At 51.6% G+C, this 70,810-nt stretch overlaps 2 protein-coding genes across 3 annotated transcripts; one reads left to right on the top strand and one right to left on the bottom strand.

Moving 5' to 3' along the window:
• Window positions 1-778: 778 nt before the first annotated feature.
• ELF4 (E74 like ETS transcription factor 4) lies at window positions 779-11,136 on the top strand (the record flags this gene model as incomplete). The annotated part of the gene is made up of 8 exons (XM_079727920.1): window positions 779-850; window positions 4,969-5,140; window positions 5,555-5,647; window positions 7,021-7,212; window positions 8,055-8,138; window positions 8,215-8,407; window positions 9,091-9,468; window positions 10,332-11,136. The coding sequence occupies 8 exons, from the start codon at window positions 779-781 to the stop codon at window positions 11,134-11,136; spliced, it is 1,989 nt and encodes a 662-aa protein (XP_079584046.1).
• Window positions 11,137-20,956: 9,820 nt separating this feature from the next.
• On the bottom strand, window positions 20,957-61,605 carry BCORL1 (BCL6 corepressor like 1; the record flags this gene model as incomplete). Of its 2 annotated transcripts, XM_079727612.1 has the most annotated exons (13): window positions 20,957-21,239; window positions 24,565-24,718; window positions 25,792-25,869; window positions 32,635-32,780; window positions 33,817-33,983; window positions 36,098-36,319; window positions 40,668-40,891; window positions 44,261-44,650; window positions 46,759-46,839; window positions 48,105-48,270; window positions 53,225-56,497; window positions 56,776-56,863; window positions 61,520-61,605. In XM_079727612.1, the coding sequence occupies 13 exons, from the start codon at window positions 61,603-61,605 to the stop codon at window positions 20,957-20,959; spliced, it is 5,358 nt and encodes a 1,785-aa protein (XP_079583738.1). The 2 variants fall into 2 exon arrangements, with proteins under 2 accessions (XP_079583738.1, XP_079583739.1); XM_079727613.1 differs by lacking the exon at window positions 36,098-36,319.
• Between the last annotated feature and the right edge of the window lie 9,205 nt (window positions 61,606-70,810).

The following is a 70,810-nucleotide window of genomic DNA, read 5'->3' as shown; positions in this document are numbered from 1 at the left end:
GCCCTGACAACACAACCCCTACAGTGAGACATTACTTCCACTGTGGACTCTGCCCTTCAGAACTAAGTGGCCCCTACTCCCAAGGCAAACTGAGCCAGGCAGAGCCTAGAAGACCATCCTGTGCACCCAAATGTCCCCACCCCAAGTCTCGCACACAGATTCTTTGCCCAGCCAAGGGTACTGTAGGGATTCTACATGCTCCATCCATGAGGCCAGATGGGCTGCCCCTGGCTTCCCCTGTGGCCGCACCCTGGGGATTAATCTTCAGAGTGGAGACAGCCGAAATTCCCGCTATGTCTCACCTTCTCCAGAGGGCGTGGGAAAGGAGGGAGGCCAGCTCAGGTGCAGATGCTGGTGACCCACACTGGCATCGAGGCTCAGCCTCTTCCCTCTCAAGGAGACTCAATTAACTTTCTCTTCTTCCTTCTTTCCTTACCTGCCTCCTTTTCTTTTCCCTCCCCCTTCTGCTCCCGCCGTCCTCCACTTTTGGCTATCCCTCTTCTGGCAGTCTGTCCTAGGAACAGAGCTCAAGGAAGGTGACTTACTCACTGCCCCCATCTCTCCCTTCTCTGTAGGTCGCTCCTGCACTTGGCCCAGCCCAGCATGCAGCCTTGAACCTGGCTTAGGCCACCACCTACTCCAGCTCTCTACAACCCCTATTTTACCGTGGCTCGTGGTGTAGGCTCTAGGCTCCAAGGTACAGCATCTCTTCATTTAGGAAACCCCACGCCTCCAGAGGGCCCTGCGGATCCCGCAGTCGGCTCTCTGAGAAGACAGCATGGCTATTACTCTGCAGCCCAGTGACCTGATCTTTGAGTTTGCAAGCAACGGAATGGATGACATCCACCAGGTATGGCCCCAGAGAACAGAGCCTGGTCAGCCAGTGCAGACGATCAGATAGACACAGAGAGGCAGGCAGGCAGCCAGTGAGCCGGCCGACCAGCCAGCTAGCCAGAAAGCAAATATCGTTGTTGTTGTTGTTTTAATGTATATTTTATTTATTCATTTATGTATGTTTATTTTTGGCTGCGTCGGGTCTTAGTTGTGGCGCACGGGATATTCTTTTGTTGTGGTGCGCGGGTTCTTCGTTGCAGCGCTTGGACTTCTCTCTAGTTGTGGCATGTGTGTTTTCTCTCTCTAGATGAGGCATGCGGGCTCAGTAGTTGTGGCACGTGGTCTTAGTTGCCCCGCAGCATGTGGGATCTTAGTTCCCTGACCAGGGATCGAACCCGCATCCCCTGCACTGGAAGGCAGATTCTTTACAACTGGACCACCAGGGAAGTCCCAGTCAGCAAATATTGATCAAGCACCTACTAGGTTCAGGACATAGGGGCTGCTTGCCAGCCAGACTGTGCACCAACGAGTCCCATGCGGCCAGGCAGTAGTCATCAGGTGGTCATTTAGTGAGCTGGTTTTGCCCACGTGCAATTACAGGGCACGTCTGCTTCCCAAGCCAGCCAAGCAGCTGCTAAGTACACTAGCTGAGCTGTCAGTCAGCAACAGGGGCTGAATGCACAAGTGTACACTGACCTCCGTGTGCGTTTTTGGCCACTTTGCTTCACCTCCAGTGTCACAGTGAGAAAGGTGCTGGGACAACCACATAGCGGGACTGAGAACTGCCCGCTGGCACCGCAGGGTACAGTCCAACCCCCAGCACCTTCAGACTCATGTCTCTAGCCCGGTGGATGAGCCCTTCCATAACCGTCTTTTCAGCCTCGATCTAAGGATTCAGGATAAACTGGAGATAGGTTCCTCTAGTGGGAGGAAATTGGAAAATAGGACAGAATTCTGGCACTCAGGCCCCCACTGCTCCATACCTTGCCTGGCACTAGGGTACTTATATGTACCCGTTGGATGGTGTCCTGGCACACTCATCCCTACCCTCCAGTACCCTCCTTCCACACACTGGAGAAGAAGAGGCAGCCAGGTCCGGTAGAAGGAATGGGAGATTAGAAGTCCAAAGCCCTGGGTTCTGATCCCAGTGTGGCCACAGTGTCACCTGGGCAAGTCCTGTCCCCGACCCTATCTGGCTGCCATCTCCCCATCTTCACCAAGAGGAGGTCCAGCTGGATTATCTCCAAGGGCACCCCAGCCTAATTCTGATGCTGTCTATCCCAGATCCGTGTGAGGATGGGAAACTTTGTCCAATCTCTAGTGACCTACCAAAGGCTGCCCCCTAGTGGGCTTGGAGTACATGGTACTTTCTGTCCAGCTAGGTCTTAACCTAAAGTTGCTCAGTTTTATCCAGCATCTCTGGCGCGCCTAGCCTCCTGGACGAAGGGGAGAAAAATCTAACTTTACCTGGGTTCTCAACTCCGCTAGTCACTTTGTAACTTGTTTCCAGTCCACTCAGCAATTATTTCTGTTCTTCATAAAGGCTGCTCTTCACCGAAGCTGTTCTTCCCTCCCGACCCCACGCCTGCCCCTCCACCCTCAGCAGACAGCCTCTCCTCCAATTCACAGAGAAGCTCAAACCCGAGGACGCCCTCACTTTCCCTCCCTTCCCCCTCTTAGCAATAACATCACCTGTTCCTATTTCCTTTCCGCCGGCCTGGGTAACACCTACCCCAGTGCTTAATCTCTTCTCTCCTGCCGCCTTCAAGACCTCACACCACCCATCACCTCCTCTCTCCCTTGTACCTTTCAGACCTCCCACACCTTTCTCCTCAGCCTAGAACATTTTCATGTCTCCCCGACTCTAAAAGAAACCCTTTCCTCCCTTCTGCCCGCCTCCTCCAACATACCACCTTCTTAGCTCTGTTCTTCTCCCCAGTGTAGCCTCCACCCTCTGGGTTTACTTTTTCACCTCCCTTCTCTCACTCTTTTTAGGAAACAATTTTTGTTGCAAAATATACTGTGAATACCAAAGAGGTAACGTATAATGGAAAAGAATCTGAAAAAGAACATATATATGTGTGTGTGTATGTGTGTGTGTGTGTATGTATAACTGCATCACTTTGCTGTACACTTGAAACTAACACAGCACTGTAAATTAACTATACTTCAATTTAAAAAATGAATACAAAAGAGTGCATAAATTATATATATATATATATATATATATATTTAAAGAATAACTATAAAGTGAACACGCATTAACTCACCACCCAGGTTAAGAAATAAAACGTTACTAGTCTCCTAGAAGCCCCTGATGCCTAAAGCACCTAATGAGAACCTACTCTATGCCAGATCCTGTTCTAAGTGCTTTATCTACATTGATCTGTGTAAAAAACCCTATGGGGTCAATAATATGATCGCCCCAGTTTCATAAAGGAGGAAACCGATGCACAGAAAGGTTAGGTAACTTGCCCAAGATCACACTGCTCGTAAATAGCAGAGTTTGGTTTCAAACCCAGGTAGTCTGGCTCTAGATCAGCACAGTCCAATAGAATTTTCTGAGATGCTAGAAATGCTCTAGATTTGCGCTGTCCAATGTGGGGCCATGTGGCTATGGAGCACTTGAACTATAGCTGGTGCAACTGAAGAACTGAAATTTTAATCTTGAAAAAATTTACACAGTCACCGGTGGCTAGTGGCTATCGTACTGGACGGGTACTCTAGACTCTGTGGCCTTAATCACTATGCCCACCTGCCTACCTCCCTCTGTCCGTCGTCTCTGAGATCTGTTGTAATGTGTTTTGGGACCCCAGCACTCCCCTGAAACTGCTCTAGCCAGGTAACTGCCCAGCGGCCAAACCCAAAGCCAGTTTCATCGATTTTATTCTTCTGGATCCTTCAGGAACATTAGGCAGAACTGAGCATTCTCATTCTTTTTTTTTCATGAAGAAAGAATTAACAGACTCATGAAAGAAAAATTGGAAAATACAGACAAGTAGAAAAGAAAAGAAATCACCCAAAATCCCACAACCAAAATATAATTATTATGAACATCCTGGTATATTTCCTTCTATTCATCATTTTTAAAAAACAGTTGTGATCGCACTCATTTTTAAAATTTAGCTTTGTTTGATTTTAGAACCACTGTGTCCTCTGGGGGTCAAATTCTCATCCCAATAATTTTATCCAGTCCCAGGGATGAGCTCTTGGATACGTATTTTTGACTCCCTGAGGTATCTCCATTTTAAGTATCTCAGTGGTACCTCCAACTCACCATATTCAGACACTTTCTCCCTTATCTTTCTCCAAAACCCTGCTCCTCGTCCTTCTGGGTTCCCCCTTAACAAGAACAGTATCCCCATGCACCCACTGAATCAAGCTGGAAGTCAGAACCCTCTCCCCCATCCAGGCAGGGACGAGGCCCTTACCTTCCTACCTCTATAATGCCTCTGTTCTTCTGTCTCCATTCCTACTCTCATCACCACGGACTGAGCCCTAAGATGTTCACAGTCTGAGCCCCTAACCCTGGTACCCAACCCTGAGCGTAGGCTGAGTCCCTCGCCCTTGCCGTTGACGAATCCTTTCCCACTGGCTTCAGAATGAGCCTTATCCTTTTCATAGACTGAGCACTAACCCTGTTCACCGATGAACCCATAACTACGACCAGTTAGAACTGTCTGCCCTTGGTTGAGTGCAGCTGGTACAGAGCTAACCCATCTCTATTCATTAAGAGCCCACTCATGGGCTTCCCTGGTGGCGCAGTGGTTGAGAGTCCGCCTGCCGATGCAGGGGACGTGGGTCCGTGCCCCGGTCCGGGAAGATCCCACATGCCGCGGAGCGGCTGGGCCCGTGAGCCATGGCCGCCGAGCCTGCGCGTCCGGAGCCTGTGCTCCGCAACGGGAGAGGCCACAACAGTGAGAGGCCCGCGTACCGCAAAAAAAAAAAAAAAAAAAAAGAACCCACTCAGAGCATCACCTAGTGAGGTTGGACCCAGAGCAATGTCATGCCCTACAAAGGACAGCCCCTGAGGGATCCAAGAATTAGGAATTGCAAGAAAGGTCAGATTGTGGTACGGAGGGCTTCCTGGAAGAGGCGGGTGAGCCCTGAACCAGATCCCTCTCTTTTCCGTAGCTGGAAGACCCCTCAGTGTTCCCAGCTGTGATCGTGGAGCAGGTCCCCTACCCCGAATTACTGCATCTGTACTCAGGCCTGGAGCTGGACGACGTTCACAATGGCATCATAACAGACGGGACCTTGTGCATGACTCAGGATCAGATCCTGGAGGGTAGTTTTTTGCTGGCAGGTCTGTTTCCTTCCTGGGCAGAGAAGGTGTGGAGGAGAAAGGGGTTCTGTCTTCAGGGAACAGTAGTCCACAATGGCTTCTAGTGACCCCACACAGCCAAGGTCAAGGCCCCCAACAGTTGGAAATTAGATGGGGTGAGTCGGATAAGCAGGAGGTAGTACCACTTCAGAGAGAAGGAAACCACCTAAATGGATTCATGATCTCCTGAGATGGAGCGGGGCAGTGAGGGGAGACCAGCTGGGCTGGGTGTAGAGAAAGGTGGAGAATCAGGGTGGGAGGCGTGCTGGTCCCCTCCCGGCTGCCCCTGGGCTCCTTAGCTCCATTCTCTGAGCTGGCCCTGGTTGTAGCTGCATCCACTGCCCTATGCCCTGAGGGAACTTTTCTTCTCCCCCACATCATGGAACCCGGCACCAGATGACAATGAAGCAACCTCGCAAACCATGTCAACCACTGAAGTCTTGCTCAACGTCGAGTCTCCCAATGACATCCTGGATGAGAAGCAGATCTGTAAGTTTGAACCCTGGCGCCTTAAGTTGAAGCAACACAAAATTCCATTGAAAAATATCACATCCATGTATTAGATTCTCAGGGACATGTGTGCGCACCCACACCCACCCATATACACGTGCACGTGCTCTTTGGTTCTGACTGGAATGGGAAGGGCAGGACGGCACTGGAGACAAGCAAAGATGGCCAGGGTGACTGTTTGGGGTTTTTTTTTTTTTTTTTTCTAGTTTTTCAATTATGGTAAAATACACATAACATAAAATGGACCACCTGAACCATTTTTCAGTGTGCAGGTCCGTGGCATTAAGTACATTCGTTCTGTTGTGCAGCCACCACCGTCCTCTCCAGACCTCTTGCCATCTTGTAAAACTGAAAGTCTGTCCCCATGAAACACTAACTCCCCATTTCCCCTTCCCCTCAGCCCCTGGCCACCACCATTCTACTTTCTGTGTCAATGAATTCGACTCCTCTAGGGACCTCAGATAAGTAGAAGCTTACAGTACTTGTTTTGGAGGGACTGGCTTATTTCACTTACGTAACGTCCTCAAGGTCCGTCCATGTATAGCATGTGTCAGCATTTCCTTCCTTTTTAAGGCTGAATGCTATTGGCCAGGGTAACTTCAGGCCCCTCTGCTGTCTTGCTGAGCTCCCAGGAAGACTGTGCAGGGTGTGGCCTCCTCATCCCTTCACTGTTCTGGGAGGTTGGCCCCTACCTCCTCCGATGGCCCCCGAGGCAGGCTTCTCCCTCAGCAACCCCCACGCATTTGCATTTGCGGTGACTCCACAGGATTCCTGGCCCCAACTGCCCCTTCTCAAGGAGGTGCTGGGATACAGTGGGGGAAAGAAAGCCCTGAAGCTGCAAATTCTGAATCCTAGCATTCCTAATCCCGACTCTGTCACTAATATTCATTCAGGATTCAGCAAATATTTTCTGAGTGCCTGCATGTACCAGGCATGTGTGACCAGCTTGCCGTGTGACCTTGGGCACATGCTCTGCCATCTCTGGGTCTCAGTTTCCTCACCAGAAAAGCAGAGGAATTGGGCTAAATGATGTCTAAGGCCCCTTCCGGTTGTGAAATGAGTAGATGACCAAATCAAGGTGGCCCTTTTCCTTGGGTGTCACCTGGAACTTCCCCACCACCAGCAGTGGGCTATAAACGTGGCCGCCGTGATTGGGGCCAGCTCGTGCCCACAGCTCTGCAGATGTTTCCTCTCCTAGTGTTGTGAGACACGGGAGGCGTTTTCAGGTGTATCCTGTGTCTGGGGCCATGGGGAATGGCGCCTCGCCCCGCCCCGCCAGGAGCCCACTGTTCTCTTGAGCACTGGGAGACCATGCCCTGGGCCCCACCCACCTCAGGCCTTTCTTCTTGCAGTCAGCACCTCCGAAATGCTTCCAGACCCGGACCCTGCTCCAGCCGTCACTCTGCCCAGCTACCTGTTTCCTGTCTCTGAGCCCGACGCCCTGAACAGGGCTGGTGACCCTGGTGGCCAGGAGGAGCGCTGTCTGGAGGAGAAGGTCCCCAGAGAGGAAAGTGCCAAGAAGACTGGAAAATCGAAGAAGAGACGTAAGAGAGAGAAGGCGGCGGGGAGAGGGAGAGTGTTCCTTCATGGGGGTGGGCAGTAGGAGGGGCTCAGGGAGACCATAAGTAGGGGTGAGTGTCGGGGTGAGGCTCACAGACACATTAAGACAGCAGCTCTCCGGTGTGGCGGGATGGACAGAAAGTCCTCCCTTCTGGAAAGACGGGCCTCATCAGGTAGCCTGCCCAAAGCCTGACATTTCCCAGGCCACCCCCATCTGCCCGGCAGATATGTAAACTCTTAAAAACCCAATGATCCCCATGGGTTGAATCCTGTACTGAGTGTTCAGACACCAGGCTTGGCCCCCTGGCCAGTCCCTGGCCCTCCGGGGGCCTCTGCCTCAACCCGTGCTCTTATCTTCCCTCTCGGAGCTTACGGAGCCGAGACCGTGTATGGGAGAGGACTTTGGGCTTTCCCAAGCCCCAGTGTTACTGATTTACTCAGGCGATGCCTGGTCGATACTGCCGTGTCCGTGCGGCAACCAAACCCTGGTGCCACACTTATCCGCACCACAGTCACGCCTTTAGGCTGCCTTTTTGTTTCAAAAATTAGGCGAGGCAGACTCTGATCTTCCAAAGGTGGCTCATCGGTAAGCACTCCGCCGCCCCACACAGGAGCAGTGTACTGCTCTACCTTTGGGGCCTGAAAATGAGGGCTGGCCATTGGGCAGGCGCGGGCACCTGAAGTCTGTGCCTGCGGAGAGTGACCCCGGGCCTCCCGACCTGCCTCTTCCTTGTCTGCCTCATCACCCTAACTTGGTGAGCGCTTGGGCCCTCCCTCTCGGGAGCTGCCCGTCAGCGCTCACCCTGCTCCCACCATCCCCCCACAGTCCGGAAGACCAAGGGCAACCGCAGTACCTCACCCGTCACTGACCCCAGCATCCCTATTCGGAAGAAATCCAAGGATGGCAAAGGTACGGTGGGGAGGCAGGTGAGGCGGGTAGGGAGCCGGGGGGCCTGGGCGCGCCCTCACCGCCTGCCACTCTGCAGGCAGCACCATCTACCTGTGGGAGTTCCTCCTCGCACTTCTGCAAGACCGGAACACCTGCCCCAAGTACATCAAGTGGACCCAGCGAGAGAAAGGCATCTTCAAGCTGGTAGATTCCAAAGCGGTGTCCAAGCTGTGGGGGAAGCAGAAGAACAAGCCTGACATGAACTATGAGACGATGGGACGGGCACTAAGGTAGGAGCCCCTGCCTTGAGGAGTCACCAAGCTCTTCCTTCTGTCCAAGGAGTCCCGTCGCTAAGGGGCCTCCAATTTTCCCTGAAAAGACTGGGCTCTGGGTGATGCGTAAGTGCCTCGCTCCTGTGGCCTGGGTCACCGGGACGCTCTTCCGAGGAGGGAATTCCTGTGACTCTCCCGTTTGCTTGCCCCCCAGCCCATTTCCCAGGTCCCGCCTGGGAGGGACAGTCCCCTTCCTCTTGCATTTCTGTCCTAGCCTTTTTTCTTTGTAGAGTAGAAAGAGAACTTTAGGGCCCCCCATCCCCAAGAAGGGCTTCCTTCATATTCTGCGAGCTAGGGGCCCAGGAAGATGGGCCTGACTTACCCACGGTCGGTCTCTCAGGTTGGGGGACTGCTGAACCCCCATCGTCCACCCCTCCCATCCTTCACTCACCCCCGTCCTCTGCTCCAAAGCAGGATGGGGGTCAGCATTTGAAAACCCTTCTTGTGGACCCTTTGAGTCATCAGGGGGGAGATATCAGAAATTTCATAAAAGCCTGCCAAGTCCGAGAGTTGGTCCTACCCCTTCCCTTGCCCCTGGGCTCCCGTCTGGCTCCCCGACCAGCCTCCACCTCGTGCGCGCCCTGCCCGGGAGGGTGGTGTGTCCCTGGCTCACCCCCCACCTTCTGCCCCGTGTCCCACAGATATTACTACCAAAGAGGCATCCTTGCCAAAGTGGAAGGGCAGAGGCTGGTGTACCAGTTTAAGGAGATGCCCAAGGACCTGGTGGTGATTGAAGACGAGGATGAGACAGGTGAAGCCCCAGCCACATCCCCTCAGGCCTCCACTCCCTCCACCTCGTCCAGCGGCACCACCCGGCGAGCCAGCTCCAGGGTATCATCCAGAGCTGCCCCGCATGGCAAGGGCGCCACTTCCTGGGAAAAGCCAAAGGTTCAGCACGTTGGTCTACAGCCATCTGCGAGTCTGGAATCGGGACTGTCTCTAGATGAGGAGATCCCCACTACCTCCACGGTGCTTGTCTCTCCACCAGAGAGCCAGGCCAAACGCACCAAAGCTGTGAGGTAAGTGCACCCAGGTCGTTCCAAGTCTTCCCATAGTACCTCGTGATGGGGAGCGTTTTCAGCTTCTTGCAAAGCTCCGCTCTCTCTCGGGTCTCCTGGGACCCTCGTGGCATCCCTGGGAAGCCAGTAGGACACTTGTTGGTTAAAAGAGGAAAAGAGGCAAAGAGGCTTGCCTGAGGTCACACGCCAATGTAACGGCCAAGCCAGCTGTTGACCTGGGGTGCTTCTCTTGCCAGCTGGGGCTGTTTCTGTTACCCCAGAGTGCTCCCAAGCAGCCACCAGGAGCCTCCACTCCTGGGCCCATCCCCCCAAGCCTCCTCCACTCCAGAAAAGAGGCAGCGGAGAATGTTACCTCCTGCCTTCCTCAGGCCCTCCAAGCCCACCAGGAAAGCTCTTGCTACTTCTTGTCCACACTAAGGTGCCTCCAATTCTCCGTGAAAACTTTGGGCTTTGTCTGGCTTATATGTATATACCTGTCACTACGCTGGTGTGGGCCACAGGGATGCTCTTCTGAAGAGGGACGGCAGTAGAGTGGAGTGGTGACAAACACGAGCTCTGGAGTCAGAAAGCCTCGATGTGTCCCTGTTACTAGCTGTGTGGTCTAGGGCAAGTTACATAACCTCTCTGTTCCTGTTTCCTCACACAGTCAAATCAGATTGTTAATCTTATTCAACTCATGGGCTGATCGGAAGATTGAGTGAAATCCTGCATGCCAGCCAGTTAGGATGATCCCTGACCTTTACTAAGTGCTCAACAAACGGTAGCCAAAGTGACGACAAAGAAAACGCCTTCAGCTCCGTTCCTCCTGTGCCCTCCTTCTGAGCCTCCTACCTGAACCAGACCTGTTTTCTATTTCTCCTCAGTACTTCTTCAGTGCCCAGCAACATCCACCTAGGAGTGGCCCCTGTCGGGTCAGGCTCGGCCTTGACCCTGCAGACCATCCCGCTGACCACAGTGCTGACCAATGGGCCTCCTGCCAGTACTACTGCTTCAACCCAGCTCGTTCTCCAGAGTGTTCCGCCTGCTTCGACCTTCAAGGACACCTTCACCTTGCAGGCCTCCTTCCCCCTGAACACCAGTTTCCAAGAGAACCAGGTGGCAGCACCAGGGGCTCCGCTGATTCTCAGTAGCCTCCCCCAGATTCTGGCTGGGGGCAACTGTCCGACCAATCCAGCACCACCCTCGGTCACAGGGGCTGGCCCAGCAGGGCCCAGCTCTCAGCCCCCCGGGACTGTGATTGCGGCCTTCATCAGGACTTCCGGTGCCACAGCAGCCCCTGGGGTCAAGGAGGGGCCGCTGAGGCCCTCCTCCTATGTACAGGGCATGATGACCGGGGCCCCCATGGAGGGGCTGCTGGTTCCTGAAGAGACCCTGAGGGAGCTCCTGAGGGATCAGGCTCACCTTCAGCCACTTCCAACCCAGGTAGTTTCAAGGGGTTCCCACAATCCGAGCCTTCTGGGAAACCAGACTTTCTCTCCTCCCAGCCGCCCCACTGTTGGGCTGACCCCGGTGGCTGAACTTGAGCTCTCCTCGGGCTCAGGGTCCCTGTTTACGGCTGAGCCTAGTGTGACCACCTCTGGGAGCCTGCTGACCAGATCCCCGACACCAGCCCCCTTCTCCCCATTCAACCCCACTTCCCTCATTAAGATGGAGCCCCATGACATATAAACGGAGGGCTTGGGGGGAAGTGTGGCCCACCAGGCAAAGTTGAGAAGCATTTGTATACGGACTTCCTCTAAGAGAGACTGACTGAAGTAGCACACCTGCCCTTATATTTCAGCGGGGTGTCAGTACACCACACCCCCGTGCCCCACCCCTGCCTGGCGTCACCATGGCCAAGACGGGCCCAGTCGGAGCATCCCTGGTGTCAGACCACAGCTTTCAAGAGCACTAGGGGATATGTTCTTGTCGGGGCTATAGGCTGACTTGGTGACGGAGGGCAGACCTCCTGAGACGTTGGTAGCCAGGGCTGGAGTAGGGGCTTCGTGAGAAGAGTCTTTTTGCCTGACTGTATTTCACCATCTTCTTCCCCTCCACAGAGTATTTACTACCCCGTATGTGAATATCCCTGTATGTATCTGTGTGTACTCGTGGGTCTGTATCTCCATTTCTTTGGTGAGGACGGGGGTGTAGCTGTGAGGTCTTCAAGGGTGTGTGTCTCTCTGTGGGTCAGCCACAGAGACGGGGAATTTTCTGTTTTAAGGGAAAGCCTTCTCCGGTTCCCTTTGTACAAACCAAGATTCGGCTGTTCTGAGCCTATGGGGTACAGGTTGGAGCCCCCAAATCCGAGAGATGTCACAGAGCTGGAGCAGGTCCAGGGGAGGAGACCTTCGATGGGCATGTATGGTGGGGAAGACGCTTTCTTCCTGGGCTCAGCCTCTTTGCCCACCAGTCATTAGCCAGCAGGCCGGAAACATCAGCTCCCCAGAGTGCGTCGCTGAAGCGCCCCTCCAGGGGCAGACCCAGCCACAACGGCCCCGGGTGGGGACGGGGGCTAAATTAGCTGGATATTTGTGCCAAGGGCTCGGGCTGTGATACCAGCCTTCACGGGCGCCCTGCCCTGCACCCCGAATCCCGGCTTCCCTCTTGATTAATTTTGCCCCCGCCGCTTCCCTGCTGGCAGGCGGGGCCGGGGACAGTCGGATGATCCAGTAGCGATGTGCTTTGGGCCCGCCTCCGTCCCCGCTCGTGCCTACTTGCTGCTCAGCCTACTTTCTACTCCCCTCACAGGTCGGTCCACCCAGCCACTCCCGCGACGGCTGCAGCAGACCACCTCCAGTGGGCCGCGGCCCCTGATCTCCAGCTTTCTCACCTCACCCTGATTCCTCCTCCACGAAGACGGGAGCCAGCAGCTGTGAGCTCCCTGTTCCTCCTGTCTCTCCACGTGCCTTCCTTCCATCTTTCCTCTTTCTGAGAGGGGGTCAGCCAATTTTCTCTTGAAGTCAACCCCTCGGCCTTGGGGCCTCCATCCCGTCCCCTCTCTCTTCTGTGAATTTGCTTTTCTCTCTCCGCCAAGTTTCAGAGCCAGGCTAAGAGCTCTAATATGTCAGCCTTGGAAACAGTGATATTATCTGGTGAATTTGGTTAATGTGAATCAGTGCCTCAGGACCTTTGCCATGTCCCTGGCACAAAACCAGCCACGTGACCTAACTACCTCCCCTGGTTGCCCTTCTCTCTCCTTCTGGTCACTGCCAAGCCCATTATCGTCCCCTTGTTCTCCCTCTTCTCCCCCCAGGAGGGAAGCATATATGGTTGTGCAGGTGTATTTCTCACATGTCTCCAGCGCTTGGCGTTAACGTGACTTTTTCTAATAAAATCAGTTTATTGTGACCATTTCCTGGTGGTGGAAAGTAAAGCATCTTGAAAAGGGTCACCTTTAAAAGTAGTTTTGGCACAAAGGTGCCACATGGGTTAAGAGTGGCCCTGCCCCCTCACCCCAACCCCGTAGAACTCATCATACGAAGGTCTTCTTCACAGTTCTTGGCCCCTGTGAGCCCTCACGGCACATGACACTACTTCCCATCCCCTTCGGCACTAGCTGGGCTCATCCGAGTCCTCCGTCACCCTCTCTCTCTCTGCCCGTGCTGGCTCCACATGTACCACTTTACATGTGGGTGCCCCCAAGGGCCTCATCCATCCTCCTGGCTCCAGGAGGGCTCTTTGGGTTGGGTCTGAAATCTAGAGCTCCAGCCCTCACTCTTCTCCTCAGCTTGTGGCTCACATTTCTAGCGGTCTGCTGGATAGTTCTACCTGGATGCCTGTCAGTCCCTCAGAGAGTGCCCCTCTATCAAAAATGGATTTTCGGGGCTTCCCTGGTGGCGCAGTGGTTGAGAGTCCGCCTGCCGATGCAGGGGACACGGGTTCGTGCCCCGGTCCGGGAAGATCCCACGTGCCGCGGAGCGGCTGGGCCCGTGAGCCGTGGCCGCTGAGCCTGCGCGTCCGGAGCCTGTGCTCCGCAACGGGAGAGGCCACGACAGTGAGAGGCCCGCGTACCGCCAAAAAAAGAAAAAAAAAAAAGGAGTTTTGAAAGTCCTCCACACACACAAAACCTTTCGAAACAAAAAGGCCGTCATGACTTGCCTGTTTCTGTTAATGGTGCCACCATTTTCCTGACCTTCTAAGCTTGACATTTCAGAGCCAGCTGATGGCTGCGTTCACTTGACCCTGTCCCCTCCCCATTTCCTGAACTCCAGCGCAGTTCACCATTGTCTCTCAAATCTGGCCATTCTTCCACATTCCCAGCCTAGCTCAAACTCACTCAGAGCTTAACCCCCTCCCCAGACATATTGGCAGCCCCCCAGGGTGATCCGACTCAGCCCCTCCAATCTGCCAAGGCACCACCTCTGTTCTTCCTCTGCCAGGATGCCTCCTGGTCGGGGTGACACTCAAAGTACTTAACCTCCAATCTGTTCTGGGCAGCTGGGCATTAACCCTTCATTTTCTGAATCGTGAGGCAGTCCAGGGGTCCTGGAGGAGGCGTGGGGGAGCACTTGAGGGCTCAGGTCAGCCGTTCCAGAAGTATTTTGCGCTTAGCATCAGCTCTTTCTTCAGACAGGTTCCCAAGTCTTTGACCTTCTGGCAAGGCCCTTCACCATCAGGGCCTGACTTCCCCAGTCGGCTCAACATTGCTTCCCTGACCTGTGTGCTGCTCCAGTCAAAGGGGTGGATTGGCTGGCCTTTGAACGTGCCTCTGTTGGAGTTTCCCAGCTCTGTGCTTTTGCTTTACTTGCTTCTGCTCAACCGGAATGGTCTTCCCACCCCGCTGGTACCAATTAAGTTGTATCCATCCTTCAAGTCTTGGTTCAGGGAAGCTGCCTCCCCAGACCAGCCTATCCTTAGTGAGTTCATTTAAACTTGTTGCACTTGCCACTCTTTTGGCAACTGACTGTGAGCAGCCTGTGACATCTCCCCTATAATAATCACAAACTGTTACTTACATCTTCAATGACCTGAACCTATTTAGTCTCCCCAGTTAGTGTGTTACCTTCTGAGGGGCAGGGGCTGTATCACCCAAAGAGCAGGGCACACTACGAAGCAACTAGTGAGCATCAGCAGACGGTTACTGATTGAGCTGGTGAGAGATGGGGGACCAAAGTTTGAGGTAGGTGACCTCCGACCTCCCCTCTGCACAGGCACTCACCCCAGGTGCTCCACTGCCCAGGGCCTGCCCTCCCTGGCTCAGTGCCCTCATGGTACCCCCACCCCACCCCCCAGCCTTAGGATCCAAGAATTGTTACTACTTTGAACATCCCCTGCCCCTAAAGAAACTTCCCTGTCCAGTTTCTTTCCTACTCGAAGTGTTAAATTAGCTAATCTGATAAACTAACCTGTGCTGATATAGTTATGGGAGAGGGCTAGAGGAGAGCCTCAGGAGACAGGTTCATTTCAACCAGGGTCACGTGGCAACATCCCTGCCTTTGCAATGGTTTGAGTCAAGAGACTTGCTCCTCACCCCCAGCAGCTGATGCATTACTCCCTCCTCTGAGCTCCCACAGCACTTTGTATATACCTCTTATTGTAGCACTTAGCACATGGTAGCTCCTTAGCTATGTGTTTATGTATGTTTCCCCTCCGATAGACTGTGAGCTCCTCAAGGACAGGGACTGTGTGTTAGTCACTGATGTATCCCCAGCGCCTAGCACAGTGCCTGGCACACAGTAGGTGCTCAATAAATGTTTATTGAAAGAATGAATAAGTCCTGTTTCTAACCATGGGGATTTCAGCCCTATACTAAGGCAGGCAAGAGGGGCGAGAAAAGGACAACCCATACTTGGGGGCTACCACAGCTTTTTTCCCCTCATATAGCACCGCAGGCAGCTGCCTCCCTTGCCCACGTCTGCGGCCACCCCAGGACAGCGACAGCAGGGTCCACAAGGAGACCAAGGCTGCTTCCAGCAGTGCCTTGCTGCCACCAGGTGCCCCGAAGACTCTGAACTCCTGCCCTTTTCTGCTGCCCCCTTCCTGGGACAGACTCATCACTATTTCCTCATCCCTGGGTGGGACTGAGTGGTAGAAGTGTCAGGCCCTGTGGGAGAGGCGGAACAAGAAGTTATTCTCACGATCGCAGTCTTTCTGACCCCATCATGTATTTTTGAAGAGGCGGTTGCCTCCGGCTCCAAAGCCGCTGGATCCGAGGTGAGTGAGCTCATTCCCCTCTGGCCGCTCCCAGGCCTGGGAGGCCAAGGCGGTCGCTCCCAGGCCTGTGAGAGCCTCGGCCTTCGCACGCTAGGCGTGCGGCCTGCGTCCAGCAGGTGGCGCTATGGAGCCGGCGCAGGCGGGCGGGTGACCCAGCGGAGCCCGGGAAGGGAGAGGCGGCCAGGGCGGGGCGTGCCGCTCTTGGCGGAGGCGGCCGCGGCCGGCATCTTCCTCTGCCTCTGTCCTGACCCTGCGCCCCAAACTGTCCCTGGGCGGCTCCGGCCCCCACCAAGGCCTTCCATCGCTCCGTAGCTTGGAACTTCCCCCCCCGGCCCCCCTCCCCCTCCCCCTCCCCCTCCTCCTCCCCTTCCCCTTCCCCTTTCCAGGGGGAATTCAGCAGTCGAATGAATGCCCTCTCCCCATTGGCTGGTCGCGCTCCGGCCCCGCCCCGTCGCCCCCCACCCCCAGCCTCCGGGACTAGCAGGTGAGCACGCGGCGGGCCTGGCCTCCTGCGCCGGCCGCCACTCTCGCACGGGCGGCGGGAGTGAGACCGGGCCACCGGCCCCAGCCGCGGGGCGCCCGGCCTGGCCACCTCCCCACCGCGGCCTGCCTTTAGCTACACTTGCACGCACCGCCGCTTTCAACCTTGAAATTGGAGAGTGATCGAGTCACCCGCGACAGCCGTCTGTGCGCGGAGGGCCCCGACCGCCCGCGGCGTGAGCCCGGGCTCCTGGGAGGCGTCCGAGTCCGTTTGCCCAACGCTGCAGCTTAGCAGCCCGCCTCGCCATGGAAACCCGTGGTCTCGGGGAACACGTGGAGCCTGGCCCGCCCCGTTGCGGGGTCCAGAAGGCTCCAGCACTTGGCCCCTCCCCCTGGGAGCTAAGCAGGCCGCCCTTGGGGCGGACCTCATTCTCCGCAATCCACACACGCACTTGTCTTAGCAGGGACGGGACACAGTAAAGCACCCAACAAGCTTCCCCGTCATAGGGTAAAATACGGAAGGCGCAGGAGCTTACCGCCCAATTCCCCCCCCAACCCAAATAGATTGCTGGTCGTTCTTTCTCGGAGTACGGAGACTTGAACTGGGCCTCCCTCTCAACCCTGCACCCCAAAAATGAACATTCTGGTAAGACCATCATTAACTGTAAGCTCGTGACCTCAGCATGTAGGAGGAACTAACTTCAGCTAAACAGCCATGTTTACTCAGTATGATTCTCTTCCGTCGGCAGTAAATTGAGCCCCATTTGGCAGATGGAGCAATGAAGGCTCGAAAGATTAGGTTCTCTCTCACCCGACGTCAGCCTAGATGGCTAAGTGGTGGGCTGGCTCTTTCCCCTAGGCCGCACTGAAAGGATTAGATCACTTAATAAGAGGCCATCGTCCTCACCCCAGCCCGGACCAGGGATGCAGATTTACCTCCTGCTTTATGGGATTCACAGTCGTACCTCCTGCTTTGATCTTCCCACTCTGGCAGAAGGGCAGTGAGAGGACTTCAGAAAAGGTGTTGGGAAGGGAACCCAAAAGCAAGAAAAGAAACTGCTGTTTGGTCCCGCTCTTAACTCATCCCCTTTCTCCAGAGAAATAAAGGGGTGCGCACACCCACACACCCCAAACGCCCATGGCTGTCCATGGGTCCCCAAAGGACCATCACCTATTCCTTTGGGGTCATTCGGACTTTGCCCACAGCATCTCCTTCCTGCCCTAAATAGAAATCCTTATAGCATCCCCACGACTCTCCCTTCATCCTTTCTTCTGAATCTCAAGGAATCACCTCTTCCCCTCCCTCTGCCTGTCCTACCTCCAGCACATTTTTACCAATGTATTAAAAGAAAAACAAAAAAATATTGTGTCATACCTGGTTTAAAGAGTTCCCATGGTTCCCCATCACCTCAGGCAAAAGTCAAAGCCATATACTCCGTGGCATGGCTGGCAGGGCTCCTACACCCTCCTCCCCAACCTGTACCTTCTAGCTCCGGTGACACTGAAGTGGGTTGTAGTTTCCTGCACATACTACCCTTCTCTGTCTCCAAGCCTGTGCTCAGATGTCTCCTTAGTTCAAAGATTCTTCCCTACCACCCCTAATTCCCATTTTCCTACTTGTCAACCAGGCATCACTTCTGAACAACCCTGTGCCCCTGCCCATCCCTCTGAGCTCCCATAGCATCCTTGGCCTAGCTGGATCCTTGCACTCGCCACATGGCCTCAGGTGTTGTTTGGGAACCCGAGGCCTCAGGATCAGAAAGTGGGTAAGTGAAGGCCAATGGGGAGGACTACTGCTGCTCCTGCATCTGAGCAGCTCACAGATCACTCCTGGGGCTGGCTGGGCTCCCGTCGGCCAGACACACAGACCCCTGGCCTGTACGCCGATACGGCTCTCCAGAGACTGCAGCCACAGTGAGAGGTCCTAAGAACATAGCTTAAAAGGGCCTCATCCCAGGCCTGCAGGCATCCCGTTCCCCTCATACAGTAACGGGTTCATTCTGGAGCCAGCAGTCAGAAGGAATCATAGCTTCTACCACTGGTTTTCAGAAGCAGGGAGAAAAGTTGTAAAATTCAGAATGGGCATCTTGCCTCCACAGCAGCGGGGTCTTAGGAAAACAGAACCACAGAAAGACTGCACTGGGTACGGGGGCAGGGGGCACACCGGCATGACAGAGGGCAGTGACAAGACCATGAAGTCAGCTGCTGACACCGGTGGCCCAGGGAAGGAAAGAGAGCTGGCAGGCAGGTGATTTGCTTGAGTTAAAGAGCAGCATCTGGGCTTCCCTGGTGGCGCAGTGGTTAAGAGTCCGCCTGCCGATGCAGGGGACACGGGTTCGTGTCCCGGTCCGGGAAGATCCCACATGCCGCGGAGCGGCTGGGCCCGTGAGCCATGGCCGCTGAGCCTGCGCGTCCGGAGCCTGTGCTCCGCAACGGGAGAGGCCACAACAGTGAGAGGCTTGCAGGGCAGCATCCCTCACAGCCACCTAAAAGGGGGTCCCTGCCCCGGATCATGCTCCTCCTGTGCAGAACGAGGAATGCGTGCACATGCGCAGGGGGACCCCACCAACCCCCGCCGCCCCGTGCCAAACCAACGCAGGTGCTCAATTCTCCCCGCTGGCCCACCCCCAGGATTTGCCCCTGCCTTTCCTTTCCTTTCTAGATCTTGCCCCAGTGACCCAGATGCTCACTGGCCACTCCACCTTGTCCTCATTTGCTGTGCCCATAAGGACCCAAAACTGCAAAGCAGGATCAGGGCTTTCCCCACTGACTTCATGGGGATGCCCACCTCCTGTAACCACGGAAGAGCCAATACGGGGAGGAGAGAAGACAGGAGACAGAAGCCCTGACACAGGTTTTTCAGTATGCAAGTGTTTTTGACTCCACAGCCAGTTGATTAAAATTAAACATAAAGGGCAGCCAGAATACACACCCAAATGCAAAAAGTAAAGGCAAACATAAAATAAACCACACAATACCATGAACCCCAACAGAACCAAAAAATTAAAACCCCCAAAAAACCCCCTCATATATATATATATATATATATATATATATATATATATATATATACACATACATATATATATATATATATATATATTTTTTTTTTTTTTAGAAAGGGAGAACAACTGTTCAAAACCAACTGGGCAGTATGGTGGGGGTGGGGAGCAGTCCTACAGAAGGGGGCCTAGAACCTCCCCCTGGGAACAAAGAACAAACACAATACAAAGAAAATAACCACCAATGCTCCTGCAAGGGTCAGGAGTCTCCAGAGAACAGATTGTCCCATCCTCAAACTGGCTTTTTTTTTTTTTGCCTTTTTTTTGTCCTTTTTTTTTTCCATTTTCTTCTTTTGTTGTTGTTGTTTTAGCACCTGTACAATAAAACTGTACCATCTCCAACCAGAGCTGGCCATAGGGAGGCCCTCCCGCCTTTGGATGGCACATACTCTCTACAAGGATTGTTCGGAAAAATAGCAATTGGTAGAAAAATAAGAACAAGAGTGGGAAAGACAACGCCACAGAGGGGGCTGGGACAGGGAAGCAGCCCAAGCCCCTCCCTCTCTCCCCATGAACAAACCCAGCGCTGGAAGGGAAGCCTGGTAGGGCTGCACACTCAGCCCCAGGTCCCCAGGCAGGAGTGGAGGCCGGCCGGAGACCAGTCTCCTGCCCTCAACCTAGGAAATAGCTGAGGCCTGGGTTCAACATCTGGCAGGCAATCCCAGAGCCCTCTGCAGATTCCAAAGGAGAACAGGGGTGGGGGGCAGAGGGAGAACGAGGGAGCAGAGAGAGAAGAGAGTGGAAAGGGGTGCTCTGAGTCAGGCAAGGGGGAGAGATGGGGACAAGGGTGGGGAGCCGAGAGGCTCAGTATCCAGGGAGGTCGGGGGTGCAGGGGGGGAAAGCTGCAGGAACAAACTCATACTGTGCACTCTGAGGAGGGCAGTGAGGACAGCAAGGAGGGGCTACCTTATCCTTCAGGCCCATCTCAACTCTCCTCCGTAAGAGTAACTCATTAACCCCTTACTCCCATAATCCTCCCCTCCGCAGTAAACACTAATCTCGAGACAGCAGGGCTGCTGCAAAGGGCAGGAGGGTGAAACGGGGGGAAAAACTGGGGGAGGGGTGAGCACCAAAGACTCAGGATTCACCCCCCACCCCCCAGACCTGGGCCAGCACCAGCCACCATCATTAGTCACAGGCCATTGCCCCCCCCACCCCTCCCCGCCCCCTCCCCAGTGGTGGAAAAAAACCTGGGAGTAACTTTTTCGGAGGGAGGGAACAGCTTCAGAGCTTAATCGAGAAAGACAAAGAAAGGAGGTGAAGAAAGTCCCTCAATACAACAAGTTGTCTCAAATCGTCACAGTGATACAGACTTATCAGAAACCAATGAAACAATACAAATTAAATACTAATAAAATAAATACTATGGAAGACAAAAGAACACAGGGGAACAGAGGGGGCGCTCAGAGATTTGGGCTTTTCTCATTTCTCCTCCGGACAGGCCGTGGCCACCCAGGGCCCAGGTTTGGTCTTGGTCACACACAAGGAGGCCAGTCCAAGGGACCCTGGCGCCACCTCCCACCACCCCTGGGACCTCTTGCCCTCAGACGTGGAGTTCAACTTTCCACCCCCCCGTCACCAACCACGACAACAATGACGATGACAGGGAGATGAGAACTAACTGTAACCAAAAACGAAAAAAACAAAAAAACAATCCAGTCACTAATGCTGGCATTGATAAGGCGGCTTCTTGTTGGTCCGTATTATTGCCTCTTTCTGCAGTCTGGTGCTCGGTGGGGGAAAGACATGGGAGGTGGGGGAAGGGTGAACTTGGGAGGAGAAAGAAGAAAAGGGAGGGGCTGTTTTCCCGGTCAACTGTTCCAAGGCTGGAACTCCACCTCGGACCCTAGGAGCCGAAGCAGCTCCGCCTCGTACCGCACCAGCTCCACAGTCTCAGAGGAGCCCGGGGCGGAGGTGGCGTCCATGCCTCCAGGCCACTCGGCGGGGGTCAGCAGCTGACTGGAGGCCACCTGCCGGTAGAACTCAGCCTTGGGCAAGGTGGCGATTTCAAAGTGCGGGAACCGAGCCTGAAAGATCCTCGAGGAAAGCTTCAGCCTCTTCAGGACGTCGGTAAAGAGAAACCAGTTGCAGGGCCTAGAAAAGGCAAGAACGGGAGTTAGGGGAGGGGGCCGATGGGACGGGGCGGCGGGGGTGGGGTGCTGGGAGCAGGTGGGAGGGCTGCCGGTCTGGCCACCCTCCACTAAGCCACAGACCCCATGGGTGTAGCGGAGGTAAATATTTTCTCCTGTCCCCTACGTTGGCAGGCCCAGCTTTCAGCTAAATGGCGAGCACTCAACCCATGAGTGACCTCTTCCAAAAACGGGGAGCGGGAGGGAAATGGGCCTTCCAGAACCTAAAACTCTGAGCAGGCTTCCCCAGGCCTTACCCGCACCGTGACCTGGAATTTACCATCTGCTGGGACCAGTTCTGCCCCGAGCTATCCCTGCCAGCCTGTCTGGTTTCCCTTTCCTGTTCTCACTCTTGCTTCCCCTGCCTCCTTGTTCTCCAAGATCTTCCCCGGCAGAGGGGGAGCCGTGGAGAAAGGCCTAAACTGCGGGTAATCCAAAAGGCATTTCTCTTTGGCTCTGGAATGCATTAGACAAGTTTTTTCTCCAGCGGAGCACCATCATTTCTGCAGGGCCGGAGCTCACGTTACAGCTACAGCCAGTCTGACTTTGCTGAGCACACCCGACTGGGCGACAGCCTGGGGGCAGCTGGGAGGGGGCCTGCTAGGCTGACCCGGGCCAAATGCTTGCTCTGACTAAACCACGAGGAAATGCTGCATCCCCATGTCAGTGGTCCCTCCTCGCCATTCGCCATTCCACTGTCCCACTTCCAGCCTTTACCACTTTTAGCCTGGACTATATTGCATCAGCCTCCTAACTGGTTTCCCTCTGCCAAGAGCCACCCCCCACCCACCCTCACTGGGTCCTCTGTTATTCTTCGTCTTCTAAAAAGAATATCGGACCCTTTCACTCGCTCCCTAAACCACTTTCAATGGATCCCCAGTATCTCCAGCTAAAAACCCTTCAAACTCTTTAGCATGATTATCATGCAAGACCTCATTCAAACACGACCCCATTCAACCCCTTCAGCCCTGTCTCCACCCAATCTCCCTCTCTCTCTCTCTTTCTCTCTCTCTCTCTCTCTCTTTCTCTCTCTCTCTCTCTCTTTCTCTCTCTCTCTCTCTCTCTCTCTCTCACACACACACACACACACACACACACACACACACACTGTATCCCCATCCCACCAAGTGCCAGCCATTTGAATGTCTCAGTGCCTTTGCTCGTGCCACACCCTCCATCCTCCTCTCCTCGCTGGCCCAGTGCAGACTCCCTGTCACCCGTGAAGCCTTCCTCCGATGTAACCGGTTGCTCATCTCATCTTCCACAGTCTCATGGCACTTGGCTTGTACCCCTATTATAATACCTGTAACAGAGCCCATTTCAGAAAGAATATAAAAGAAACGTAAACTGTGGTTCTCTCTGTGGCACAGGAATGGGGACTTGGGGTGGACTGGAACTTTTATTTTTCACTTGACACCCTTCTGAACTGCTTGAGTTTTTTACAATAATAAATCTGCTTAGGAACTCGGTCTTTTATTAGAGTTAATGGTATACTTGTCTGTGTCCTCTATCAGACTGGAGATTCTTTGAAGGCCAGAGCTATAGTCTAGCCCTCAGGGTTTAACCTGGTACAACTGCTTAAGACATGTTTCTGGAATTGAATGTCCTGTACAGCACCTAAAACTTCTACCCAGACCCACAGTCCTCATCCCTAAAATGCAGCATTTCTTCCAAATGACAATAACCTCTGTCATCTCACACAATCAGGGAATGGGGGGTTCTGGGTTAAGGGAAAGGGACTAGAGATGCCAGACACTTGGACATCGCTTTCCAAGAATGGAGGAAAAACCCCCTCAGAACATTAACATTGGTGATCACAATTCAGTCTTGCTTTGATGAGTCAGAAGTCACTTCTGAAAGCCACAGGGCCTCGGAGTCATCATTCTACACACACACACACACACACACACACACACACACACACACACACACACTTCTTTAAGAACATAAATGTTCACATCGTGCTGTAGCCGTGTGGAAGGGCAGATTCCGAAGTGGCGCTGGAGGATGTAACATCAGGAAAACCAGCTCTGCTGGTACCAAGCTCTCAACGGAAAACCTGCCTGCCGCCCAGCTTGCTGAGTGGTGCGCGGCCCTCGGTTGCCCCGTGTTCTGTCTGCACCTAAAGCACACTACCCCGGTCCTTTTACTGCCTGGGGCCCAAGATCCTGTTTCAGAGAAGGAGGTGCTGAATACTTTGGAGGAATTAATTAACTGTGCAATACTATATCCCAGAGGCCCAGCCCCGCCCTCAGGGATCAGCTTATGCCCAGAAGAATAAGGACCAAAAGCCCGTGAAACTTGATCCCTACTGGTGTCATCATAGAGGCTATTTTTATTCTTATCAGGCCAGGGGGGAAGGGATGCAAAGAAACTGTGGTCTAGTGGTTAGAGTCGTCAACTGAGGGGCTCCCTCACAGGGTTCCTAATCCATTGCCCCCTCCTCCCCGTCTCTCTATCATGTGCCCTTCATGTGCTTTCATTTAAAAAAAAATAGGGTCTGATATTTTAAAAATAGATATCAAAGAAAAAGTATCCTTAAAAGTGTCTGCAAAGCTATTTGAAATATGTGAAGACACCAAGAAGAGGACACTTAATGATGGAGGCCAAGAACGAAAGGACAGTGTATCCTGCATCCTCCTAACCAGTACAGCCACGGCCCTGCAGGCTGCTGAACTCCCTTCTGAATCATCAAATAAAGGTTAAATTGGGTTCAGTCTAATAATGCTAAGTATCAAGTATATCCTAGTCTCCAAAAACGGGTGATCCTCGTTATAATATGCACGGTAATCTGAGAGGACAGCAGCCACGCCATCATCTCGCCAACATTAAGGCAATGAGAAACCAGCCTGTGGATTACTTAAGGACCCCGGTGGCCCCATAGCTATGGCAACCATATGTCCCGGCTTTTCCAAGAATCTCAATTTCAAATATTCTGTCTGGCTGTCCCCAGAAACCACAAAAATGTTCCAGAGATTCTCATAGTTCACCAGCCCAAATATCTCCCAGATCATCTCTTACACCCAGGAACGGGGCAAAAATCCTTCAGAGAGTGAATCTAGATTTTGGTTTTGCAAAACACACATAGTCCATGTACCTAGAGCTATTCTGAACATATCTAATCTGGGCTGGAAAGTCAGGCTGGACTTGGTCATGTATTATCTTTCCTATGCTCTAGCACTTGTTCTCCAGGTCTCAGCTTCCTTCTGGAGAACTCCAGCATTCTCAGGGAGGCGGGCCCTGGCCCGGGGTCCTAGTGCTTATTCCTCATAGATCTCTCAAACACTCACCCGCGGGACACTGACACCTGGAGGTTGTAGCAAGGGAGAAGAGGCTTGTCTGAGAGCTCGAACATAAAATCATCCTCTTCCACATCATCTCCTTCTTGATCGGAGCTCCCAGGAGGATTATGTAGGAGGTCACAGGCAAACCTGTCTTTTTCCTCTGTAAAGACATCATACAGGGAATTAGGACTTAGCTACATGCATAAAACCAAAGAAAAGAAATGCTCCAACAAGATAAAGAGGTGCGGCGGTGGGTGACCAGGAGACGAACAACCAGATCCCCGGTCAGGGCCAAATGTCTCTGATCTCGTGGCTCACAGCCTTGGGAGGGCATGTGAAAGTTCTAGCCCCGGGAGGTAGTACTTTGTGGCCAGAGATTCCTTATACTCCTCCACCTTTCAACCGGAAAAAAGCAAGCTGGTGTGAAGGATACGCTGCCCAACTGTTGGAGACAGAAGCCTGAAGATGTCATCAGCAGTCGAAGGCAAGGGAAAACACTTGCCCTGCAAACCGCAGCTTTCCCAAGCCACCAGACTGCCTGCTGGTGTCCCCAGAAGCCTGGAGGGGGCTCAGCCTGTTCCCTTCCCCAGCCGTGTGTTCGGGTGGGGCCTGCTTCTCCTGGTCCAGCTTCCCCCAAGCTTAGTAGTGGGCGCCTCCCTCGATCTGCAGCCCCTGGTCCAGTGGGTGAATGCCGGATGACGGCCACAGATAAAGGCTCACTGCTCTTCCAACAAAGGAAAGCTCGGGCCAGAAGGCTAAGGGCTCGGGAGACAGCAGCTATCTCAGAAACTCTGTGTGCATCTTGGGGGCAGGGTAGGGAGGGAATGGTAGCTGCCAGATGAGGGGCTGGGTCCCTCTGGAGTGTGAGCAATACCAGAAGAGGTGACAACGCACATAGGCGCTTCTGGCAGGGTTAGGACAAAGCAACGGAGGAGAAAGGGACTTGGAAAAGAGAGAATTTTTAAAGTACCCAGGGTGGGGAGTGGTAGAGGGCTAATGACGGATGGCTTTCTCCAAATCAATGGCATCTCCTGGTTTTGGCCAACAAGTTCTGAGTCTGGGGGAGGCATGGTCTAGAGTGTGGGCTGAAAGGGCCTGTAAGCTACTAACGGGTGAAGAAGGGCTACCTCCATTAGGTCACTCCTGGCTTTGAGAAGAATCAGTGAAATCCAAAGCAGATCCCAAACCGCTGAGCCATAGACAAGGGTGGGAAGAATCCCACTTAAAGCTTACCCAACACAGAACTGCTGTAAAAGTCCCAGGAAACGCCAGGATCACCCTCTGCCCGGCCCTGAAGATCCGAGAGGTGATCTGATGAAAGAAGAGAGGGAAGTGAGAAAAGGAGGTAGGCTAGAGAAGGAATCTAGAAGCAAAGTATATCCATATGGGGTTAGGAGAATGGGAGATGAAGAGGAAGGACCATAAGAGGGGCTGGGAGCGACCCAAGAGAAATCCGCTTCCTGCTATCCATCAGAGGTTACAAACCAGCAGCCAACAGCCAAATCTAGCCCACTTACTGTCTAGGTTTTGGCCCAGTGTTTTAAACCCCTAAAATTTAATTAACTTCTAACATTTTAAAATTGAGAAATTTCACTTAAAAATTCGGATTTCCAACTTTTCTTGAAAAAAAAATCAGGAGATCTGGCAACACTGCATCCACATTCCTATATGTCAACAGTTGGCTGGAGGGAGAGGCGACATGTGCGTTCTCCAATTCAGCAGGCCCCACCCAGCCTCCTCTGCTCTCTGACACGATCAGCCTGAAGGCATTTAGGCCTGCGACCCCTGCTTCAAATGATGTAGGGAATTACTCTGCAAGCAGAATCCTAGACCTATCCCAGGATTTCAATTCCCTGTTGGTCACAATGTTCATATATCCAATCGCGATCTTGCCAATTCAAAGTAAGATAAGGAAGCATAATTCCTTCTGTTTCGTCTTTGAAAACATGGTGGGGAGGGGAATGGCCAAGTTTATCCTCATGAAAACCTATTGCTTCCACTCCTAGGAATATACCCAAAAGAATTAAAAACAGGTATTCAAATAAAAACTCACACATGAATGTTCCACAGCAGCTCTATTCACAATCTCCAAAAAGTGGAAATAACCCAAATGTCATTCAGCTGATGAAGGGATAAAAAAATTGTGGATAAACACTATGGAATATTATCCAATCCTCCATTAGGAGGAATGAAGTACTGTTACATACTATAACATGGATGAAACTAGGAAAAAAGGAGGCTAAGGGGTTAGGACTCAGTGGTTTTTTTTTTTTTGTTTTTTTTGGCTGCACCACATGGCTTGCGGGATCTTAGTTCCCGACCAGGGATTGAACTCAGGTCCTGGCAGTGAAAGCACCAAGTCCTAACCACTGGACCACCAAATTCTCCAAAAAAACCCCCTATTTTAAACCCTTTGCTTACTTGATCTGAGAACAGACATCAGGTCACCCCTTAGCCTCCTTGTTCACTAGCTAAGCATCATCTAGATGAATTGTTTCACCTCTCAGCCCCACGTGGACAAAAAGCAGATTTCCATGACAAATTCAACTGTGTCATCTGTGGGCACATGGCCCAGTGGTTGCCAATATGCCACGTAGTACAGTTGGCAAGCTGATTTAGCTGTGACACCTGGGCAACAGGACAGGAGAGAGTCCAAAGGGCACAGGTGAGGTGAGGGTGCCCCCTGAAAACCAAATCCCAGGAGGAAGTTGGCAGCTACTCTTAAAGGAGCAGAGAGCTAAGCTTCCCGGATGGAAGGCACCGCCACAGTCCAATATACCTTCCCTTTGGGTCACATATTCTATCAGCAAAACTGCCCATCAGCTGTTGTGAGCTACTGAAAGAAATCGGTTTTTAGCAACCTTCCAGGAGATGAAGGGTTTCTTCTGAGAGGAAAAGGCAGTCAGAGAGAAGCATTCAAGTAATGGCTGAGCAGCCAGAGTGGAAAACCTTTCGTCATGTACATTAGATCTTTTGTGCATTCTATGAAAAAACTCTGAGGTCACGGCTGCCAGCTTATTTCCTCTTCTGTACCCTGTGCCATTTGGGAGTTGGAAGTAATTCCTTCCAAAGGCATCTGTCAGGTAGGTGTCTATTCTGTGCCTAGCCCTGTGCTAGGTGTCCCGGAAGATAAAGGAATGAGATCGTAAGTTCCCTAAAGGCAGGGCCCACATCTGTCCTGTTCATCACTGTCTCCCTGGTACCAAAGCCCAGGTGCCTGGCACACAGTAAGAGCATAATAAACACATGGGGGAAAAAGTGGGCGGCGGGGCAGAAATTACTATAACGCGAGACTCTAAGTCATGTGCTTACTCAGCCCGGGTCCAGAACATATGCATTCCAAGTGACTGCTGTCCCCCGCATAGGTCACACGAGGACTCCATCAGAGCAGCCCTTGCTCACCACATTCCTGGGGCCCCTCTCTTGGAGCTGCCTTCAGAGCCCCCGGCACATTCCTCTAATTTTCCTCGCTGGCGACAGATCTTTGTCATTTGTAGGTGAATTTGCCTTTTTGAGACAGCCCAAAGTTAACTGGCACAGGCAAAGATGCCAAAGTCGGAACAGGCCCACGAGTGGCATGCAAGAGGAACCATCAAGGTCTGCTTGACGGGGCAGCCTTGAGGCACGTTTCCTCACATGTCTTCTCGTACAATCAGGATGAGGAGTGACTCCTTTTCCTTGATTCTCCCTTGCCTTCCCCTTAACTTTCAGTTCTTTTCTCTTACCTTGCCTTCAAAAAGAACCCTCAGCCCAGCAATCCCGCTCCTAGGTATATACCCCAAATAATTGAAAACAAACAAATATTGAATCAAACAAATATTTGTTCACGCGTGTTCACAGCAGCACTAGGCACAATTGCCAAAAGGTGGACACAGCCCAAATGTCCGTCAGCTGATGAATGGGTAAGAGAAAATGTGATCTATCCATACGAGTGGATATTATTCAGCCTTAAAAACATGCCACTACGTGGACAGACCTTGAAAACATGATGCTACGTGAAAGAAGTAAGACTCAAAAGGCCCCATACTGTATGATCCCATTTATATGAAATGTCCAGAATGGGCAAATCCATAGAGACAAAGTAGACAGGTGGTTGCCAGGGGGCTGGGGGGCGGTGCGTGGTAGTAGAGAGCAACTGCTTAATGGGTATGGGGTTGCATTTTGGGGGGATGAAAATGTTTTGGAGCTCGATAGAGGTAGTGGCTGTACAACACTGTGAACACACTAAACGCCACTGAATTGTTCACTTTTAAATGGTTATTTTTATGTTATGTGAATTTTGCCTTGATAAAAAAAAATTTTTAAGTACTCAGTGTGAGCCGTGACCCTGGCAATCAGAGTTTCTCTATGTCCCAGGGTCCCATCGTACCCCTCCCCATCTCCTCCAACCAAGTCACCAGCTGAGGGACATGAAAGGAGAGAAAAACAAAAAACAAGCAGCCTTCGACATGGGGTCATATGGCTGAGGTCTCTGGCAGGAAAAACAAAAACCTGTGATTCAGTGACCTCAAGTGGTAAATTGCTAACCCTTTCATCAGTGGAAGGAAAAGCAGTCCTGATACTTCCTCCAATGCCCCAACCCAAACTGCAACAATTCCCCCCAGCTCCCACATTCTTTCTGACAGAGGAGGAAAAACGAATCTGTTTTCCCTTGGGTAGGTTGGATATTATTCTTTTCTTCAAAGGGTCAAAGGGAAATCAGTCACATGCCTGCCTGTAATCTGGCCCAAGGAGGAGGTCTTCCAAAGGCCTCTCGGAAGGTTTGGATGGCTTGGTGTTCCGAGCCCAAGGACGAGAGAGAAAAGGTTCACTGTCTGACCTCCAGCACCCAGAACTGTACCTGAAACCTAACAGGTGCTCTATAAACTCACGAATGAACGCTATACCCTTCAGGATCTCAGGAGAAATGGGCCTCGGGTTAAGCCAAGCCAATGTAGGAAAATCCACATTTTCAACCCACACGAATTACCAGCATCTTCTGCTTTACAGAAGAATTCACTACAGGATACCATCCCTGTATATTTAAAAGAGGATTTGATTCCCAGACTTTTCCAGAACAGGGGACTTGCACAAAACGAGGGATGCTCTACATGAGGCACAGCCCTGATAATATCTCTGGCTCCCCGTTTCCGCCCTTTACACCCTACAGGGACTCGCCTTCATTTGCTGCCCAGTGGGATCTCCACTAGGGGAGGAAGAAGACAATTGATCTCTGGAGAATTTGGTCAGGCAAATGCTTGGGGATGAAAAGCAAAAGGCTTCTTAACTACCTCGGCCAGAGAGACAAGGTAAAAAGAAATCCGGAAGTCCACACGGAGGCATCTAGGTGTAGGGGCCTCCCCAACCCTCAACCTTGTGGCGCTTCCTGCAGCCACTCTACCCAGTGGTTCCTTGAGATATGGGGCAGGGGACAGCTATGGAGATGAAAAAAGATAAATACCCAGTTCAAGGAATCGAAAAGCTCCTGGTGATGGTTGCACAACATCGTGAATGTACAAAATGCCACTGAATTTTTCACTTCAAAATGGTCCTGTTAGGTGAGTTTCTCAATTAAAAAAAAAAAAAGGCGGTGGGGAGGTGGACTCCCCTGGTGGCGCAGTGGTTAAGAACCTGCCTGCCAATGCAGGGGACACGAGTTCGAGCCCTGGTCCAGCAAGATCCCACATGCCGCGGAGCAGCTAAGCCTGTGCGCCTAGAGCCCGTGCTCCGCAACAAGAGAAGCCACCACAATGAGAAGCCTGCGCACCGCAGTGAAGGGTAGCCCCCGCTCTCTGCAACTAGAGAAAGCCCATGCACAGCAACGAAGGCCCAACGCAGCCAAAAATAAACACATAAATAAATTTATTTTTTTAAAAAAAGGCCCTGAGTAATACTTCTCATCCCCCCAAAACAACCTTTGGGCTCAAGTCCCTCCTCCCGGTGCCTGCCTCCCCCCCGCTGTCAAGGTCCTAGCCAGATTGAGCACTTTCCCGAACAGCCAGTCAGAGCTCTGTCTTCAATCAGCACTCAGTATTTGCATGGAAAAGAGGTGGCCCAGTTTTACACTCCTTTCAGCTCCTGGCTCCCACTATGAAGTTATAGCTCCATGCCCATAAAGTTGAGAAACAATGTCAAGATTTGAAGGTGTTCAGCCTGGACAGGCTAGGAAGTGCCAGAATTAAGAAAAGTCTTTTCTTGCTTCTGCAACACAGGCTAGCATTCAAGTTACTTTAAGGAGGCATCAAAAGGCTTTCCAGTAGTTGGGATTAGTTAACAGACATGAGAAGTAGAGAGAAAAACGTGTTTATTTCTAATTTTTTAACTACTTAAAATGGTTTCAACATTCAAACTCCTTGGGGATTTTGGAGAAGGGGTCCGGGAAGAAAAGACTTTGCTTACAACTGTGGTCAGAGACGGCTTTATTTGGACCCAGAGGGCACCAAGCCCTCAGGAGGGCAGTCTCTAGCCCAAAGAGACCCCTAGATGAGACCTGCTGATCAAAGGAGAGCTTCATGCAGTGCTTTTATCATGTTGAGATGCTCTGGATGTTCCTGTGTGCCAGCTTTTCCTGGGAATTGTGTGGAGTGCAGACAACACGTGTGCGCGTGGAGGAGAGTGCGTGCGGTGCGTGGGATGCAGGAAGAGGCCACAGAGGGTAGCTTGCCCCGAGCCCCGTGCCCCGGTGATGGTCCAGCTAAAGTGAACAAGAGTCCTCACTGGCCCAGAACAAATGCCTGAAGGAGCATCCCCAAGCGGCTCCACCCCTCACAGACAGGGGCCTGGGACCCCCGAGCCGGCAGAGGGAAGAGGCAGTCCTTGCCGGCAGAGGGAAGAGGCAGTCCTCCTGCTGCAGCCAGAGAGGCTGGGTCCTGCTGGGGGCGGGAGGCCTGCACACAGTGGGGCGGCCAGCAGGGATGCGTTGGTCTGGCTGCAGCCTCCTATCGCTCCCCCTCCAGCTTTCATTAGTACCTAGAAGGCAATTCCCACCTAGTCCTCCTTCCATGGGGACCTTTAGCTCAGGTTCCTTTGTTTCTTCCTCCATCATCAGCTACCTAGTTAACCTTTGTTCAATAAACAAATGAGCCCCGGGTTGGGAGCCCAGGACTGTATAGGGGGAGGCGGGATGGGGGGAGTTCGGGACTGAGGCCACAGCCCAGGAGAGAGGGAGCAGCCTCGGGCAAATCCTTGGCCCTGTGGGCTTCCAGGCGAGAGGGGCTGAACCACAAACACTGAAGCCTCCGAGGAGGATCAGCGACCCAACTCCCAGCTGCTCCATCCGACCAAGTGCCGCTCAGGCAGCCTGAAGAAGTCACTGCTAGTGCAAGGGCCAAGCTGTGACGTCACAAAGGAGGCGGGGCTCCTTCATTCGGAGGTCAAGTCTGAGGAGATTCCCACTGAGCATGCCCAAGCTAGACTTCCCTCCTTCCCTCCTCCCTGCTGCCCAACTCGGCGGAGCTATCTAACTGCAGACAAACAGCTGTCATCCGCTAATAAGAAAATAAAGGCAAGTTGGCTTGTGGCCCTTGCCATGGGCCTTAACACTACTTTTCCAGAGGGGGCAGGTGAGGGAGGAAGAGAAAGGAACAGGAGGATGCAGAGGGAACATCACAGTTACCACAGAGTGTCAGGAATAAAGTATCGGAGGGGTCCCAAGGGTTGGACTTTGATCACCAACAGGGAGAAAGTACAAAGTGCAAAAACAAAAGCAAAGTGTTAAGTGTCACTTCTTTGCAACCGACATACCATTGAAAGCACAAGTCCACACATTTTGCCCCCAACTAAATCTACTAGCGGGGCTGCTGTCCCACAGGGAGGCCTCCCCACATACCGAGCGGGGAAATGGGTCCCCACGGGCTACCAGGGCCCTGAAGAGGATGCATGTGATGTGGACACTCAAAGCACAGGGACAAGAGGAAGCGACCTCCTGACTTTTTAAAGTTCACAGAGATTTCTGAGCCACCAGAAGGAAAGTCCGTGAAGAGGGCTGACGCCCCTCATGGGAGGTGCTTGAGATGGAGGGAGAGGAAGGGCATCTCGGGAGCTCAGGGATCAGAGGCCAGACCTAGGAACAAGGTTTTGAGTCTGGGCCGTACTCACCGCTCAGAAAGCGCTTCATGGTGTCGCTGCTGGCCAGCTTCATGGCTGTCTGTCCCGAGTAGGTGGCCAGCGTGGGGTCAGCCCCGTAGGACAGCAAGAGCCACATGGTTTCCAGGTTGTCGTTGACCACCGCATCATGAACTGGCCTGCGAGGTGATACAGGGTGAGAACAGCAGGGCCCAAGTGGGAACCTGGCTGTCTAGGCCTCAGGCCACCTCATCAGGGAAAGCAAACTGAGCTGACCCCAGTGTACCGTGGGTAAGACTTAGGGCAGGGGAACCACTTGCTGGCCTGCACTGTCCTCTATCCCTACCTTTCTCCTCCCTCCCATTTCTCTCTCTTATCTTTCCCCCACCATGACGGGACAGTCCCTGTGGCACAATGGAGCTCCGCTGTTAGCTCTGGAGCTCAGGACAGAATGGGTCCCTGACTGAGGATAAACTTAGAGCAGATGCTGGGGGATATGAATGGAAAAACCCAGATGATTGCCCCAGAGCAGGGATGAGCAGAGCTGCTCCACACACCAGGCCGGTGGCCAAGCAGAGCCTACATCCTTTGACCTAAGTCCCTCTACTCGGTATGCAACTTGTGTCAGTTTCACTCAGGAAGTAGGCCCTCGAATAGAGCACAGGAGAATGAGTGCAATTTCTTTTTTTTTTTTTTTTTTTTGCGATACGCGGGCCTCTCACTGCTGTGGCCTCTCCCGTTGCGGAGCACAGGCTCCGGACGCGCAGGCTCAGCGGCCATGGCTCATGGGCCCAGCGGCTCCGCAGCATGCGGGATCTTCCCGGACCGGGGCACGAACCCGTGTCCCCTGCATCGGCAGGTGGACCGCCAACCACTGTGCCACCAGGGAAGCCCCAGGGTGCAATTTCTTTAAGACAATGGCAGGTGTGTGTTTTTTTTTTTTTTAAGTATACAGAGATCAATTCAAGAATCAAATCTGGGATGTTACCCTAAGGTCAACCTCCCAATTCCTAAAGCCCGAGATTGTGCCTGAGACACGTGCACAGGATGATCCCTAGACAACACCAGCCTCCCCTCAGTGACCAATGTGGACTGGCCAGCAGGAACTCATCCAGCCTTGCCCTAAACCGGTCCGAACTGGGGCAGGTTCTCTTGAGGGAGGGGTTGAGCGGGGAGTGGGGGGGCAGCGGGGGATAAGGGGAGCAGCCTTCTTGCCTCGTGCCGTCCTGCGCGCTGCAGTTTACGTTGGCACCGTGCTCCAGCAGGATGTTCAGGATGTCAGTCCAGCCCCGGGAGCAGGCCTCGTGCAGGGCCGTGTAGCCAGCGTTGTCACGGTGATTCACATCTTCACTGTCTTTCTGGAGGCAGTAGAGAACAACGTCCTGTGGAACAGGGAGAGCACCGTGAGCAAACAGAGGCCGAACTCTGGAAATCACCCTAGTTAGGTTCGAAGCTCTCCAAATGTCCAAAGAGTCTCAGAACCTCCTCTTTAGTCCAGAGACTGACAGGCAAATCTCAAAATCTTTTGCCAACAAAATCAGTCCTGAGGTGCCATCGCCAGGGGCTCAAATTTGGGCCGTGTCCTCAGCCATGGGGAGACAATTCTAATGACCAAGAATACTTATCTGGGTGTGCTTTGCTGGCGGTGAGGCCCTCAGAGAGGCTCACCTGCCCACCCAGAGCTTAAACCCTCAGGCCTCAAGTGTCTGAGCACTCTTTCTGTAGTCTGGGGCTTTTCGAGACAGCCCCAGACCAGAGAAATGAGACATGTGCTGGCAAGCACAGCCCCTGGCAGTAATTCGAGAACAAGGAAGAAAGAATTGGTTTAAGTACTATCCCTGGATGCTGGTTTTAATTGTTTTAAGTACTATTGCTGGATGTTTATCCCTGGGCAGTCAATTCCAGGCCCCCCCCTCAAATCAAGACTGTTCCAAGGATAAGCCAGTATGGTCACTCATCCATAGTAATGATTAGCTTCCCTGGGCTGAGACGACAGGACCAGAAGCGGGACTCCAGGCCTAGAAGCAGCCTAGCTAGTCTAGGATGAAGCTGGTGAACACGCTGACGGGGAGGGGAGAGGCAGCCCCTCTACTAAGGGAAAGAGGCTGACAGCAGCTACCAGGGGCCTCTCATCAGCTCCCCCAGGCCCTGGTGAGGTGGGACTCAGCCGTCCTGACTGACAGCTAGCTCGTTGGCTGGCTGGCTAGAGCTAGTGAGCGCGCGAGCCTGTGTGTGCCCGCTGCCTCTACCCAGGGGACCACAAGGCCCCCTACCCTCCTCATCAGTGCAGATGTTGCCTCTTCCTCCAGGCCTCAGACTACTCTTCCCTCCCTCCCTCCCATGACAGGCTGGCCAACTTGCTCTTGCCCTGTCCTGATTGGTTGGCCTGTGGTTTCCTGTTGGCTGGTTTGGCCCCAGGTAAAAGAAGTTCACTTAAAGGGCAAGCGTTGGTCATCATTTTTTCTTTCGATCTCCCTTGGCAGCTACCCAGGCCCCCCACATGAGGTGCTCGAGACAGATACATGGCTTGCCAGTAAGACACTGTCAAAGCGGCTGTCCCATGCCAACCAGGCTGGCTGGGAGTGCAGCCTTCTTTAAATGAGTCAGTTATGGGTGTCGGAAGCCTTAAAAAAAAAAAGAGGGCCTACTCTAAAGCCCAGCAGCTCCACCCTTCAGAGCAAATCCTGGGGAAATAATTGGTGTGGCGGGCAAAGGCACATGGTCGAGGAGCTCATATCAACAAAAGCGTCCAACAAGGTAACGGAATGATGGCAAATGAGTCAGGCTTCTGCCCCTACCCTGGCATTTGGGAATCAAAAAGACTTTGGTGTGAATTCAGACTCACATGTACGTAGTAGCTGAGTGACTGTGGATGTATCACTTAACAATGCTAACCCCTGATTTTCTCACCTATAAAATGGGGTTAATAAAACCTACTGCCATAGGCTTACAGTGAAGATGAAAGGACACGACGTAATGAGAACTCAACACAACAAAATAAACAGCAGCTTCCTTTCCTAATTTCTTTTCGATCCATAGGGAAGTAGCATAAGGTGGGGTGAGCTCATCTCTGCCCCTCCAAATGTACACCTGACCCCACCACTACCAGAAGCCAAAACGAGGGGAAGCTGGAGAGGGATGTAAAGAGTGAGCGATGATCACCCCCGTCCCTCTCTGAGTGGGGGAGCCACGGCACAGGGAAATTCAAGACGACATAAAAACCCCCAAATCCCATTTCTGGCCTAGGAATGTACTGGATGATATTGTGTTACCATTTCAATTCTGTTCATCCTAAATTGCCTTTCAAAAGGGTTTGCATTCCCACCCACCACGCCAGGGTCAAGGCAGCCCCAGAGGCCGTCTGCGCAGTAGGAGGAGGCCAGCCTGGGCTCAAGCCCCAAACCAAGCCCTGCCCAGGCCACAGAAGAGCCAATGGGGAGAAGCTTCTCCACAGATGCTTGGGCAATGGCATCCTGTGGCTGGGAGGGCTCCTTACCTTATAGCCAAGACGGGCCGCCCGCTGCAGGAGGGTCTCGCCAGCATTTTTGTTCACTATGAGCCGACGAGCCTCTGGGGGGATCTGCCGCGCTGCAGGTGACTCGGAGGCCTCCTCTGGGCCAGCACTTCGGGACTTAGAGGGCGTGCATGGCTCTGTGGGTTTCGCTGGGGTGGGAGATTTGGGAGATCGTGTCTTCTGCTGGCTCCAACGCCCTTTGCCCTGGAAAGCAGAGACGCGGTCCTAGATCAGCACAGGTCCCCTCACTCATTTCTACCTGGTGAGCAGACGCTCAGGGGCTCAAGTCCTCAACCCCAGAAACCAAGGAATAACGACGGGATTGGAAAGCACAGGTTGAGGAGACCTCCCAGCCTCTCTCAAGCACTCTGCATGCTTCCTTTACCTGCCTCGGTCCCCGTTTATTGTGGTTTTTACAAGTCATCTCGATAAATAAGCGGGAGCGAACTCTCAGAGTAAAGAGAAGTGGAGACAGCTAGCTTTGACTAAAGAGGCACGGCTGTGGAAGCCTTCACTCTTGTTGCAAAAACCTTTCCCCCACATCCAACCCTCACCAGGCTTTTCCCACCTCTCACCACACTGTGTCCCCGATCACACTCATGCCCACCTGGGCTGGTGGAAAGCGATCAAGCTCACGAAGCAGACAGACCGGGTTTTTTTTGTTTGTTTTTTTGTTTTTTTTTGCGGTACGCGGGCCTCTCACTGTTGTGGCCTCTCCCGTTGCGGAGCACAGGCTCCGGACACGCAGGCTCAGCGGCCGTGGCTCACGGGCCCAGCCGCTCCACGGCATGTGGGATCCTCCCGGATCGGGGCACGAACCCATGTCCCCTGCATCGGCAGGCGGACTCTCAACCACTGCGCCACCAGGGAAGCCCCCACACCGGGTTTTGAATCCTGCCTCTGCCAGCCACTAGCTATAAGACCTGGGGAAAGACCCAACCTCTCGGAGCCTCACTTTTTCCCTTGCGGGGTCTTTGAGATAATGAACTAGAGCGGCTCCAGAACAATGCACAAGGTGGGTGCTCACAAAACGTTCGTGTCCTTTCCTCATGAATGACCCCCGCATGTCTCCTTTATCCCCCCATCTTGAACTGGAATGTCTAGAGCAAGTTCCCATGCCTGGCCCAGCACGGTTTAGTGAGTCTATAGGGGCAGGTAACTTGTCTCTTTCAGATGAAGGGAGGGGACTTCAGATGGGGAGGAACTGTGTTTGAGGAGCTGTACTCGAGGAACCAGACCCAAGGCGCCTCATCTGCACCAGGACCTAAGTTAGATGATGAGATTCGAAACCTGGAGTTGATACCATAAGTGGACAAGACTTTGGGGGGGCCTTGGGAGAGGAGGGTATGACTTGCATGTGGAAGGGTAAGAATCACTGGGGGGCCCGAGGACAAGAATGTGCCCTCATCAGACTTTAAGATGGTCCCTGATGATCCCCACCTCCTGATATTCATGCTCTTGTGTGGCCCCCTTCTGCACTGGAGAGGACTGATCTGTGTAGCCAACAGGAGAAGGCAGAGATGACGGTGTGTGACTTCCAAGGCTAGGTCCTAAAAGACAATGTTGCTTCTGCTTTGCTCTCTTTTGGATCACTCGTTCTGGAGGAAGCCAGCTGCCAGGTCATGAGGACACTCAAGCATCCCTTTAGAGAGGCCCACGGGGCGAGCAAAGGAGGCCTCCTGCCAACAACAAGCATCAACTTGCCACCATGTGAGGGAGCCACTCTAGAAGCAGATCCTCCAGCCCCAGTCAAGCCTTCAGATGAATGGAGCCCTGGCTGACACCATGACTGCAACTTCAGGCATGGGAGACCCCAAGCCAGACACAGCGAAGCTGCTCCTGAATTCCCAACCCCCAGAAAGTGTACGAGATAATACATGTTTATTGTTGGGTTAAGCTGCTAAACCTCAGGGTAGTTTGTTGCACTGCAACAGATAACTAATACATCACACTTACCCAAGTCCCTTAGAGCATCAAGGTCTCACTTAAATCCTGTGTCTTCTACAACATTCTACAACACTCTGGTCCCCACTGCCCTCTTTCTCTGCAACACCCAGAACACCTAGTCTGAATCACAAAACCCAATGCCTTATTTCTGACTGTCAGTTTCCTCCGGTTGTTTCATGGACAAGTCTGGCCTCCCCTACTACGTTTGAAGCTCCCCGGGGTCAGGGTTCGCATTTTCATCTTCTCTTTTGTTCCTTACAGTACTTAACTCGGGGTTGGGCACATCACTGCAACAAGCATTTGTTGACTTGATCCAAGGCAGCTATATATAGAGCCCTGGGCAGCCAGAAGAGTTGCCTAGAAAGACACGAAGCCAGGAAAGGAATGGCAGCAGGGAAAAGACAAGGTCCCAGGGCATTTGTTTCCTCTGGTAAATCCCACGACAAGAGCTGCTATATGTCCACATCCCAAAAGGGCAGAGAGGTATGATAGCTAGCAGGAAGGCACCGGCTATGAGTGTAGAATGCTGCGTTATTGCCGGGACGACAGAGGTGCATTATGGTGATACTGGAGGATGCTGGGTAAAGTACCCAGGTTTTTGCTAAGCCAAGCCAGGAGCTAAAGGGTGACTCTCCTTCTAGGGGCCAGAGCTGCCAGAGACAAGCGAGACTGCCTGAGGGAGGAGCAACAGCAAATGGGGACCACCTCCCCCTCCCCCCTTCCTCCCTGGCTCGGAGCGCCTGCGGGAAGAAGCCTTTGGCCGATGCCCCAGCTTTAGTGTTGCAGGTGCGTCCCCCGCCCTCCCACCACCTTGCTTCCTACTACAAAGCACTGTGCCATGGGGGCAACTGGAGCGGGTGGTGGTGACTAGGAGAGAAAGAAAGGCGGGAGGGAGAAAGGGAGGCCCTGTGAAGGGGGAAAACCTCTCTGGGAGAACATTTCAGTGGCCACACCGCCAGACAGAATAACTGGACAGAAGCATCAGCGTGTGCTGCTGAATGTCAGGCGGCTGGTCACCTTTGCGTGGGACGGGGCCATCTGAGCGTGTGGGGAAGAGCAGGGTAGGGGGAGGCCCACCTTTCGCCAGAGCTGCTCAGGGTTGCAGTGTCTCCCTGCCCAGCTGTCCCCTCCCCCAGTGTCTCCCGGATAGACAGAAGCCACCCATTCACAGGGTGGAGACATAGGGAAAGAGTGGGGGGCGTGCGCCAGGGGCAGCCAGGCCGGCCTCACACCCCAAGTCTCTCACTCGGGTCACCGAGTAACCTCGAACAAGTCCCCTAACCTCCCCAAGCCTCAGTTTCCTCACCATAGAATGAGGACAGCTACTGTGGGAATTAAGAGCGATCATGCAAGCAGAGCACCCGGCACGGACCAGCCTTCCCCTCTCCTGCCTGGGCCCCCTCTGGGGGTCCCAGGGAACTGGCACTGCTACCTTGCCTCTCCCAGCCTCTGTCCCCTCATTCTTACCTCGGCCTGAAGCTCGAGGATGCACACCAGCCTCAGAGAGAGCACTTTACTGTTCTCAAAGCCCTTCACATCCGTTGCCTCCTTTCTTCCCCCAAGCACCCTCTTGAGATGGAAAGGACATGAAGTATCATCTCCATTTTTAAAGATGAAGAAATAGGCTTGAGTACTTTGTTTGAGCTGGAACCAGATTCCAGAACGAGGAAGGGGAAAGGAGGGGAGACTCAAGCACTTGGGTCTCCTACCTTTTAACAGTGCCACGCAGGGATCCCTGCTCTAGAGTTGGAAAGAACCGTAAGGATCACAACCACCAAAACAAGCCCAATATGACCTTTTTTTTAGTTGTGAAGACAAACACATATTACAGGTAAACATTTGAACCTGAACCTCACTTCTCTCAAATGTACAGCTCACCCAGGATAAGGACGGTGTAATTTTTTTTTGAATTGTGCAATGCGGAACTCAACACCAGGGCCATGAACATCAGACCCAAAGGAGACGTCAATTTTGAACAGGGGTTCTAGAACGCCTGCCTGGCTATTGATCGGTGAGTGCCCACTTACCTGCTACTCTGCTTCCATGAGAAGCAAAGTAACTGAGGAGTGGGGTTGGGGAACTAGAGCTATGACCGGCCCAAGTGGAAGACTTCCTTCAGCCCCACCCTTAGGCAACCTTTGTCTGGACATCAACATCCTTGCTTCTGTAAGTTGTTTTCTACCTTGATTGACTCAGAAAGCTCCCTGATTGGTTTCCAGTGAGTTAAGCCCATACAAAAGCTTCCTGATTGGATGTTAACAAGCAATTCAGGGTAACATCCTGCCATATTCTTTAGCTCTTCCCTAACTCAAAGGAGATTCAAGGATTGTCAAGGAGAAGCCATCACGGGCCAAACCCCATAGTTTGCAGATGCTTCTTGTTAGCTCTAACTTTACTTCCCATTCTTCAAATCCACACCCCAACCCTTCTAGAACTAGTTTAAAATATTTTAATAAATATGGGTTAATTTGATCCCCCCCTCACCGTGTACTCACTCGCTCAAAAGACTGTTGACTGAGGAGCCTGCCTGGAAAGTGTGCCACCCTAGCCCGGCCCCGGCCGCCACAATGCCCCTCCTCTACAGCTCCCCTGGCTGGTAATGTACCTTTGCCTCTTCTGAGACCGTCGTCATGTGCTTGGTCTTGCACTTTCGTTTTCCTGATGGCTTTTCTGAATTTTCAAGGCAGGCTGGCTCCTCTAGGTTATTTGGGAGGAAACCATTTGGTGAATCCGAAATCCCCTGGGCTTTGTTGGGCAAGAGAAGGTTCCTGTTCCTGAGGCGGTGCTCTGAACTTTGGGAGGAAGTCTTCTGCTTACGGGCCTTTAAATCTGAAGGCAAGAAACAGGAAAGAATGGATGTCAGGGAAATGGAACACAGAAAAGCAACGCCTTCCTCTAAGCTGAATCAGAGGACTTTGGGGATTAGAACCTCAGTACAAAGTTGTGTAACTATTCACTACCCATATCTGGCACGGTGCTGACTATTCCACTAAATGCTTCTCGAATGGACACTGTGCTTCCGCATCAAAGTCCCTCTTCTACACGCAGGAGACAACTCCCAGCCCTGCTAGCAGCGGGTGGCCCATCTGGCTGTCCCTAAGATGCGGGTAATTTTAAAAGGATTTCCCCATAGCCCAGAGCAAATCAGAACTTTCTTTTCAGCTTTTCCCCACTTTGTCTTTTTTTCCGCTCTAATATGAAAACAAATTTAGCAGCTCTGCTGAAGTGAAATGTGAAGTATACTGGGGTGGGGAGTAAATGGTAGAAGGCTTCCTTCATAGCCTCAGCTCTACCCGCCTGACTGCCCTGTTGGTCTCTCTCCAAGCACACAAAGATCAAAGCCACAGAAACTCCCTGAAACCAGAAGCTGCCATGGGCCGACTTAACTGGTGGGCAATCACAGAAACCTGCTGCCCTCCGTGGCTGGAAATCAAGTCACTGGGACACACTGGGCAACATCTCTAATTCTAGCCATAGCTCACTGAACAGAGCACATTCCAGTTTCAAAAAGGCCTGCTGGGAACTCCATTACCAAGAGCCTCATCCCACAGGGTCAGTCCTAAACTCCAGAGGTAGGGGGACAGATCGAGTTTATCCTTATCTCTTAGCATTAGTGTTACATGACTTGGCCACTAGCTGTGTGACTGCTGAGGGCAGGTCATAATCTCCCTGAGCCTCAGTTTCCATGTCTGTAAAATGGGGAGCATAAAACCCACATAACCCCTTATAAAGTGTTATAAAGAGTAAGGTATCATTATCATATTATTTAAGTGTAAGCTCTTTAGGTAGGGCCATGCCCATGTGTTCTTTATCTCCCCCACAGGACTGGCCACCATGCCTAGTACATGGCCAAAGGTCAGTATGTCTGTGAAGTGAGTGACTGCAGCCTCAGTTTCTCCAGGTTGTGAAACGAAGGGGTTGAGCAAGATCCAAGAGTTCTCAACTCGCCTCCCCTGACCTTTGCACGCGCTCTTACGTGTGAAATCGCCAAGGGCAGATCCGGATGTAACCATCATTATAGCATGAGGAATTGTCTGCAGGTTACGCACAGTTCTTAGAAGGCCAGCTGCCATACCACCCCTTCCTCCCAACTAGCTCCAACCCCCTAGTGGGTCCCCACATCTGTCTAAGAACGGCTGTGCTGGATGGTTTCTAATGGCACTTCCAGCCAGCATGTTCTCAACCAGGCCTTTTGATGCAACAAGTTTGGGCTGAGGCAAAAGAGGAAGGAACAGAACCGTGCCTTGTGAGGACCTCAGGAAACACAGGGAAGCCATATTACAGCATTCAATGCCACAGGAAAAGCAGCAGCCCCTTCCCTGTGTACTCAGGGCAGGGCAGGCTGTGGAGTTTATTCAACCGTGGTGGAGCAGCCTCACAGTAGCACAGAAGGGAACAGAGGGTGAAGGTAGCAGGTGTATGAGTGGCAATGGCTCTTCCTATCCCCTCCGCAAATCAAGAAGAGAGAGACCCAAGCCAAGGACGAAAGGAAAGATCATGAGGAACAGAGAGGAGTAAAGTGACCTGTCTAGTTTGGTCTCTGCCTGACTCTCTGATGTCAACCTGAAAGAGGGTAGCAATAGGAGTGATCAGAGCTTTCGGAGAAAAGAGATGTTTGCCAGGCAATTCCTTCATGAAGAGTCACCACCAGATCTAGAGGAAGGTGGCCAGACCACAGGCCAAAGCCAACAAACTCAACTCAAACCCCGTAGACATACACATGGAGGGAGAATGATCTACTTTCCGACAGCTGGAGCTGCCTCCACAACAAGCAGGATGCCTTGCTGAGTGGCGCGCCCACACTCCTGGAGGTGGTTGAGTTGAGGCTACCTGTCAAGAGTGCTGTGGAGATCTCCGCATTGAGTGGAAAACTGGGCCAGGTAATCTCGAAGGTCCTTCTGGTTCCAAAAGCCGATAAGTTCCATAAGAAGCTTCCAAGCTTCTAGGAAACCAGATCTCATTAGAGAAGACTGGGTGATACAAAAGCTCCTCTTCATCCTAACACAAGTGGCTGAGGCCAACTGCTTGACAACTCATTCCTGACCAATCCATATGGCTATGGCAGAAAACTGGGAAAATCATCTCCACGCTCACACACGGTTGATGAAAATTGGCTCGATCACTCTCTTAAGTGTAGGAATAGGTATTGTATATATCTCTACTTAAACAGAGCTGGAAATGAGGTTTAGCCTTCTTTGCATTATAGCAAACCCAGAATCTACTACCCACTCAGATGTGGTTATTCAGTTTTCGCTAATATGGAGACTGCAGATATTTACCGGCAGCTCAGGATGAATACATTATAGGAGCCAATCAATTGTTGTTTCAAGGGCAGACGTCAGAGAAAGAGAGTGAGAGACAGATGTGTTCTCACTGAACCCAGAGATGTGCCTTTTGCTCATCTAGAAATCCACTACAGGAATGGGCCCGAAGAGCACTTAGCAGAACAAACTGATATTAGCCTTGGTGACAGTCTGTGCCTCCATGATTACATATCATAGCGTCTAACGTGGCCAAACAAAGTCTGGTGTTCTCTCCTTGGGCTGCCTGCTTTTCCAACAAAAATGACGCCTGCAGGTCCAACAAAAATGATGTCATCTGAAAGCTTCACTCTGCCTCTTAATAACCTTTGTGGCTTTAACCAAGAAAGCCAAGTTGTGCCCGCTTCTACTTGAAGTTCTTCTGTTGGGTTGAGGAAACCATTGTGCTTCTTTTTAGTTTAGGGGCTGGAGGCATCCCAGGAAAGGCAGCCAATACCCTCTTTCTTCTTGAAGCCAGGATTCTAGGAGAGAAAACCCAACCTCCCAAAAGACCCGACTCCCTCAAGCCAACCAGAGAACTCCCTGGTACTGAGTTGTCCCACACCAAGGACGTCACTGTGGCCTTGCCCACAGGTTCAGACTTTTATAAAAAATTGGAGAGCTCGGGGCTGCATGTCCTCAGCTCACCTGTAGGTCAGTCCAACGTCATTCAATCTCAACCCCAAGCCAAGACCTCAGGACTGGAGTTGAGTGACCCCCTCTGGCAGCTGGAGCTCATAGCACCATGTTTCTCTGGGTGCAGAGGCCTTTGGCTGGCGTAGAGGAGGCAGAGGTGGGAACACCCAAGATGCCCGAGGGTCCCCAGAAGCCAGAGTCACTGTGGTTTGGGGACAGGGGACAGCAGCTCCCTGGGGCAGCAGCCCCTGGCCGGCCTTACCTGCTCTCCCTTTCCGCCGCTGCTCTTCTTCTTGTTCAGTCAGGTACTCCCCAGTCTGGTATTTTCGGCTCTTCTGCCGTCTCCGTTTCTTCCTCTTCACCAGGCCCTCCTCCTCGTCTTCCTCCTCCTCCTCGTTGGTGTCCCACATCTGCCGGGCAGCCTCTGTCCTCCAGGGCATCTCTCGGGCTCGCCACAGGTGCCTGCGGCCCTGGCTCAGCAGGGTCTTGTCCTGGGCATGGTGGCTGCGGTACTGGGTGTCCCGTTGGGTCTTTCTCACCTTTCGACGCTTGGCCGGGGTGGGGGTCACCTCCTCTTCCTCCTCGGTGGGGAAGACTTCCTGGCTTCCCATGTCACTGTCTGCCATGCCAGCAAAGGAGCTACAGATGCTTCCTGTGGACGGGATGTACAGAGGACGGTCAGGTACCTCTTCAAAGGACCAAGAGTATGGTGTCGAAGCAAGTGCCCTGGATTAGGAGTTTGAAGGTCTGGGTTCGAGTTCAGGCTCTGCCAGTTATTGGCTGTATGCTCTCAGAAAGTTCCTTCACTTCTGTCTCCTCGTCTATAAAATGAGAATACTGTTCTCTGCCTTACTGACCTCACAGGACTGTTCTGAGGCTCAAATGAGATAATTCACCCTTAAGCGCTTTACAGGGTCCAATATATTACACAGCTATCAAGTATCCAAACCACACACCCTTCCTCATCCACACTGCCCTGCCACTTTCATTCACTCCACAAACTCTTACTTAGTGTTTATAAGGTGCCAAGACTTGTCTGAGGGGCAGGAAAGGGCCACAGGGTTTAGTAGAGGGTGAGGGAGGGCAGACTGACATGGCGCCCCCACCCATGCTCACTATGTGACCCCCAATCTTGCTGACAGAGCCACCCTGGGCAAGCGGAGTTGTCACCAAAGGGTCTCAGGAAAAGTGAAGCAAGAAGGAGCCCCTTTCCTGTGACACAGCCTGCGTTAGTCCCGCCCAAATGCTCCTCAGCCAGGCCCTCTTCCCTTCATTGACCCCACCTCCTATTGAGCAGCCAAGAGTCCAGGGGTGGAGCTTTCTCCCCAGCTCCACCCCCTGCCCCGCTGCAGCTGTTCCTCACCGTTGGGCAGGCACTTCCCCCTCCTCTCCCCACCACCCCAGGATGATGGGACCTTTCCTACCCTCCTCTGCCACCCGGCCAAGAGGCCATTTTCCTCCCCACGCCTGCCTTCAACTCTGCTAACAACAAGCACAGTCCTAAATTGGCCCGGTTTAGTGATCCAGGAGATCTGACATCTTTCTCAGAAGCAGCTCTGAGATACCACCATCTTTCTCTCAAGGCCCGGCTATTAACTCGACAATCCCCAAACCCAAGCGAGGTCAGCAGAAGAAAGAAGTGGTTCGAGGGAATTCCCTGGTGGTCCAGTGGTTAGGACTCCACGCTTTCACCGCCGAGGGCCCAGGTTCAACCCCTGGTTGGGGAACTAAGATTCCACAAGCCGCGAGGTGCAGCCAAAAAAGCAAAGAAAAGGTTCGAGGCCAACAGAGTGGCAGTGGCTCTTGACCAAAGCTTCAAGTCAGTCAGTCAGACCGCTTAAAGACAGCAAATATCCAGCAAACTTTCCATTATACAGACTAGGCAGGGAACGAAGTGTTCTAGTTAATCTAATATTCTGGTTAACACGAATCACCATAGAGATCACACAGGGATCACCAATTTCCAAAGAATCAAATACACTACAATGTGTTTAACACTAAAACGGGAACGGCTGTAATGTAATCGCTCTTTGATGATTCAGAGGACACTTCAGGATTTTTCGAGGCCTCCAGGCTGTCATTACAAGCCCCAATTACCACCACGCTCTCCACGTGCTGAGGTGCCCGTTAATAGAATGTCAGATAACTGAGTTTACACTGTGCCCTGCTTCCCCATTCCATCCACTTTGCATGGAAATCTGGGTGAACCGGGGCAACCATTTCTAGCACTAAGTACCAACTTGGAGGCTAGCAGGCAACAGTAGTAGCTAGAAAGGGCTATCCTTTTTTAGACACTGGGGGTTGACCAATACAAGTTCAGGGGACCAGAGGTGATTCTGCTGGCCCTGACGACTCACTGACCATTTCCAATTTGGATGATGCCTGGCGCACAGGGCAAGAGGACAGAGGCCCAAAGGTTAAATGTCTGTGCCAGAGACTGGCCCCCAAAATCACGAGATGCCAAAGCCTGGAGTAGAACCAGTTTTCCTGAGTGGCACAGGCCTTTCCTCTTTCCACCATTGGCTGCCAACAAGAGATGTCAAATCCCTGTTATGAAAAGCTAAGTAAATCATCCTAAAACCGTGGGCAACGACTCAGCTCCTACCCTGGGCTCTCTCGTCTCTGCAAGGAGCTGGGCATCTTGGCACGGTGAATCAAATTCCCAACTCTCCACCTGGGCCAATGGCAAAATCGCTCGACCAGACTTCTACCTCTCTGCAGAGAAGTGCCAAGATGGGCCTCAGCCTCAGACTCACTCACCAGACTGACTGCGCGTCCGGGTGCTCAGGACCACGGGGATGAAGTCACGGAAACTGCTCTTTGCCTTCTTCTCCAAGGAACCTGGAGTGGTGTGTGGTTTCAGGGCAGAAGGCAGAAATATCACAATCAGAGTCTCAGGACAGGAAAGCCTCCCCCACCCTCCCAACCCAAGAGGCTCAAATGGAGAACTCAAGGGAGGGTTTGTGTTCTCCCTGCATTACATTTATTAATTCCCCTATGCTGCTATCACCTACGTATCTCTTTTAGAGAAGGAGCTTTTCCCGGTGGTTTTTGAAAACTGGGAGTTGGGTCATTTTTGCTGACACTAAAAAAGGCAGTGCACGGCATCGATTCGCCGGCACGCCACAAAGTGGAAGGCCCGGTTGTCTGGACGACTGTGAGGCTGCTGCGCCTCCACAACGTTATAACTTGAGTTGGAGCAGGTCCCAGAGAAGGGCAACCTCCATGAATCGTAGAGGATTGAGCAAGGCAGGAAGATGGGAGCGGGGAGCGGCGGACAGCGGAAAACTGCTATATAAGAACAGACTAGAAAGAGGCAGGTCACGTCAGACAGGCAAGGCTATGAACACTGGCTACTATGGGCAGGAATACACGGGCTTCTCTCTGCTGAGGGCGCCAAGGAACTATTAGTGGCAGAGCATATGGGTTACATACACACCTCCCCAACCCAAACATCCTGTGTGTCCCTAAATAATAAGGGTTTAGGACTCCTCCAACCCTTCTAGCTAGCTAGCTATTAATTTTTAACTTTTATAATGGGAGTTTCCAAATATACCAAAGGTAGACAAAACAGTGTAAATAACCCCCATTTGGTCTTAATCCTCATTAAACCCATTTCTTCTCTGAGCCCAGACCCACTGCAGGGTTAACAGGTTGGCTACTCTGTTGTAGGACTGACTCTTGTCTGTCTGAAAGGCACCTCTTCCGAGTGTGCCTTATTCTAGCAATCAGGGTGAGCAGCATAAGCCCCCACTCCCGTCTCCCTTCTCCCTCCGCTTAGATTTCAGAGGTGTCAATTATATCTTCCTCCTGGGACTTCCCTGCTGGTGCAGTGGCTAAGACTCCATGCTTCCAATGCAGGGGGCCCGGGTTCAATCCCTGGTCAGGGAACTAGATCCCGCACGCCGCAACGAAGATCCCGTGTGCCGCAACGAAGACCCGGCACAGCCAAACAAGTAAATAAACGAATAGTTTTTTCAAATTATATCTTTCTCCCACAGTGAGGAAGTCTCACTTTCCTGGTCAGTTTCAGAGCCCCTCCCCCCCCACCCGCCATAGGGATCCCTCTGCAGCCCATCAAGAGGGCCAGGACCCGCGGGGCCTACCTTCCTCGTGGCCATCGGCTCGTTTTCCTGGAGACTGGGACTCCGGCTTTGTTGGCTTCCGGTGCTTGTGCTTTACCCTGACTCCATTGTGCTCTTTTCCTGATTCTGAAGCCCCCCTGGGGCTTTTCTTGGTGGGTTCCTGGGGGTCACTAGGTGGCTTCCGGCACTGTGGAGAGGTGGAGAGAGTCAGGCGTGAGGTCAGTTTCACTTCTTAAAAAAGCTCTCTTAATGTTGAGCCCTGTGCCCTGATACTGACACACGGACACAAGCTTCCCAGGTGGAGGCTGGGGGAAGGGGCCGCCCGCTGCCTTCCACAGTGGGCTACAGAGGCTTTTTGGACTGAATCCAGTGCCCTAGCTAATCCCCATAGACATCCATACCCCACCATTTGAAACACGTCCACAGAGTCTGCATTCACAAGCCGAATAAACACCCAAAGTCATTTGAAAAGGTGCAAAGTCAGGCCCCATACTCTCTATATCCGAACAGCAATAGAGAGATGGACAGAAAACAAAAATGCCTCTTCTGCAAGTTGGATGACTACATTGTTCAAATAACTTCACTGTGAATAGTACTGACACCAACAACTGAAACGAATTCTCATATGGGCCAACTCGAGAAAAATTATCTATTTTCACACGTAGATTAATACCAGAAAAAAAGATTCAACTAAGGCAAGAAGAAAAGTCTACCACGGCAACAATTCCAATCTCCCCGTACTTAGGAAAGACACCGAAAAGGCCCAGGCATTTTCAATAACGACCCTTTACACTCTGAGGCCCTTTCACCTTTTCCAAACAGTCTCTCTAATATTCGATTTGTTCTTCCCAACAACCCAGAGAGGAAAAGCTAATATCACACCCTTGAACAGACGAGGAAACTGAGCCTCCAAGATAAGAGGTTAAATGATTTGTCCAGGGCAACACAGCCCAAGGCGTCCACTTGCTCAGGGGCCGTCAGGGACCAGGCAAACCTGCAAGTTAGCTGCTCTGTGCCTGCGGTGAGAAAACGGCTGAGCTAGGACTAAGACCCAGGGCTCCTGGCGCCCAGCCCGGGCCTCTTCACCTCAGCTCTCACTCCTCTTCTTCCTTACCTGTGTCCTCCACTGGTTTTGGTCATCCCCACTCATACCTACTGCCCGGCGCATGCAGTAGGCACAATGGTTGTGCTTACACATTGCAAGGACACTCTCGAGCCTAGCAGTCACACATTCTCACAAGCTTTGAGATCTCTTCATGCCACCCAACAAGAAATAGGGCAAGGTAGCGATTTCTAGTATTGTAGTATCCAGGGAGTGCAGAGTAAGCAAAACATTTTAACAATGACAGCGGGCCCTAGGAAGAAAGGAAGAGTTGTTTTCCCCCTAAGCAGACCCGCACGCCACATTCTAAAAGGTTATCACGGTCCAGCTCCAGCTAAGGGGATGGCAGATGTCTTACTGATGCAACATTTTTCCGGCGGGGGGAATATGTCTCCATAGAACCACCATTCCCCATCAAATTCCAGGGACTCCTGCTATCCCATGAACTCCTGCTTCTTATTTGGCAGAGGGCTGAGCTGAAAATTCAGCTTCTCCCTTTACTTGCTGCCAGTTCCTATAAACCAAAGTGTTAGGAGAAAGAAAGAAATGGGAAGTAAAGAGGAAGATGGGCAACTGCTGCTTAAAGTGTGACCTTCAGGTATGGCCACAGAACAACTACCTCAAGTCAGGCGGAATAAAGTTCAGTGCATGTCAATTTGAACATGTCGTATTTATTTCTGAATATCATTTTTAGCTGGCTCTTTCAAGTACAGATCATTAACTTTTACTTCATAAGAGAGACAAAAACAAGTAAAACAGAACATCTAGAAGGGATCTGTGTCTGTATGTTCTGCAAGGACAACACTCAGAGTAAAAATATATCATCACACTCTCCAACTTAGGCAAAAAGTTGCGGTGATGAAGAGACCATGTAAGATGAATGTTCTGGTTAACAGAGTTTTGAAGGGTTTTCCAAAGAACTTTCCAAAAGATGAGAAGACAACCAGCACCAGGTGAAGCAGGACTTTCTTTGCTGATGATTCAGAAGGTCCTTCAGGATTCCGCACGGCCTTGGGGCAGGTGGTGTAGGAGACAGGAGACTGATTCTTTTTTAAAAATATTTTTTATTTAATTTTTTTATTGAGGTAACATTGGTTTATAACATTATATAAGTTTCATGTACATAACATTATATTCCTACTGCTGTATACACTACAGAGAGTATTCTGATTCTTGGCCATACCCTGAAAGGGGCTGCTTTGAATTGACCCCTCATTTTAGTTTTGCTAATCAATGGTTTCTTTCTCAGGAAAATGGAACATAAGAAAAGAAAGATCTAAGTTATTTGCTTTCCGGAAAAACGGACATTTACTAAATCATTACAGGAAACTGTTGCCAAGGGCTGCTTCAAAGCTCCTGATGCTGTGACTTTATTCTCTGCCCTCTGCATCTGTCAGTGGGCCCAGTGAACTGTTCATCTAATATAGGAAGGGGCAGTGCCTGCCTGTCAGCGAGTCACCTGCAAGACAAAAGCTCCATGAGGGTCTATCCTATTTGTAATACTAATGATATCAACAGCAGCCACTAACACTTCCTGAGCACTTACTATGTGCCAGGCACTGTTCTAAGCATTTACACATATCACTTCATTTTATCTTTTTTTAACAATAGCTTTGTTGACATATAATTTACTGAGATATATCATACACTTATTTACGTTTATTATTCAACTGTTTTTAATACAATCACAGAAATGTGTAAGGATCATCACTATCTAGTTCTAGAACTTTTTCATCACCCCAAATAGAAACCCTGTACCCATTAAGCTGTCACTCTCCAATTCCTCATCCCCGACAGCCTTAGGCAACTACTAATCTACTTTCTGTCTCTGTCAATTTGCCCATTCTGGACATTTCACATCATCATTTCATCTAATCTTTACACAGCCCTATGAGTAGGTACTATCACTGTCTCATTGTATAGATGAGGAAACTGAGGGCGAGAGAGATGAAGTAACTTGACTGGTATCACATAGCTAGGAAGAATTAGAACCAGGATTCAAACTCAGGCACTGTGCCTGGCTCCAGAAAGCATACTCCTCACCAAAATGCTGTACTGCCCTCCTGAAGATGTATTCCCACTGCCTGGGAAGGACTGGCACATAGTAGCCGCTCAACAAATACTTGCTAAATGGTCAGTGAAACAGCTATACATAAGCAGAGTGGAAGATAGTGTGGCATAGCTCAAGATGAACATGAACTTTCTTTTTCTTTTTTTCTTTTAATTTTTTTAAATTGGGGTATAGTTGTTTTAGAACGTGAACTTCAGAGCCAATGAGACTGGAGTTTGAGTTCCACTTCTGTCATTTAGTAGCTGTGTAACTTTGGGTAACTTACTCATTTTCTTATCTGTGAACTGGGTGTAGTGTTCACCTCATAGGGTTATTTGAAGGATTAAGTTAGATAACATACGTAGAAAGCACTTGGTATATAGTAGGAATTCAACAAACGGTAACAACTATAATGACATGAACTATTATTATTACCACCAAGAGCAGATTGCAGTTACCTGAGCAAATGCTAGACATATGCCCTACTGTGTAGTGACCTATGTTCCTACTTGGCATGTCTCTGCCGTACTGAGGTGGTCATGGGGTCACTGAGAAAAACCCACCCAAACTCTACTCCCAGGGTTCTTAACCTGGAGCCCATGGGTGGGCTTTGGGGAGTGGGTTGGGTCCATGAGCCCCTTGAAATTATGGGCAAAGTTCTGAGGTCATGTTTCAGGGGACAGGGTTCACAGCTCTCATCAGCTTCCCAAAGTGCTCTATGCTCCAAAAAAGACTAAGAGTTTCTGCCACAAACAAATTCATAGTGCTCTGGCTAGAAATCTATTCAACATCCAGTTTGAAGCCTTGTTAACATAACCTCAAATTGCTCCATATTTTGAATAAGCCCTATCCTCAACTGCTTCAAGAATCTCCTTGATCACTAGTGTCCTTCAGATCCTCTTTGGAGGAACACTGGATTCAGGCCAAGTCCTCTTAGCCCACCTTTTTGCCTAGAACCCTGCCATCATCCTTAGCCTATTAAGAACCCAGACCCAGATGCCCATCCGCCTTGGACACCAAATTCCCAATGGGCTGAAACCTACAGCTGCCACCCCAAGCATTAGGGGGATAGGAAACTGGTGGATAAGCCCAGAAGCTGAATTGGCTCGAGCCCCACAAAACTCCAAGAAAATCCTGAGCAGGCTTACCCCGGTGGTGCAGAGAACAATCTTGTCAAAGGCCCCTTGCCTCCCTGGACCCTAAGCTCTCAAGGCCAGCAGTCATCTTAGAAGAGGAAAAGGAAGAATGGCCATGCAAGGAAGGGCCTGTTATTAATTGGCTTCCCTCCCCGTATCGTACGGTATTCTTCCACTTTCCAACCTCATCTGGGACAATGGCTTTCCTAGCCTCAGGGACCGAATCATTTCCCACATCTACAAAATAGAAGCCCACCCCTCCCCACGCTAAAACACCATATATGGAGAATGTTACTTGGTAAGGGTCATGATTCACTTTACACAAGCCTTCCAATCAGTTCAGTTCACAGAGCTACTCAAGAACACTGCATGAGGGCTTCCCTGATGGCACAGTGGTTAAGAATCCGCCCGCCAGTGCAGGGGACACGGGTTCTATCCCTGGTCCGGGAAGATCCCGCATGCCGCGGAGCAACTAAGCCTGTGTGCCACAACTACTGAGCCTGCGCTCTAGAGCTCGCAAGCCACAACTACTGAGCCCACGTGCCACAACTACTGAAACCCGCGCGCCTAGAGCCCGTGCTCCGCAACAAGAGAAGCCAACGCAATGAGAAGCCTGCGCGCCGCAACGAAGAGTAGCCCCTGCTTGCTGCAACTAGAGAAAGCCCGCGTGCAGCAACGAAGACCCAACGGAGCCATAAATAAATAAATAAATAGACAGATAGATAGATCCATAAATAAATAAATAAATAAATAAATAAATAAAATTAAAGAACGCTGCACGAGGTTGACGTCTGCAGGACAAAGCAGACCGCTGGGGTCTCGGCCCGGCCCTCAACCTCAGCCCAGCACTCACCTTGGGTCCAAGGGAACTGCGGACCACAACCTTGGCTTGTGGCTGCTGCTCCTCACCATCCTTCTCTTTGCCACTCTTCATTTTCTTGAGCGGCAGAGATTCGGTCACCCCATCGGTCACCACCGAGTCTGGCTGCCACTTGTTCTTGCAAGGAAAGACACCTACACTTTCCTGTTTCACTCGAGCCTGCCCGGCCTTACTCCGCACTTCAGCTTGGCCCCTCTGGGTAGCTGCTGGGAGGCCATCGGCCCGGAAGCAGGTGGCTAAATTGAAGACCACATCACCATCCACCTTCTCCATTTTCACCCGCCCCAGGTCCACCTGGCTTCCGAGCTGTGCAAGGTCTGTGCTGGAGGCCCTCTTGCCGCTCGGGACCACGTCCAAGATGAGTTCCTTGGGGCGGCTGTCATGAGGTAGCAAAGGCAGCTCGGGCATCTTGTGCAGGTTCTGGGGGGTGGCCAGGACCAGCTCATGGGACATATAGGTGGCCAGCACTTGGTTCTTAGGCTTCGTGTCTCCTGCCAGCTTCAGGCCACAAGCCCCCTGGGGGCCTTCCAGCTTAGGAGTGCTGTCGGGGCAGAGGTGGCTCTCTGATTCCTCAGGCCCCTGATTCACTCTCAGGTCCCCACTGCTAGGCTGCACAGACAGTGCCAGGGTCCCTGTCTGAGGGCTGAGCGTCAGGAGGACGGGGTTCACTTGTTCCTCGTAAGGCTTGGCAGCAATCCGGCAAGTTTTGTTCTTTGTGCCCGTGTCCTGCTCTGGAGCAAAGGGGCCCCCGGGCCGTGGCTGCCCCTCGGGAAGTCCATGCACAGCCTCACTAGGGCCAAGGGATGGCACACCAGAAAACTCAGAAACGACGCTGGTGGGCCTGATGGGCACCCCCTGGCTGGGGGTCAGCTGCCCGGCACTGGAAATGCCGATGGAAAGCAGAGACGCCTGGTGGTATGGTGACCAGCCAACAGGCAGGACCTGGGTGCTGGTGGATTTCCCGTTGACTGAACACCGTGGGTAAATATTTGCTGGCCCTGTGGGCTTCCAGAGGGAGAGCTCCTTGGTTTGGCAGCCCGGCAGCCCAGGGGCGATGCGGGCTGGGGTGTAACGCTTGACTGTGCTTGGCTGTCCCTCAGTCCCAGCCTGGCTGCCCTTCTTGCCACAGGGGGCACCAGTGCTCTTGGGCTCTCCTTGATCGATGATGGAGATGGGCTCCTGCTTGGGGAGATGGCGGGGGTCTCGGTTGAGGCCCAGGTTGGGGTCTTTGTTCAGCAGGAGGGACGCAGGCACTGGGTTGGCCACTCCCACGTAGGTGCCGGGAATGGTGCTGATCAGCGCAGTGGAGTTCTTCACCCAGGTGCTTGGGTCCCCGTTCCTCACGATCTCAGGAAAGATGACGAAGGGCGAGGAAGTGGAGCCCAGGCACGAGGTGACATTGCTGCCAGCAGCCTGGGTCGTGCGCTGGGACCTAGACAGGACTGTGGAGAGGAGGGCCTTGCTGCTGGTGTGCACGGGGGTCAACACAGGCATGGGAGGCGTCTTGCGCTGGTTCGGCAACGGGAGCTTCTGCCGGTTGGACTTGGAGGAGAGGTCCAGGGGCATCTCGCTGCACTCGGGCGGAGAGGCCATCTCTCGCTCCAGCTGTGGAGGTGACTTGAGGGGAGAGAAAGTGACGGAAGTCCCTTCTGTTTGTTGCTCGTTGCCACCTGGCATCTTGGCAGGATGCGGTGGGGCTGAGCTCACGCTGGGGGCTGGCAGCAGAGGCTGTGGTGGTGGAAGCACCTTGGCAGAAGCAGTGGAGAGGGAAGTATCTGCCAAAGGCCCGGGGACCCCATCGGGTGCAGGCTGGGTGCTGGTGCTGCTGGACGGGGAAGCGCAGGGGAGCCTGTTCACCTCCAGAGAGACCAGCTTGGACTCCGAAGTCAGAGGCCGGGCCACAGAAAATGCATATGGGTAAGACCGTAGCTCTGGGGAGGCCAGCACCCCAGGGAGACACCTGTCCTGCAGGTAGGATGGCAGGACAGGGAGTGTAAGGGTGGAGGAGACTCCCAGGGTGGTTGGCAGTGTGGCCACGCTGAGTGGCTGCCCACAACTTGGAGGCGGGATATAGACCAGCGGCTGGCTCGGGGTCAGCACTGTCCCTGGCTGAAATGACAGGGGGACTTTTTGCATAGCTGGTGCCTGAGCTGCAGGAAAACACACTCGACTCAAACTAAAGGACGCCGGGATGGGTGCAGAGGTGGGAATGGCAGTGGGCGTGGCAGCCGGCATGGGCGTGGGGGCTGGGGTGAAGATTGGGGCTGGGGTGGGTGCAGGCACCGGCGTGGGAGCAAAGGCAGGGATGAGGGTGGGGGTAGAAGGTGGGCCAGAGGACGGGGTCGGGGTGGGCATCGGCACTGACGGAGGGGCGGGAGCTGCCGGAGGCGTGGACGACGGCATCGGAGCCAGAACTGGAGTGGGGACAGGTGCGAGGACCAGGGTCGGAGCCGAAGGGGGCACGGGAGCCTGGATCAGAGCCAAGGGAGGAGCCGAAACTGGGACTGAGATGGGGGTAGGGGCCGGAGCCGACAGGGGGACGGGGCCCGACGGGGGAGCAGAAGCTGGCACGGGCACCAAGACTGAGGCCGAAACCGAAAGAGGGTTCGAATCGGAGATGAGTGTGGGCACTGATGGTGGCGCCGGAGCCAGAGCCGGGACTGGTGCTAAGGGAGGGGAAGGGGCCGGAACCGAAGTGGCAACCTGGACGGGAACGAGCCCGGAATGGGGCACCGGGGTGGGGACAGAGAGGGGGACCTGGAATGGGTCTGGAACAGATGGGGGGACAGAGGCTGAACTGGGAGCCGGGGGGCAGATGGGGGCTGGCAGCGGACTGAAGTTAGTGGTAACCAGAGGCAGGGTGCCCTCCACGGGGACGCCAGTTCCTAGAGTTGCCAAAATGAAAGTATTCTTCTCCCCGACACCCTGCCGAGAGTCCAAAGCCTTCGCCCCAGCTGGCGAGCAGTCCACCTGTTTGCTCATTTGGGTGCTGAGGGGAGTCCAGGAGCAGTCGGCCGTGCCGTTGCTGGCCTCTGGGCCGTCGGAAGTGGGAAGCTTGAGCCCGTCTCCCGGGCTGCTCAGTGGCACCAAGGGGCCCCCTGCCTCTGCCACATTCCCAGCATAGTCCATTTTCGGCTGGGCGTCGTCAGGCCTGTCTTCTGACTTGTGCCCAAGTTTTTCTGTTGCACTGCCATCTGGGTCTGCCCCCCGGGCATTGCTGCCACTTCCAACTGCCGTGAGCTCCACCTGCAACGACAGAGCAGCGTGCCCATCTTAGCGAGCTCTCTGTAGATCGTGCAAGTGTCCCGAGGCCCGGGAGAGGTGACTGCTGGTCCTCTTTGCAACTCGACCAACCAGGCAGAAGCAAAGAGAAGCTGGCCAATTTCTGTCTCACATACAGCAACTCCTGGGAAACACCCTGTCCTTTCCTGGCCCCCTTCTTGGGATGGCAGGCTGGGCACGTTGCCTGAGCAGTTCAGCTCCACCCGTTGGCAGGTGGCATGTGGTTCTGCATGGCCCCTTACCTTGGAAAAACTGCTGACACAAAACTCCTGAGATCCAAAGCGCTGGCAGTCACCTGTCGTGGACTCCTCATCAGAAAGAGGTGCTCTTCTAGCGTGGGAGACACAACCAGAAAAGGGACATGAGGCCTAGTCTTCAGGCCACCACTACCTTCCCCAGAACGCCCCCTGCCTGCCTGGGTTCCCATAAAACCCTCCTGTCTCGCTTCCCTTGGTGGCTTGGGGGAAATCACAAGGAACTAGGGGTGGGGGAGGTCCAGGCTGCAAACCGGAGCCTCCGTGCCCAGCTTTTCAAGTTCCTGCCAAGGAGCCTGATCTGACTAGACTCCCCTCTTTGGGCTGTGTATTCTAGGGTTCTCACCAGGAGTGTGGAGGACCCCAGCACCTTTGCCTTGTCCCTAGAGCTTATCCATCAAGGTGACCGTCCAGGAGGTACTGGGCATTGCCAGAAGGGGAGAGATAATTCACAGAAGATCCCAAAAGGCATGCAAACTGCTTTTCTCGTAAATATGATCTTATTTTAAGTCTACAGGGAAAGCTGGCTGCAGGTACCATAAGGGTAACCCTTTCCTAAAACAAATAACCACCCCCATTGTGTTTCATGTTCTAAATCCAAATCATCACCTAGTCACCTGATGAGCTTGCCTAGAGCAGATACACATTTATTAGCGCACATAATGATACTGATTTGAGGCAGGTCACTGAGCATCAAGGGGCATTTCAAGGGCACGACTTCTTTCCCTCTAGGGTATCTCTTCCCCTTTTCTAGGGTATCTCTTCCCCTTTTCTAGGGTACCAGAGAGCTCAAGCCAGCACCCTCCTTCCTACCTTTCTGCTCTTGCTTGCATCCTATCCCCTTCCAGCTCCCCCACTCTCTGCTTGGCCTCCCAGCACCACTGCATTTTCTCCCATCGCAAAGGGAAGGAAGCCTTCAAGGCTACAGACCCCGAATTCAAGTTGGTACATTGCAGAGGGAAACGCTCAAGGCCAGAGAGCTGGTTCCCAAAGGAGGAAAACTCAACTGTACCCTCACCTCCTCAAAATGTCTTCTCTAAAATTTGGGCAAGAATCTTAGAAAATGGTATATCCTGACCAAAAAAAAAAAAAAAAAAAAGGTCAGACTGGGAGGGTGAAGTTGAAGAGAAGACAAACACCCACTGGAAGTTTGGTATTTTGAGTTATAGCAAGAGCGTGCCACTGCTGCCCTAGGGAAGACACCAGTGGGGCAGGAGCCATGGTGTGAGTGGCCAAGTGGAAAGCTGAGGTGCAAGAATAAAGCTCCAGAGGAAGCCCTGAGATGTGGTTCCTAGGGTGCAAAGCACAGGAATGCTCTGTGCACCTCCGGGGAGCTAGACTGCCTTGGGGTTTGCCCCCCTTCTTCAGAGCCTCGACCTGAGCTCTGCAACAGCAAGGGAAGAAGCCAGCATCTGCCTCACCAGCCATCCTAACCAAAGGGCAGTCAGGGCGCCCACAACCAACTCCCACAAGAACTAACTCCTTCCCTCCCACTGGAACAGGGCACCGTTGACAGACCCCAAAATTGTACCTGGGGCAAGAGAAGCAAAAAAGGCAAGGGGATCACCGCGGGCCTCTCCCCATCTTTTCAGGGCTCCAGAAGGGACTAACGGGGGGGAAAGGCTTGTTCCCTTTAAAAGGCATCTAGGCTGGCAGAAGTGGGAGGGTTCCACTGCTGGCAGTGACTGCTGGTGACAAACAGAAATGATGATAAGGAGAGAGGAGGGCTGGAGCTGCAGTCGGGGTCCCAAGGAAGGGGAGCCTGAGGGAAAGGGCAAACATACTTCGACATCAACCCCTGAGAGCCCAGAAGAGCAAGACCAATACCCAGCCTTAGGCCAGGCCAGGGATGGTTTTGCGGGGAGGATGGTGATGAGGAAAAAGGAGCGGCAGGGAACCACCCCCCTTCACCAACCCCACATGAGGGACCACAGAGGGGAGACACTATTTCCATTTCCCCCTTCCTGACCATACAAAGGGGAGTTCAGCTGCATATTCGGCCCTCCTTGCTCGGCTCCCACCCTGCATAAAGTCACCTTGAAAGTAGAAACCCTGCCTTCGAAGGCAGCCACCAGAGAACGGCAGAGCCACCGGCCCAGAGACTCTGGAGGTGGCAGCGACAACAGCAGTCCTGGCTACTCCAGCCATACCCACACCTGAGTGCCAGCCCCCAAAGGCTCTGGGAAAATGTCCTGCGGCCACGTTTCAAACCCTCTGAGGAGAGGGGTGTGTAAAGCCAAGCAAACGTTAAATTGCTCCATTGAGAGAAGAGCCTGGGACAGAGACAGCTTGCAGGGCAGGGGTGCATGGGGAGAGGAGGGTCAACCAGGCAAGATTAGGAGGGCGTGGGTGGCGGGGAGAAGGGAGCAGGGGTCAAAGCAGGCTTCAGTCAGGTCTGGAAATCAATCCCACTGTTTCCTCCCAACAGAGATGACCCTGGGCCGTTATGCTCAAGGCTTTGTTGAACCTAAACCAGAAACAGCCATAACCTTTCAGGGCTGTTTTCCTAATTATTAAGGACTAGCACCACTGTCAAACCAGACCTTTTTCAGTTCCTGTTGGGCCCTAACTACATGGCACACATCTCGCTTAGATCCCAGCCCCTGCAGACTTCCCATAGCACCCCAAGACTGCCTTCATTCCAGCCAAGGTCTCCCCCAAACACACCATGTGAGAAATATCAGCCCTCACCTGAAACTCCTACTCATCCCCCAAGCCCCGGCGCAAAGGTCACTGCCTCTGGGAAGCCTTCCCTTATTCCCCCAGGAAGTTTTTCATTCTGGCCTCTAGACTCCCACGGGACCTGTACACGCCGCTCGACAGCACTTACCACCAATATCCCATGACTACTGGTTTGCTCTGATTGAGTTTAATAAATGTTTGGTGAATGAAGGCATGAATGGGTACAAGAAAGGAAACAGCAAGCAAGCAAACAGAGGGACTTAGCTGGAGGCTTGTCTAGAGTCGGCCACCTGAGGCCAGCATAAAGCCCCTGTCCCCAGTTTCTACAGTCCTCAGCTACATCTGATGGCGCCGGGCAGGCTTCTCAAACATAACTTTAAGAGTTAACCCCCAGATGCAGCTTTACACCCAAAATGTCGAAGTTCTACAGGTGGTCAAGGGCTAAGGAAGATGGTTTTTAAATAAGGTGAGATCACATTTTGGAAATCAGCTATAGCATGGCCTGGGCTGTAGTGGGAAGGTGACAGCAATGGGTAGATGAGATCAGAAGTGTCAACACTTAAAAAAGGTCATCTTAACCACGTGGCATATTTGGTAATCTAACATCCCAAGAAAGGTCCATGAGGAGGGAAAATCAGGTTCAGGCCCACTTCCTGGTCCTTTTTCAGAGGGGATTTAGAATAGACAGTAAACTAAGGTAACTTGTTCATTGATTTTTTGAAGGCTCTAGTCCAGATCTCTACATCAAAGTCTCAACTACTTATAACTAGCTGCCAATGAATACTCACGCAAATCAATACCAGCACTCTGCCTTCCCCAGATCATCTCTTAGTTATTATCTAAGGACATACGTCATATGCAAAGGAAAATACCTTTCTTGTGCAGATCTCAGAAGAATTTTGTCTTATTTTCCTTGATCTTGATTTTTATATTCTAAAATTAAATTCCTTTTAAGTCCATCTCTAACTTGTTCCTCAGTATAGACAGCATTAAACCATAGGCGCTAATGGCTTTAAAAAATAAAATAAAAAGGTCTATTCTCCTAACCTGAACCTCACACAAGTACATACTTCTCCAGTTAAGAACAGAAGAAAGTAGATACACACAAAGATGTCCATTCCTTTTCCCTTCAATATTACCAACACTCTCCCACATGCACACACACCCATGCACACACTTCCAAGATTTCCCCAAGGAAATGCCAGACCTTGAATCCCAGGAAAAGCCATATCGTTCTGTGTTCCAGGTGGCTGATTGGATGTATTTGGGTTTCAACAGTCGATATATTGAAACCAGCAAGCATGGGGGAGCCGTACCTTCTCTAAAAATGGGAGAGGCATTGCAACCATCACACACAGCTCTCTGGCCAAGGGTTATGAAACTCAAATGTAGAATCTGAAGGCCATTTTGAGTGCTCTTCATATGGGGCATGATCAGGAAATGGAACAGCCTGGTCAACCCAGTATTTTGGTGAACAGAAAACTGAAAACACACGCAGATCAGGCAAGCATCACCAACTCTCCATTTCATACGAAAACTACGTTAAGCAGTTTGATCCTCCTTTGATACTTCATAAGGATCTCTCTGCGAATCATCATTAGCCTTGTGAGGCAGGGAAGTGCTGATCACCAGAATACCCACTAACAGTTTCCAGTATAAAGCTGAATGACAAAATCGCCTTTCTTCCAGGCTTAGATCAAGGACCAAAAATATCTTACACGTATCCTTGAGCACAGAACATGGATGCAGCAAATAAAACTCGCAATTGCCTGAGCTTCCCTTTAATCCACAATCTGACAGTTCTTAATGAGCAGACAAATACTAGTCGGCAAAAGGTCATCTGCTGGCCTCCTCACTTTCATCTGAACAGGGACGGCATGGCAGAGCAGGCCACTCACACAGCCCCAGCCCCAGCCCATCTCAGGAAAATTAGAAACAACCAGCAGCCTCCTCCCCAGGGTCCCCCCTCAGGCCCTGCTGCAGCTACCTCGCTAGGGAGCAGGCACCGCTCACTGGAAGCCGGCAACGGCCACCTTCCCAGCCTCCTCACCTCTCCTCGTTGATGCCACACATGCGAATCCGGTCAGAACTGGTCCAGTTGTGCACGCCGCTGTAGAGCGGTGCTGTAGAGATCATGACAGCCACTCACCACCGGCTAGGACCTGCTGTGGCCACTCCCCCTGGGGAAAAAGAACTCCCAAAAATCAAAACTTGTAACACGGACAGCTGCTTTAACCACCTTTTATGCGGAAACATTTAAATAAATAAAGGTAATTAGAGCACCAAAATGTTAAAGCAGTCTCTCACAAGCCAGCCTGCTATGGAAAATTAAGGTCCAAATGGGGATGAGGGAGCACCAGCTTTCCAGGAATCCACAGGTTTCGGGATGGAGACGAGGATGCTGTTAATCACCTAGAGTGATTTTTAAATTATCTGAAAGACAGATATGCATGAGTGTTCGAGGAAATTCAATCTATTTCAGACAAGTGAGATGCCAGTATATTGTTCTACACACATTTAGCCTAACCAACTACAATTAGGGGGTCATTCCCATATATGAACAGGGCACCGAAAGACTACTGGGGAATCTTTTTCTCGTCAACTCTCCAGTCCATGAGTACTGAAGTATTTGAGTGACATAACCAATTTAAGCTCTCCAGAGGAAGCACATGCTTTCTTTATAAGCCCTTCAAACATACTCATTCTAATTTCAAGTTAGGAGTTATATAGATATAATGCATATAGCTAACCTGGTTTAAAGTGCCCTTCAGATCAGATGCCATACTCCTTGCGCTCTGACCACAAACAAACAGAAAACAATGCTCCATCAAGAACCACACATGTCTGCCCCGTCCCTTCCTATCGGTCTGTCATCCCCATGACCTACCGCCCCCTTCACCAGCCAATGTCGGGTTCTCGCCGTTGACAACCACTGCACAGCCAACTCACCTTCCAGAGAAAATGAGGCATCAAGAGAAAGAGGTTTATCCAATGAGCTTGTCTTGAGACCCTCAAACTCGAATTAACTTATTAGCTAAAAGCCTTATTCATCAAAGCTCAACTGAACAAAACCCTACAGGGATCAGAATTTTATGCTGTTCTCCACTTTCCAAAGAAGTAAACCACAGTAAAATACAGTCACCTCAGGAATTGGTTTCATTTATCCTTTATACAATTTTCAGAGATTGTCCATATTCAACACAGTATCACTTACTCATTCAACAAATATGTATTGAGCACCTACTATGTGCTGGCACTGTCCTAGGTACTGGGGATTCAACAATTAACAAAAGAGACCAGAAATCTCTGCCTTCATGGAGCTTATATTCTAGTGGGATGAGATGGACAATAAACACGTTAAATGAGTCTGTGTTACAGTATGTGAGAAGGTGGTATGACACAGGCTAAGGGGCAAGGGCGATGGTGGGGGGCAGGGAGTGGAATGGGCTGCAATGTGTACGTGGGTGATCAGAGTAGGCTCTGCTGAGAAGGAGACATGTAAACATCCTGAAGGAAGCAAAGAGGCGAGCCATGTGGATATCTGGGGAAGAGCATTCCAGGCAGAAGGAACAACCTTGCAAAGGTCCTTAAGGCACGAGGTGCCTGCTAAGATCAGAAAAGAGCCAGGAGGCCAGCGTGGCTGGCACAGAGGGAGCAGACAAGGGAGAGAGTCAGTGAGAGGAGAGCAGGGCCACATCCCCCATTCTCTCCTTGGTCCTCATCCTACTCCTGTCCCTGTCGCATAGGATACTGCTGCCTTCGCCCCTTCCTTTGTACCTGCCCCTTTCCTGGCTTTCCAGACCCAGTGCCTGCTGGCCTATCTGGGGCCCTTCTCTCCTGCCACCCCGGAAACCTGGCCCTCGGTCTGTCCTCACCTCTGCCACCCTCTCCTATCCCCCTTCCCCTTCCCTCCCTCTCTCTCTTCCTACCCCACCCATCTCTCTCTTTCCCTTCCCCCTCCTCTCTCAATCTCTCTCTCCCATTTCTATTTCTCCTCATCATTCCCCTTCCCCCTATTATTCTCCCAGCTCTCTCTCTCTCTTCCCCTCTCCTCTGCTTCTCTTCTCCTTCTCTCTCCTCCCCTGCCATGGTCCCCTCTCCTCCAACGTTCTCCCCTTTCCCACCCCTCCTGCCCCTGTCCTTTCCCTCCTTTATTTCACCTTTCTTATTTCCCCTCAGGCTCCACTCTCTCCTCCCTTTCCTCCTCCTTCCCTTCCTCCCTCCCCACTACCCCCCCTGCCCTCTACTCTTAGTCCTCGGGCCTCAGACTTCAGTCTCCCTCTCTTGTCCTTCTGTCTTCCTCTGTCTCTCCTCTTCCTGTCTCTCTAGCTCAAGTCTGGCTCTCACTGGCTCTCCCCAACCCCTCCGCACCCCTCCCTCTGCCCTGAACCCCCTCCCTCTGTGTGTGTGTGTGTGTGTGTGTGTGTGCTGCCCCTCCTTTTCGCTTAGCTCAAGAGCTCCCACAGTTTCAACTCACCCCTTCGTGCGCTGATGACTCCGAAATCTGTATCTCTAGCCCTGACCTCTCTCCTTAGACCCAGACCAGAATTTCCAGCTGCCAACAACTTGCTGTTAATTGGATGTCCACCGAGCCCCTCAAACTCAAACCGAACTCATTATCTGTTACCATAAACCTGCTCTCCACCCCCACGCCCAGAGTGTTTCCTATCTTAGGTAATAGCACCACTATCCCCTAGCCTGGAAATTTTAGCATCCAACTCCTTCTCTCCCCCACCACCCACATGCAATCAGGAGTCAAGCCTTAATAATGCCATCTCCATCCTCTCCTTCTACCCCTCTCGCCACTGCCCTGATGCAGACCCTCATCATCTCTTGACCAGAATATCACACTAGCCTCTTAACTGGTCCCTCTGCCTCCAATCTCTTAATTCTACAATCAATTCATCTTCTAAAGAACCAGTTCGATCACATCACCCCCTCCCTCCTCCAAAGCTTTCAATAGCTTTCCTCTGTCTTCAGAATCAAGCCCACATTTCTCAGCACAGCATTCAGGGCCTTCCACAACCTGGTCTCAAACCTCCTGTCTAGCCTCCTCTTCAGCCACATCCTGCTATTTCCCTGTGCCCTTGCCACCCCAACTCCTGACCCTTCCCTGAAGTGGCCTCTCCTGTGTCCCCTCTTCCTTTCTGTCCTCTCTCAAAGCCTAGCTTAAATGTCATCATGTCATCTCCCCAGCCCCAGCCCCTGGTCGGTTAACTCCTCCCTCTCTGGTTCTCCTCAAACATTTCATTCCCACCCCTACCACAGCACAGATTCTTAGTCCCTCTGCTGTGTGGTTAGTTGGGGATGTGGCACGTCTGTCTTGCCCCCACCCCCAGACAATCAGCTACTTACGGTAAGAAATGCTGTCTTTTCTGTCTCTGGTTCTTCTGCAATATCTTACGTATAGTAAGTACTCAGTATATACGTGTTATATGGAAGTGAAACCTGGATGAGAATTGAGGTGGTGACCCTGAGAAATTACATGAAGCAAAAGAAACCTCCCTAAAAAGTATTCACCATGCCTACTATTTTAAAAAAAAATGTATTTTGATGAAAACGCTATGCACTATCTATAGCACACCCTTCCAAGCTGCCTGATTCTAGCCCAGTTCATTGTCTTTGAGTTATTTTGCACCTTTGTAAATTGCAGGTAACTGATGGATATGCAAACTCTGTCTTGTCCCATGCAGTTTGGATTGACTTTCCTCCCCACTGTGGAAAAACCAGTTTTGCCTCCATTTGCAATTCAATTCCTTTACTCCATATAAATTTGTGCTTTTTGGACTTTTTCTTTGAACCGTCTATAACATCTGTCTGGTTCTCTTGCTGATTAACGAGTAAAATAAAATCTTTAATACGTGTTCATTTTTACATCTGTAAGAGACTCATGATTTTATCTTTTTCTGAAAGTTATCTTTAACATTCCTAAAACAGTTATGTAGGCTCACACATAATTTCAGAGAGATTTCCACAAGGGCTAAGACAAATGGGTTGACTGTCTGCATCACATCAGGTCACCGGGATCCCACTCCCTAAACATCCTGGTTGATCAAGTTTTGACTGTTTCTTAGAGTATCTTGGAATATCCCAGTTTAGGAAACAACAGCTCAGCCTGTTGGCTGACCAGCCTGGGACAGAAATCAGAGGGGGGAATCCTGGCATTTGGAAACAGAATAACGTATAAAATACCATTACCTAGATAAGGGAGTTTTTAGACCCCCCAAATCCCCAAATGACAATAACAACAACAAGAAAAGCAAGTAAAAACCAAAATAATTACCATACAATGTGCATTTTATGACTACCTAGAGAGCAAACCTGATCCTAGGCAGCCCCACTTTCACAAGATCCTGAAGATAGAGCATCTGCTTAAGTCTCAGCCTCCCACTCTTCCACTATGATTTTGTCAGACCAACATCTCTTCTTACCTGAAGTCCTCTGCTGCTAATTAATAGTAGCCTTTGCGGAGGCAGGGAGGGGAGGGGATGGGTAGAAAGCACAGTCAGGAGAGCACAGCTGAGTGGTCTACACAAGAAGCAAAGATTGGTTCTCCCGAGCCAGAGAGCAGGCAAAGGGAACTTCTAAAGAGGCACCGGTGGCGTCAATGCTCACATAGGACAGGAGGAGTCAAGATGGACAATGCACACCAATATTTCCCAAGTCAGAATCACCGAGGTGATGGTTCAAAATAGAGATTCAGGGCTTCCCTGGTGGCGCAGTGGTTGGGAGTCTGCCTGCTGATGCAGGGGACACGGGTTCGTGCCCCGGTCCGGGAAGATCCCACATGCCCCGGAGCGGTTGGGCCCGTGAGCCATGGCCGCTGAGCCTGCATGTCCGGAGCCTGTGCTCCGCAACGGGAGAGGCCACAGCAATGAGAGGCCTGTGCACCGCAAAAAAAAAACAAAAAAAACAAAACAAAAAACAAAAATCAAAATACAGATTCATAGGTCCCAGCCCTGGAGATTCTGATCCAGTAGGCCCAGGGTTTTGTTTTGTTATTATCATATCCAATCAAATTAATAACCACTCAGCTGTACACTATGCCTCAGGAGAGGTGAGCAGAAAGGGAAAATCCTACAGACACACCCCACGTGGTAGGTTTCACCGGTGTACACACTTGGGGCCCAGCTTGCTTTTGCTCCTAGTGCCTGCACTCACGTGTGGTGTACAACTCTCCGTCTCTCTCTCACTCCCTCTCTGATGGGAACCATCACATCAAAGGCAAAAGGCGAAGTTCCTAAAAGGAACTTGGAAGAAACCTGGTAATCTCAAGTGACCCAGGAAGCACAGGGATACGAAATACCGCAAAGGATTTTCCCAGATGTCACAACCATGTAATTGCTAAGAAATGAACAGCTGCACGGCCCCAGAATCAAATGCTGGTCACTGCCTGGAAGGCAGCAGGACCACTGTGAGCTGTCCCCACTTTGGGGGGAAAAACTCAAAAGACACATCCAACTCGTGGTGAGAACAAAGGAGAACACATGCTCCACCAATCCAAAGTGATAAGTGTGGCTGAAAATATAAATAAAGAACACTTTTTGATTTAGAAGGCACACGTACACATAAGTAGAAGGACTGACCAAGATACAAGGGAATGAATCCAAGAAGCGGGCGGCAAAAAGCAGGTAGCCAGGCACAATCACCGCACTATGAAACAGGGGAAACCAAAGAGAAATGGACTAATAGGAGAGCGATAACCTTAAAATGGTGAAAAGAGCAGCTAAGCTGAGGGTGAGCAGGTAGTAGAAGAAAAACCATAATGAGGTAGAACTCTTTCCCCCAAAATCCAAACGGAAAAAAAAATGCTCGAAGACAAGTGCAGGTGTGAAAGGCATAAAAGAGAAGCCCATAGCATATAACAACCAAAAAGGAAAAAAATGAAATAGGGGAACCTGAAATATTTCACCATAGTGGGCCAAACTGAAACACTGGGGGGAAGCACTGAAGACAGACATTTTAGAAAAGTTTAGAGAGAATATGTTCTCAAAAGGGGAAGAACATCGAATTGTAGCCCAAGTTAGGGTTGGGAGAATTGGTAATAAGGGACAGTCAGCACTAAAATCTCAAAGGAGATTGTACAGATTGGGTAGACTTTTTTGGTTCTGTTTTGAAAGGAAGATGCCAAAACAAGCAGATTTCACAACAACGACAAGCAAAAGCATGCTCATCCTGCATGTGAGGAAGAGGAGGACATGACAGGAGGTAACAGAGCATCTATCTGACTTTCTTTTTTTTTTACGAAAGTAGACCTTGTTAAAAACTTTTAGTTTTTACCCTTGAAAAATGACCAGACAGGGGATTTCCCTGGTGGTGGCACGGTGGTTGAGAATCCGCCTGCCACGCAGTGGTTGAGAATCCACCTGCCAGTGCAGGGGACATGGGTTCAATCCCTGGTCTGGGAAAATCCCGCATGCCGCAGAGCAGCTAAGCCCATGGGCCATAACTACTGAGCCTCCACTCTAGAGCCCATGAGCCACAACTACTGAGCCCGCTTGCTGCAACTACTGAAGCCCATGCACCTAGAGCCTGTGCTCCGCAACAAGAGAAGCCACCACAATGAGAAGCCCGTGAACTGCAACGAACAGTAGCCCCCACTTGCCGTAACCAGAGAAAAGCCCACGCGCAGCAACGAAGACCCAACACAGCCAGAAACAATAAATAAATAAAATAAAATAATAAAATTAATAAATTTATTTTAAAAAAAAGAATCCGCCTGCCAATGCAGGGGACACAGGTTCGATCCCTGGCCCGGGAAGATCCCACATGCCGCGGATCAACTAAGCCCATGCACAACAACTACTGAGCCTGCGCTCTAGAGTCCGTGAGCCACAACAACGAAGCCCGCATGCCTGGAGCCCGTGCTCCGCAACAAGAGAAGCCACCTCAATGAGAAGCCCGCGCACTGCAACAGAGTGGGCCCCGCTCACCGCGGGGCTACAGAAAACCCACGTGCAGGGATGAAGACCCAATGCAGCCATAAATAAATAAATAAATAAATAAATAAATTTGTTAAAAAATAAAAGGAAAGAAAAGAAAATGACCAGACAGGGTGTTTGTTAGTCTAGTGGACCAGTTCCCCAGAATCACGTAGCTCCTTTTGTGGCCAAAAACCCCTTACGTGCAGAACAACTGGTGCTGGCAGCGCATGGGATACAACTGGGACCCCTACACATAGCATGAAACCTGCCCATTTACTCCTGCTTGGACTCTGCCATCCAGACAGTAAATTAGAAACTCAAGATTAAGAAGGCCTCAGTTAAACTAAATCTGGTAGTACTCCCCCAGGACTCTTTTGGTTCACACTGTCTTGTGACCTGGAAGCAATTATGACTTTAAAAAAATGAAAGAGCCGGAAAATATTCCTCTTGAAGCCTGGCCCTGAATCTGTCCTCAAGAGGATAGGCGTGGCCAGTAGACAGTTAAAGAAGGAGGGCTGGGTCAGTGATGACTAATAAGTAAAGAAAACCAACTTTGGGACCTACTGCTCCAAGAGAAATCCAGAGCCCTGGGGAAAGCTCCCGTAAGACAGAGGTATTCGCATTCTGATTTCACAGAAGCAAAGGAAAGGCCACCCTACTACCCCACTTTGGGAAAAGCAGCATCTAAGACACCCCCAAGGAGATCCAAGTGGTCACTGGCATTGAGATCCTAGGGAACATGAAAAGGCCACGGCTTCCACCCAGTCACTGGAGTGCCTTTAGAGAGATGTCAAAATGTCTCAAAATCATTGTTTTCAATAGGAAAGTTTACACATACCCAACAAGGATAACTTTACCTGACTTTAGATATAGAACCCTCACCACAGGTCTTACCCTCCTTGTCCCTCTGCCTTCTTCCACGTATAGGACTAGCATTCCTATTTCTCCTACTTAATTACATATCCGAAACCTCACCCCCCAATGAGGAAGTTCTTCCAACTTAAATTGTTCTAATTTAATGATTTCCCATATAAGGATATTCTAATATTCTCCTCCGGCTCTCCCCTCAATATCAATATCCCCTCTTCTTTCCCTACCATTAACCAAATACCATTCCTTGAAATTCAAGAGTCCCGTATACGTGCCCCAATCACTTTGTTTCCCTTTATGCAAAACAGGTTCCTCTACCACCATACACCACCACACACAAACATACAAACACACAAAATCAACTGAAAATAATCTGCTGGGAAATTGAAAGGAGGAAGGGGCCCTTTGCACTGTTCATCCCCACCTTCTACTCTAGCACTTCCTGGTTACCCTGAGGGTTTTTTTTCTATCCAAATAGTTCCACGAGTTCTACTCCAAGGGATAAGTCTTATAAGGGACACTGCATTCTGTTCCCAGATGCATTCATTCCTGTATTTACCGAGAAGGCTAAGGAGTTGTCTGCACACGGCTCTAGCACAGACACCTTCACAGACTCCTTGGGTACCTCCATGTTTGAAAACCCTGCCTTATAAACATTTATGAGATTTGGATACAAAGGAATGTTAACTATCTGCTAAACGCATGAGAGCTTACTCATTCAAATGAATAAATGTCGTTACCTCCAAAGTAGTCACTTTGGGAAGCCAGACATTCACCTCAAAGCAGTGACCAAGGCTTGCGATCTCTTTGGAGCTCTTCCAGTGGGCGTTACCATCCAAACCTTTCTCAAGCCAACTCACAGCCTTTTCAGTCTCCTCACGAGCGCTGAATCCATCCATTCAGAGTCATTTTGATGTTTTAAAACTGCCAAAACCCATTCAGAATCATCTAATCACACAACGGCAATACCCTTGAAGAATGATATACAGTTTACCGGCGGTAACCGTGGGTTTCATTTCACATCTGTGGTTGGCTGAATCCAGGGATGCGAACCTCGTGCGCGGATGCAGAAGGCCGACTGTGTTCCTTCTACTCCGCCATATTTTGTCAGGGGCTTGAGCGTCCTCGGATTTTCGTATCCATTTTGATATCCACGGGGGTTCCTGTAACCAATACCCCGCAGATACCAAGGGACGGCTGTACGCTAGTACCCAAAGCCAAAACTGTGGGGGGCAAAACTTGGAGGGCATTTTCAGCCCCCACTTCTCAACCATCTGAGATATCTCACTATGTGCAGTTACTATGTCATCTGCAAAAATTGAGAATAACACAGAAGCACTTGAACGGACCAAAGGTAATCGATTTCAGCAGTGAAGTAGGCAAAAACAAAAGTGTTAATCTCTCACGTATATTTTCATACCACCAGATCATTTTAGCTTTTCCACCCACTGCCAAGATACTTTTTTCCTATTATTCAAATAGTACTCACTTCCATTTCCTGCTGCAAGGAAATTATTTTACTCTATTTAAGGAAAATACCTCATCAT

Source organism: Hyperoodon ampullatus, assembly GCF_949752795.1.
Source record: "Hyperoodon ampullatus genome assembly, chromosome: X".
Lineage (NCBI taxonomy): Eukaryota > Metazoa > Chordata > Mammalia > Artiodactyla > Ziphiidae > Hyperoodon > Hyperoodon ampullatus.
Note: the sequence above shows the minus strand (reverse complement) of the source record. Positions and strands in the feature narration are given on the sequence as shown.